The following is a 69,920-nucleotide window of genomic DNA, read 5'->3' as shown; positions in this document are numbered from 1 at the left end:
TAACCAGTTTTGTTAAATCACAGATTGATTCTGCCTTAAATAAACCAGTTGCAGTCCACTACCATCGGCTAGACATCCGAGGCTCAGCCGAAGACCTCTCTTCTGCTGATGCTGAGAGAGCAGCTGTTGGCCTTCAGTTCTCCACCCTTGCTGCAGGCACAGAGCCTTCCTGGTTCTGTAAGCTGTGGAGACGTCAATGATGGGGAGAGTGACCTCCGGCTCCTAATAGTGGCTGAGGGCCATAAGCTGTGGAGTTGCCAATGACAGGAATATTGTAGTGCCACGAGCCAGATGCACACCAACTATTGGTTTCAGGTTGACTCCATTACGGGATTATTGTGGGTCCACTGCCTGGGACCCATCACAACTACAAAAGGCCCGATTACGCCATTGGAGTAAGACATGATGCCACCCGAATGGCCTAAGACAGAGGCCCTGCCCCACTAGGATTTGAAAAGGCCTAGTTACTGTGGTGCTGGACTAGGGTGCAAGCCACAAAGCCTGAAACAGTCTCTCCACCCACCCTCTTTTTATGGCCACACCCCCAACTTTAATAAAGAAAAGAGGGGAAGATGTGGAAGATCACACTGTGGGAAGCCAGACCTTCAACAGCTCCTTCCCTGAGAATAAATTGACCCTTTGTTGGGAGCCGAGCCACCCCCTCCTTCACACAAGGCTGATTGTGAGAACCAACTGATCCTTCTCTTGGCCAGTCACCTGGGGTTGTTTGGGCAGAACCAGCATCCAAAGATAAGCCACAAGATGTTTCAAGCCTGCACTTAGCATCTGCCCCAGATGTCCCTCCCTCTCTCTGTGCTTTGATCATTCCCCCTCAGACACTCCCTATTTCCTCTAACTGTGGGCTGATAATCAGGCTTCCAGCCTCCATTAAAGTAGACCTTGACAACCCTTTGCTTGATCTCGCTCCCTTTTCTCACCCGTTTCTCTTTCAGGCTTGGTCCCTTTTGAGCCCCGAATAACTGGGTCCCGCGGGTCGGGATAATAAATGTCAATTAGCCAACACAAATTTTACAGATGAAATCATGGATATGTACTCGTCCTAGACAAACATAAGGTGTCTGAGCAATTAAAGATAAGTTATTCTTTCTTTTTGTCCTATTTCCACATATATCCCATTCTAACTGCTGGTATTTTCATTTGTAAAAATATTGTACAGTGATATCTTAATTCTCACACATGAAAGTCTAAGTTCATTGTGCCTGAGACAATATTGTTGCAGGCTTAAATATCAATAAAGGTTTGGAACATACAATTCTTAGATTTATAACCTGAATTTTTACTTTTCATCATTGAAAATCAACTAAGTCCCTAGTTTTTTATTATACCTAGAGCAGAAATGAGTTGGAGCTATTTATTTCTTAACGATTGCTGAATCCATATCTTTGCTTGTATGTCCAGGATTACTTAATTACAAATGAAATTCTCTAGATACTTCCAAAGTACATTAGACCTGTGATAAGGATTCATGAGTATATCAGAAAACGAGGCATGATCTAGCTGACAATAAGTGGATATGGGAATAACCCCAGGATTCAGGTGGGAAAGACCAGCTTCAGTTAATAAATTCATCATTTATAAATGTCCTGGGTCCAACATGGGAAAAGTTGTAATGAAGCAACTTCCTGGGAAATTACAGAATCTGAATGACACATTGCCAGTTTTCTGGGAGGATTTGGTGTCAGAATAATTTTGCAAGAGTGAAATAGTAGGGAGGAAAGTACTCTGTAGAAACTCACATAATGAGTCCCTCGTTCTACCCTGGAGCGCCCCAATTCACATCTGACCATGAGATCAATACAGAACTTAGATTCTCCCAAAGGAATCATGAAAACCCTTCCCTAACTTCTGCCCAGGTACTCATTAACATCTAACAAACTCCTAGACATCATCAGTAAGCATCAGAAAGGAATGGAGATTTGCTCTGGGGATAAATGATAAATAATAGACTCTCTGAAGGATGTCATGTCCCGGTGCCCTATTATTTTATGAGACTGGAAACCTGGACTTGTTAGGTTACCTTCACAGCATTACAAGGAGAATAAGAAACCATTCCGAATTTCATTGCATTCTTTCTCAGGCAAAGAGTGACACAGAGAAGTTCCTCAATCAAAGCACTACGAAATATACTTCTACAGGAGCTGTGCTCTGCAGCTGGCCTTCAGATGAGAATCTTCATCCTGACTGAGGCTCAGAAGGTGGGATTCATCTACCATAGACTTCTGCTTAAAATTATTTTCTCTTTTCTTCAGTGAAAATTGTCTTCTGAAGCCAACATGAAACATTATTTCTTTTTGAAGTCTGCAGTTTAATTTATGTAGGTTAATATTCTGCTTTCATCTCAAAGAAATGTCTGTGTCCTAGATTAGTAATTAAGTGTAACATGTATGTGAGATGTTGAATTTTATCTGGTAGATGGAGGCCCTTGTGTTCCTAAAGAAAATATATAAACAAGTAAAATGCAGACTAAACATTAGCTTGCAAAGGGTATAATACAAATTGTGTTAATGATTTTCAAGGGAAGCTGGAGATGACACAGCTAAGACTCTGGCACCTGACATTTTGGAACAAAAATTAAGATCAGAAAAACTATGAATAAATGAAACTTGTTAGCAAGTTGGGGTTTTTTCACATGGAGGACACATATGTAAGCCTATGTTAATCTGTGTGATCAGAAAACAGCTGGCTCTATCAGAAATATATGGTGGCTTTTGTGTGTGTGTGTGTGTGTGTGTGTGTGTCTGTGTGTGTCTGTGTGTCTGTGTTTGTATGGATGAATAGTATAAAATTTTCTTAAATCCAACATCTTAATTTTCTACAGCAGAATTCAGTTACACAACTTTATTATTATGTACAATCTTACATGTTATTCCCATACACACTATTTTTTGAGTGTTGAATCTGAATGTAATGTCTCAAAGCAAGCATTAGACTTATATTACAGAAGAAAACAAGTAAGTCAGGTGACACATCAGCCAAGATACATCGAAGTCATCTGATACATAATGACACAAAACAGAGAAATGTATACATAAAAGCTAGCAAGAACCAGGCAGTGTTTACAGCTGAGATAAAAATCATACCTACCTAAGGTCAACTTATTCTTAGAAGCCAGGGGCAAGGGCTTCATGCCCTAGCTATAGTTCCAATTCTAGTCTATTGTATAATCCACCTTCTCCCTAGGCCACTGTAAATTTCTACCCATACACACTATTTTTAATATGTTACTATAACATGAGGATATTCAATTATTTATTTTTATGTTGCATTTACATATTTTTTTATTTTTTTATTAAGTACATCCCATTTGCAGCTTACCCTCCCTGCTAATTCAATTCTTATAATGGATTCACAAACTCATACTAGACTCTTTACTGTCTGTATTCATATGCAAAGCCCATGGTGTGTTAAAATGTGTGTTATTGTGTTCTTGACCTACTGAACCAATAAAGATGTAGTTGCAATACAAAATGTATCTTGAGTCAGGAGTATTCAATAAGTATAATATTTTACCTTAGTTTTTATACATGCATTGTTTTCCCTGCAATTTACCTGTAATGTGTAACTAGAATACGATCTCACTTATCAAGTAAAGAAATGGTCTCAAATCAATTGGTAAGTGTGGACAATAGAACAGAGGCCCACAGAGAGTAGTGTCCTATCTATTCATCAATGTAGGATTGGGAAAAGCCCTCTCCATGTCTGCTCATGGTAAATCCGTGAAAACCACTGAGGAAGTGGCTCTTCAGCTCCTCTTGCTTTGTCAGTTTGGGGTTGGAACTGTGGCCAAAGTCTTTCTGTTTGTCCGTAATTTCTCTCCAGTCTTGACTGGTTCTAAACAGAGGCCCAGACAGGTGATTTTAAGCCACATGGCTGTGGCCAATGCCTTGACTCTATTCCTCACTATATTTCCAAACAACATGATGGCTTTTGCTCCCAAAACTCCTCCAACTGAACTCAAATGTAAATTAGAATCCTTCAGTCACCTGGTGGCAAGAAGCACAAACTTGTGTTCCACCTGTGTCCTGAGTTTCCATCAGTTTGTCACTCTGGTTCCTCTTAATAGAGGGAAAGGTAAACTTGTACTTAGAGCAAGTGTCACAAACATGGCAAGTTATTCTTCTTACAGTTGTTGGTTTTTCAGTGTGTTAAGTAACATTCACATTCCAATTAAGGTCAGTGGTCCACAGATAAAAGACAATAACACTGACTCAAACAGAAAGTTGTTCTGTTCCACTTCTGGATTCAGTGTAGGCACTGTCCTCTTGCAGTTTGCCTATGATGCCACATTCATGAGCATCATGGTCTGGGCCAGTGTCTCCATGGTACTTCTCCTCCATAGACATCGCCAGCGAATGCAGCACATCCTCACTCCCAATCAGGACGCCAGAGGCCAAGCTGAGTCCAGAGCAACCCGTACTATCCTGATGCTGGTGGTCACATTTGTTAGCTTTTATCTTCTAAATTTTATTTGTATCATGTTACATGCCCTTTTTATGCATTCTCATTTCTTCGTAAGGCTTGTCAGTGAGATTTTAACTGCAGTCTTCCCCAGTATCTCTCCTTTACTGTTGATCTTCAGAGATCCCAAGGATCCTTGTTCTGTGCTCTTCAACTGTTGAAAATCAGAGTCGCTAAAAAATGCTAAATGCAAAAGACAGCTTCACTAATACCATTAAGGACTTTATTCCATAAATATGTATTCAACATTTTGTACGAACAAGGTGTGGGCTCACTGCTGTAATTTTAAAAGAATAAGGCTATACACATTTGTTGATGTGAAATGATTTCTGTTTGGAATCTGATTGACATGGTAAGTGAGTTATTCACCATCCTCTGTTCTCCTGTATATAACTGTATTCTGCTGCAGGCTGGACTGAAACTGATGCAACCCATATTCCCTAAACAGTTTAATGTGTTAAATGGTCCTGATCAAACGCATATTCTCGCTCCTTCTTAGTTAATACTTTAAACTTCGGATAAGAACAGAATCCATCTCTATATTTCCGTATTTGAATAAATGAGAGTGCTTTGCTATGATTAAATATTTTCAAGGATGAAATTTATATAAATAGTAAATATATTGCATGTCATTCCATTTTAGTTAGGAGATATATGCTTAGCTACCTTGGGTCCTACTCAAGTGAGAGTCAAGCACTGAAAATTAAAACTTTGTGCTCTCTACAGCAATACAATCTGCTGATCACATCAAGAGTAAATAGGAAAGAGTTAAAAACAGCTCACGCTCTGAAACTTTCAGAAATTTAAAGTCACAGGACCATGGAAGATACCAGATTCCACATTGGAGATCTTCTCCTGAAAGACCTTGGTAAAGACTTCATTCTGGGCCATGGTGAAATTGTTTTCCAATCATCACAAACATCTACCAATCAGACAGGAGACAAGACATATAAGAACAATGGGGAGGTAAAGTTGTCACTCCATCTGTCAGTGGCTTTCTCAGTCACAAAATTATTTTCTCAGAAGATTAAAATCAAGCATCTAATATTTTCAGCAACCTGAGAATGACCAAGGCAAGAAATACCACAAGATAAATATCTGGAGTGGTTATAGCTGTCAGTGTGATGAAACTTATAATCTGACTTGTGGTACTTAGTCCTATGAACAAAGAATATTTTAGCATTCATTTTTTTGGTTCATGTGTATTGGGTATGTATGTATTTGTGGGGATTCCCTCCTCTTAAGGAGAACAGGTGTCATACCCCTAGAGCTGGAGTTACAAACTGATGTAAGTCTACAAATATAATTTCTCAGAATCGAGCTCTGATCCATTGTAAATGTGGCCAGGGTGCTAAGCCATCCCTCGAGGCCCACAATGAGAAATTTATCCAATACACTTAACTCTTCACTTCCAATCTGGGGGAGTAGGAAATCGTAATATCAGCTATGTTGAAAGAGCTTGAAATCATAGAATAGGAACCAACAGTTTGTATGTTCTATATTGAGGATAGATTCGCACTGAGTTATGAAATTAATACTGAGACTCTTCATGTACATTTTCACAGACCTCTACCAACAATAAAACTGACAATCCCACAGCACCAAGTCTTGATCATAACACTGGCCATAATAAGAATCAGCAAGACAGCTCAGCAGCTAAAGCACTCACAACTTAGAAATGATTATCCCAGGTCCTACATAGTGGAGAGAACAAAATCCTACAATTGTACTCTCCCTTCCTCAAATCTGCGCTTGAACATGCCCACACACCGAAAAGAAAAAAAGTGTACTTTATAAGTTCAGTTTAATCAGTTCAGTGAATCCTATAACACTGATCTCTGCCTGTTTATCTGTGTATCCTCTTACTTCTAAGCATTTTTGGGATACTTTGTTGGGTTTTATTATCTACCACCTGTCCAACACTTTTTTCAATTCAATAGCTTCCAACAAACTAACACCCAGTAGTAAAGGAAAAGGTTAGAGAGGAAAATGAGTCTAGACCTCTTAATGCTACATCCTTCTTAGATTAAGTGGGATGTGAGGGCTGCAAGCAGAGCAGAACTCCATAAGAGCATGAAGTTCTTGGGGCCATGCCACACCAACACTCGCCCACGTGGCTGTGTTAAGCAGTGGGGTGACCACATTCCCTGAGTTCTAAAGCCATTGGTCATTCCTACTGCATGACCCTTGGCAATATTTGAACATCAGGAAAAAGGAAATGAAAACTACATTGGGATTATAACACCTATTAGAATGGCCAAGATCAATAACACAGGTGACTGCTCATGCTGGCAAGGATGTGCAATAAGGGAAAGGCTCACCCATTGCTGGTGAAAGTAAGAACTTGTACAGTCACTATGGGAATAAGAATAGAGATTCCACAGAAAGTAGGCAATAGATCTATCTCACCACTCTTGGATATATACCTGAAGGGCACTTCATCCTACTACAAGGACATGTGATCAACCATGATTTTTGCTGCTCTATTCATTCACAATATGAATGAATCTGTAATCAACCAAGAAGTGTCAACAAAAGAAAGGATAAAAATTATGGCACATTAGCACAATGGAGCAACACTCAGCTGTTTAAGAACAGGCATCATGATGTTTGTAGGAGAATTGCAGTATGTATTCACTTATACAAACATTCCTCTTACCTGGATTTGCTTGATCAACTGATGGAGCTCTGTGAGAAGCTCTGCAATTCGATAATCAGCAGACACAAGGGCCATGGGATGGGCCTGTGAAGGGCATCTGGTCAGAGAGGGGGAATGAAGGGAAAGCTATCATTGCCTGCTATGGGTTGGACGGTATTTCTGCTATGTAAAGTCCTGGTCCATGAATGACCTATTTGGAAATAAAAGATGAAAGCCACAAGTAGAATAAAACCTTTAGGAGTGACTGTGTCCTTATAAGAAGCAGCAAGCACATACAGAGGGAAGACAGCCATATAACCACAGAGGCAGAGATTGGAATGATGTGGCTTTGAACTTGAGAGTTTTTACTTGGCTTTCAGAGTAGCCAGTATGATAGCCAAGGACCACCACACTCTACTTTAAATAAGACTTTATGAGAAGATGGTTTCCAAATCAAAGGAACATTATTTTCTTACTAGAGTGGAAAGATAAATTACACACACACACAAACTTGCTCATAACAAATTAAATGTATTATAGTGGTATTGTGATGAAAATAAAATGTTTTTATTTAACAAAAAGTAATCCGGGCAGTTGTGGTGCATGCCTTTAATCCCAGCACTTGGGAGGCAGGGGCAGGCAGATTTCTGAGCTTGAGGCCAGCCTGGTCTACAGAGTGAGTTCCAGGACAGTCGAGGCTATACAGAGAAACAGAGTTTATCACTATCATCACAACCACCAGCATCAATATCATGATCACCACCAGCAGCAGCAGCTCACCATTCGCATTTTACCATCCTGATCACCATTACCATAACCACCATTACCATCACCACCATTATCACATTTTCCATCATCATCACCATCACAGGCATCACTATTATCAATCACCATCACTTATACATAGTTATTAGCCATTAAATAAATAATAATCAACCTACAAAGGAGATTGATACATAAAAATGTTCTAGTGAGGGACACGAGGATTTCATGAAAGGGGGGAAGAGATTGGCTCTTCTGAGTGGACTAGGGGGATGAGTTGGAAAAGAGCCAGCAGTGCAAGGAGACATAGGGTTGAGAGATGGAATTAAGAGAAAGAGCTGGAATTGGGGAGCATATGAGAGATGTTATGAAAACCTATGGCAGTGGAAATTTCTAACATATATGAAAGTGATCCTACTGAAATTTTCTAATAAATGAGGGTACAGAGTCCCAGCTGACCACCTCTTTTCAACTAAGGGGTCTTCAAGTACAGAGACTGCAGTCCATTCAGCTGAGTTGTTGGCCAAAGATATCCCATAGAAACGCCAACCAACCCCAGGCTGGGGCTGGAGAGATGGCTCAATGGTTAAGAGCACTGGCTTCTTGCTCTTCCAGAGGACATAAGTTCTATTCCCAGCAACCATATGGTGGCTCACAACCATCTGTAATGGGATCTGATGCTCTCTTCTGGTGTGTCTGAAGACAGCTACAGTGTACACATATAAATTAAATTAATAAATCTTTATTTAAAAAACACCCAGGCTAACATTAATTGTTTGCTCTCCAGAAACTGAAAGTGGGATAATCTTACCTAGGACAACACCCATAAACCCCCTCAATATGGAGAAGTTGAGCTAATACCTACATGGAGCCTTCACTCCTAGAGTCTTTGGTATGGAAAAGTACTCTACAGGCTACCAAAAGAGAGACATAAACAAAAACTCAACCACAAAATTTTTGGCATAAATTCCTCCCTGCACACAAGATATGTTAATGCAATGCTGGCATGGAACTTGTGGGAGAAGCCAACCAATCTCTGATTTGTTATAGACAGAGCCCATACACAGCACTGTCAGGAGACCAAGTACCAGGAATTAGATAGTCAACATACCCATGGTAAGAATACTACCTGTCTAAGAAATACAATAAAATCATTGATAGAATGAATTTTAATGGTATTTTGCTATATTCATAGATCAGTGTCCTATTCACTTATCATCAGATATTCCTCCTAGGACAGACAGAAACAGATTCAGAGACTGACAGCCTGGCATCATGTGGAAAGAACACACAGCTCTAAATGGAATGTCTTTATCAAATCTCACTTCTCAGAGCTCAGGGAACTCTGAATAAGAGGAGTCCAAAAAGAGTGTAAGAGCCATGGGAATGAAGGACACCAGGAGAACTAGACTCACTAAATCAACTGAGCAAAGTGAATATGAATACACAGAGACTGAAACATCAAGCATGGGCATACAAGGGTTTGCATCAGATTACCAGCATATATATTAAAGCTTTCAGCTTAGTATTTTTATCGAACACCTGAGTGTGAGAATGAATGGCTCACTGATTACTATGCCTTCTCTCAGGGTTCATTTTTTTAAACAATTTTTTATTAGATTTTTTTATTTACAATTCAAATGCCATCTTGAAAGTCCCTTATACCCTCCCTCTGCCCTGCTCTCCAACCCATCCACTCCTGCATCCTGACCCTGGAATTCCCTTGTATTGGGGCATATAATCTTTGGAGCATATGTACTTTGCTCTGTTGATTTAGTGAGTCCAGTTTTCCTGGTGTTCGTCATCCCCATGGCTTTTACACTCTTTCTTGACTCCTCTTCTTAAGAGTTCCCTGAGCTATGAGAGGCGAGATTTGATGGAGACATCCCATTTAGAGCTGTGTGTTCTGAGGACTCTCTTTCCACATGATGCCAGGCTGTGAGTCTCTGAATCTGTTTTTGTCTGCCTAAGGAGGAATCTTCTCTGATGATTAACACAACAGCGAATAACACACTGAACTTTGAATAGGGCAAAATACCATTGGAAGTCATTTTATCGATGTTTTTATTTTTTTATTTTTTTAGAGAGGTAGTATTTGGTCTAACCGTGGGTATGTTGACTATCTAATTTCTGGTTCTTGGTCACCTGACAGTGCTGTGTATGTGTTCTGTCTATGACAAATTAGACATTCATTGTATACTCCCACAAGTTCCATACCACCTTTACATTAACATATCTTATGTGCAGGACAGATTGTAGGCCAAAAGTTTTGTTGCTGGGTTGGTGTTTATGTGTCACTTTTGGTAACCTGCAGAGTACGTTTCCATACCAAAGACACTAGATATAGGAGTAAAGGCTCCATGTAGGTATTAGCTCAACTTCTCCATGTTGAAGGAGTGTATGGGTGTTGTCCTAGGTAAGGGTATCCCACTGTCAGTTTGTGGAGAGCAAACCATTGTCTTAACATCAGCCTAGTTTTTTTTTTTAAAGATTTATTAATTTAATTTATATGTGTACACTGTAGCTATCTTCAAGACACACCAGAAGAGAGCATCAGATCCCATTACAGATGGTTGTGAGCCACCATGTGGTTGCTGGGAATTGAACTCAGGACCTCTAGAAGAGCAAGCAGCCACTGTTCTTAACCATTGAGCAATCTCTCCAGCCCCAGCCTGGGTTTGGTAGGCATTTCCATGGGACGTCTTTGGCCAACAACTCAGTTGAATGCACTACAGTCTCTGTACTTGAAGACCCCTTAGTTGAAAAGAGGTGGTCAGTTGGGACTCTGTACCCTCATTTATTAGAAAATTTCAGTAGGATCACTTTCATATGTGTTAAAAAATTTCCCCTGTCATAGGTTTTTGTAACATCTCTCATATGCTCCCCATTTACAGCTCTATCTCCCTACATCCCCTCTCTCAACCCTATGTCCTGTTCCAACTCATCCCCTAATCCATTCAGCATAGCTAATCACTTTTCCCCATCTATGAAATCCATGTGTCACTCACTAAAACATCTCTATGTATATCAATCTCCTTTGTACCTTCATTATCATTTATTTAATAGCTATGTATGTATGTATGTATGTATGTATGTATGTATAAGTGTCCACAGTCCTTTCTTCCCACAGAGACAAGAACGACACAGACACCAAGTTGGGTTCATGCAATAGCTTCTTCTTTTACTCCTTCTTGCAGCTTTTCTTACAACCTCTCTCCACTTAGGCAAGGGCAACAACAACAAACCTCCTGTACTCACGAAGACTGACCTCATCTAGCTCCACCCCACCTCATCCAATCAGAATTCACACATGCTCCAGGCACGACCTCAGGTTGGCCACCAATAGGCTGACAGGTCTGGATCATGAGGAACAGCCCAGCCTGGCAGGCAGCCCACACATGCAGCCTCACTGCGCATGCTCGGGCAAGGCAGTAAACATGTGGGATTCACGGAGCCTGACAATGGTCCAGGGCGCCATCTAGGTCCATGTGACCACACCTGCTTCCCACATATAAGTGAATACATACCATATTTATATTTCTGGGTGTGGGGTACCTCACTCAGGATGATTTTTTTTTCTAGCTTCAGTCATTTTCCTATAAACATCATGATGCCTGTCCTTAAACAGCCGAGTACTGCTCCATTGAGCTAATGTGCCATAATTTTTATCCTTTCTTTTATCGTGACTTCTTGGTTGTTTCCAGGTTCTGGCTATTATGAATGAATAGAGCAGTAACAATCATGGTTGAGCACATGTCCTTGTAGTAGTATGAAGTGCCTTTCAGGTATATATCCAAGAGTGGTGAGATAGATCTATTGCCTACTTTCTGTGGAGCCTCTATTCTTATCCCCATAGTGACTCTACACATTCTTACTTTCACCAGCAATGGATGAGAAATTCCCTTACTGCACATCCTTGCCAGCATGAGCAGTTGAAAGACCCCAAGAGGAGCCCCTCGCTCAGGCCTCAGGACAATAGCGGACACTCAAGAAAACAGGATAGACCAACCTTGATGTAAACCACATGCGGCTTTATTCGGGGAAAGCCAAAGCTCTGGGGATGACTCATATCCCACACAGGGGTAAAGGAGTCGACCTCGAGGGGAAAGAGGTCCCAGTTTTATAGGCCCTCAGGGGAGAAAGGAGAAGAGGGGAGTAGGGGATTTCCAGATCTAAACAATGTCTATTCTCAAGAAATGGGTATGGGAGGGGTACAAGGAAAGAGTCTGGTACAGGTGTAGCAACTCAGGATTGGCCGGGCTGTGGTTGCTGGGGAGATTTTTTGACTCTTTTTCAGCAACCAATATCACAAACACCTGGCAATGGGCTTCATCAGTGGGCACACACATGGGTTCAAGGAATGGTCAAAACATTGGCAGACACACAGGTTCAAGGAGTGGCCAGGGCATTGTGCACCTCTATTTTTTTAAATCAGTGAAGCTAGTTTTGCTAACAGTGACATCTATCTTGACAATTTCAGGGCTTCTGTGACCTTTTACATTCTGTCAGGATCTTTCACAGTCACCTGTGTTATTGATCTTGGCCATTCTAATAGGTTTTAGATAGAATCTGAAGGTAGTTTTCATTTCCTCTTTTCTGATGTCCAAATATTGCCAAGGAATGACCAATGGCTTTACAACTCAGGGAATGTGGCCATCCCACTGATTATCACAGCCACATGGGTGAGTCTTGGTGTGGCACACCACCAAGGACCATATGTCATGAGGACTTCATGCTATTATGGACTTCTGCTCTGCTTGCTGCCCTCATATCCCTCAATCTAAGAATTCTATGAAATCTCTTAGGGGGATTTCAGAATATCAATAATCATATTTCTGGCACTCACAATAATAATGCTTGACCTATTACAGGCATTGCTGCTGGAGCTGATCAATGAATGATTCGATCACTACACTAGAGTATAACTTACAGATGTAGATTGTGAGCCATGACCACCACTCCTAGTAATCACTTGCAAAAATAAAATTGTTAGTGAAACTATGTTGAGATGTTTCCACTACTGGCTCTGATGTCAAAAATCTTAGGGAACAATTAGAAGTTCAGAAAGGCACACTCCTACTTGCTAAGCTAGAAACTTTTATGGTCAGGGAACAAGAACAATGGCAGCACTGGCTGATGTGACTCTCACTGAGGCTGCACAGGTGGTGATAGATTTCTTATACCCATTTTTGTCCTCGGCCTTCTGATATGCCTCATTAAGAATTGCTGATGAGTAGATATGCATCATGAGGATTCAAAATCAACATGATTGATTTTTATATAAAAGTTTGGATTTGTGATTCCTTTAAGCTTTTTCCAGATTATTTTAAAGATAAATAATAAAATACTTGTTCCTTTCTTTGTAATTTCTGCCTGCCAGGAAGAGAAACTTGATGAGAAAACTACCTTGTTTGTGTACACTTTGTGAATTTATAATAAGTTGCTTACTTATAAATGTACCTAGGTTTTATGCCAGCAAGATTTTGATGAAGGGACCCTGGTATATCTGTCTCGTATGAGGCTATGCCAGTGCCTGGCAAATGCAGATGTGGATGCTCACAGTCATCTGTAAGATGAAACACAGGGCCCCCAATGGAGAAGCTAGAGAAAGCACCCAAGGAGCTGAAGGGGTCTGCAACCCTATTGGTGGAACAACAATATGAACTAACCAGTACTCCCAGAGCTCGTATCTCTAGCTGCATATGTAGCAGAAGATGGCATAGTCAGCCATCACTGGGAAGGGAGGCCCATTGGTATTGCAAACTTTATATGTCCCAGTACAGGGGAATGCCAGGGCCAAGAAGTGGGAGAGGGTGGGTAGGGGAGAAGGGCAGGGGGGGAGGGTATAGGGAACTTTCGGTATAGCATTTGAAATTTGAAATGTATATAAAGAAAATATCTAATAAAAAATAAATAAAATAAATAAAAAACCAAATGTGCCTAGGTGTTTGGGGATAATTTGTTTTCTTTGCCTTTACTATATAATGTTATTTTTTGTAATGGTATTGGGGAACACACTGTTTTTCATAATCATTTACTAGAAGAAATCTAAAACATACTCACATTGTAGTTTTATACTGCTTGAAAATTTTTGCTGGGATATATAAGCTATGGAAGAAGGAATAAAGAGTGGAGAGCTGAAAGCTGTTCCTTTCATACAAGAACTATGTGTATGTGTGTATATGTCTAAAGTTTGTTTGAGTGGAAGTTTGGAACAAAGTTCTTTGAGCAGAAGTATCTTTATGTATGCATATATATAAGGCTTGTCTGAGTGTGTGTTGGAGCTTGCTCCATCCACCAATTGTTTTTATATATGTAAGTGTGTATGAAAGGCTTGGAGCTTTCTCCAACCATTCTATGTATTAATGTGTATGTCTTTCTGAAGGTCTGTATGCGTGTAAGTTTGTATGAATGTATGTATATATGTATGTATGTATGTATGTATGTATGTATGGATGGATGGATGGATGGATGTATTTGTATGAGTTATTGGACTACTTTATTTCAGCCATGCAGTGTGTGTGTTTGTGTGTGTGTGTGTGTGTGTGTGTGTGTGTGTGTGTGTGTGTGTGTACTGAGGCATCATCTTGCTGGATTTTTCCTTTGATGTATATAAGGTGTCCTTCTCCATCTCTTTTCATAACTTCTGGTTGAAAGTCTGTTTTATTAGATATTATAGTGGCTAGGCCAGCTTGTTTCCTGGGTCTGTTTGCTTGGAAAACCTATTTCCAGTCCTTTACTCTGAGGCAGTGTTTATTTTTGTTGCTGAGCTGTATTTCTTGTATATAGTAAAATCATGGATTCTCTTTGCCTATCTACTCTGTTTTTATTGGTGACTTGAGTCCATTGCTGTTAGGAGATACTAATGCCCAATGATTGTTACTCCTTGGTGTTTAGTTGTTGGAGGTGTTATTATGTGTATATGATTCCATTCTTTTGGATTTGCTGTTCAATGATTAACTTCTTATGTTTTCCTGGGTATAGTTAAACTCCTTGAGTTGAAGTTTTCTTTCTTATATCCTTTGAAGGGCTCTATTAGTAAATAGATATTGCTTAAATTTATTTTTGTCATGGATTATGTTTACTTTTCTATCTATGGTGATTGAACATTTTCCTGGGTTGATACTGTGGTCTCTTAAGGTCTGAAAGACTCATGTCCATGCCCTTCTGGCTTTTAGAGCCTCACTCCATGGTAGCATTAGCCCTTGCTTGCGTCTGGCAAAAATCTTGCCACAATGCTTTCCATTCAATATACATTCCCATATTTGGAGCCACAGCTTTTATCACCGTTGTCCAGTCCCCAGGAGTCATTGCCAAGGCACAAGCCTTTCAACTTGTGCTACAGTGAAATTAGCACTGACTCCATAGTTACGGACGGACTCGGCAAGCTCTTTAATCTATATATACTCTACCGGAGCGTGAACATGCCCACCCTCGGCTCCTTCAAAGACCGGAAATGCCTGTTGCATCTTCCTTTATTCCTCTCTTGGAATGAACGAGTCTGCACATTGCCTCTCTGCGCAGGGCTGACACACTACACAGGGTGGGGGCTTCGCATAGGGCGGAGGTGCACTATGACCTTGAAGCCGACAGCCCGGAGGCCGAGCAGCAAGCTGGCCTTCACCAGCCGCTTTTGGCTTTTTTCTTGACTGATTAGCTCACATTTTATCTGGCTGGTACTTTTCTCTCTCATAACAAGCTTTTTCCTCCTCTGAGTCTGTTTCCTCAGAGGGGCTAAGTTCTTCATCTGATTCTGAGCTACTAAGAGCTAGCTCCTTAAACTCATCTAGCAACGGATATAGGCTCCCTCCTCTAGGGACCTCCGCTGATTGATTTTTTTCTTTTGTTTTTTCTCCTCCTTTCTTCTTATCTCTCCCTGGGTATCCTTCCCCGACATTATCTTCTCCTCAGGTTCAAGACCTGTGGAGAGGCCTGTATGCTTATTTGGTGCACCATGTTTCCCCTTTGCTCCTACTTTCTCTCCCCGCACTGCCTCTGATAGGCTTTCTTGAATTTCGTCCAGAATTTTCTGCCCTGCCTTAACTACTTGTTGACATTCCTCATCCTTTAAGCATGATCTAATCAGCTTCCACAACGGCATGGTTTCTGCTTTAAGTTTGCCATTCTCCTGCTCCCCAACTAAATCTCCCCCGAGTTTCTCCCAAGAGGGGATAGTTAAGGACCCTGAGCACACAAACCACGGTGCTATGGGATCTATCTCTTTTACAAAGCCTTCTAGTGTCTTGGTGGAGATTTTCAAGCCACACTTCCTCAGGACCGACCGTAAGGTGGTCATCACAGAGTGGAAGGCTCCCACGCTATCTTCTTGCCTTTTTTCTAACCTTGCCTGACCTCGACTGAACACCAGTTAGCAATTCCTCCTGTGGAAACTGTACGCAATCTAAATAAAAGAACGAGCCCTGTGAAAGGGAACAGAAAGGCTTCTGAAAGACCCTCGAGGGAAGACCCTCACTCAGACACTCAAGTCCCGGGACAGCCGCGTACCCAAGAAGACACTGAGACCATACATAAAATGTAGAAGGCAAGATTTAATAAAGCAGCGACATGAAAGCACACAGACTGGGGTCGAAATAAAGCAGCAACATGAAAGCACACAGAGCTCTGGGGTCGAAACTCATACACCTTTGCACAGGGTAGAGGAGTCTCGACGGTCAGCCAAAATTTTTCACAGGCTTATATAGTAAAACTCAAAGGGGGAGAACTGGGCAGGGAAAGTACAAGTTTACATCACTAGGGAGTTCTGCCAAAGGAATCTACGTAACTAAGGAGTCATGTCCTATCAAGGAATCTACGTAACTAAGGAGTCATGTCCTATCATTTGGCAATGTACCCGGTTCATTTTGAGGTTGTTTCAGGAGGCCTTTATCTCAAAAATGTTCTTGGTCGAACTTTAGGGTGAGGAGTTTTGGGGTGAAAAGTTTAGGAGTGTTCCGAGAACAACCTCTAGATGGGAGGGGGTGGGCTCCGAGGTAAAAAGTTCATGTTCTCACAAGAGGCCAGTAATTTTTCATTCTTCATTCCCCACTTCTTCTTGTAAGTAATTCTAATCTTAGAATTTCAGAAGTCTATATCTCTATGTGGAGAATACTGCATTTACTCTATCTTTAACATGGGAACAAAAACAGAATAAGGCAGATTAGTAAACAGAACTAGGCAGGGACCCTTCTAGTGAGGCTTGAGGGTCTCAGCATGACGCAGGTGTACGTAGATCAGATCTCTGGCTGGAACTGGTGAGTTGTCCTTGGGGTACCTGGCTCATTTGCTGTAGCCAGTTGTGACCAGACTTCTTTCTGGACCATCTGCAAGCCTTTTAACTTAACATATAGATCATTATTATAACAACATAGGTTTAAACACATCATTTAAGACAGTGATGGGCATAGGAGCCCCATAAAGGATCTCAAAAAGAGTAAAACCGAATCAAGAGGGAGTATTCTCAGTTCTAAATAGGGCAAGGGGAAGGAGTACCAAGTAAGCCTGTGCCAGTCTCCAGGATTAATTTTGTCAAAGTCTGTTTAGAGTTTTATTTATTATTTCTATCTGTCCTGAGTTCTGAGGTCTGTACACATAATACAATTTTTATTTGACCTCTAAATACTTGGCCACACCCTGACTTACCTGGGCAACAAAGGCAGGACCATTATCTGACACTATTGCTTTTGGCACTCCGAACCTTGGAAAATTTTTAATAATCTTCTTGATGACTATCTGAGCAGTCTCAGTTTTACAAGGAAAAGCTTTTATCCATCTTGAGAACGTTCACAAAAACTAGAAGGTATTCATACACATATTTTTTCCAGTAAAGTCTATTTTTCAGTAGATGTCAGGTCTGTCTTCTCATGAGAGGACTAGTTTTCTTTTTTCAGTTTCTACTATGTTATACAGGGTTTCTTTTACCAGTCTTAATTTGTCTATAACTTGATAGTCTTCAGACTGTCAGGATCATTGCTCTTTAGGATGCCTGGGCGGTTAGATTTGCCATCTGATTTTTTTTTTTAGCCACAGTATCTTAGGTCTTTCTCTGCAGATGTCAACAGTTCTCTTTGTATATTGCTCTGTACAGTGGCAAGAGCATACCTGCTGTCCGTGTAGACTTTTTTTTTTTACCATTTATAGAGCTTGTATTAAAGCCACAAGTTTAGCTTTCTGGGCTGAAGTCCCTTTAGGGAGGCTGCTGGCCTAGATCACTTGCTTTCTGTCCATCACTGCACTGCTGTCCCCGCCTTCCGCTTACCTTTAACCTTCAGGCTACTGCCATCCGTGTACCAGCTCAAACTCTCAGGCCAAGGCTGATCTGATCCTTCAGATCATTTCGAGTATGAGTTTCTTCTGCCAGAATGTCAGCACAATGATGAGTAGGTGAAGTCTCAGGCAGTAGTGAGATCGAGGACAGCAGGGGGAGCGAAGGTCACTCGTTCAGTCAACAAAAAGCTCTGACAATGTGTCCATCGGTCAGGGGAACAGTTGGATAATGCTTTCAAGAGCGTTAGTCAGCCATCGGTCATGGGGGCTGAACCACACTTTCTAGGACATGTGCCAAGTTTTGTCTCAGAGTCAATTTATCTGCGTTCTTGACCAGAAGCCACTATGTGCAGACAAGCAGGCCATCTTACAGCCACCAGGTCTAATTTCTTACAAGTATGCCACAGGTCTTTTTCAGGGTCCCAATCTCTGAGTAAGAACTTCTTTGGCAATACCTTTGTTCTCAGTCACATCTAGGAGTCCCAAAGTTGGGGACAACATTAGGGCAGTCTCAAGAGCATCTAAGGCCGTCTAAGATTGTTCCCTTTTTTTTTTTCTTTATACGAAGGGCTGTTTATCTCTTTAACTCAGCAAAACTGGAATCCACAATCTGCAAAAGCCCGCAGTGCCCAGGAACTTTTTTAGCTTGTTTTGCACTGGTCGGTGGAGGAGTATGAAACACAGTCTCTTTTTTAGCTGCTTCAACAGGTAGGCCACCGGCCTCTTCTAAGGACTCAGCTTCTGTATTAGCACCCCTTTTGTTATCTCTTAAACACATTGATCTTTAGCCAAAAGCTTTCGTTTGTTGCCAGGTACTATCTAAGTTTTTTAATTTTCCTGACTTTTGTGACCAGCATTTTACTTCTCTTATCTTTTTGTCTCACAGCACAGCTCTGATTCTGACTCTGGTCTCTGTCTTTGTCAGCCTCATGTTTCTTTAACTCTTTTTCTTGTCTGACTCTTATTACCTTGGTCAGATTGTTGGGACTTTCTAGTCCCACAGAGACGAGACCCCCATCAGAGCCTGGCAGTTAGACTCACAGGTGCTCCTTACCTTGGACAGAAGCCCCAAGTGGGTGGATGCCTCCCTCACTGGAACTTGGAACAGACTCACTGCCAGCAACTCAGGGTGGTGCCACCCTCTGAGAAGAAGGAACTTTAGAGCAGAGACGGGAGTGCAGCTCTCACAGCTGGCTGCAACCGGCACTTATCTTAAAGTGAAAGCAGTTTTTCTGTTAACAAGAGATGGGATGGGAGGGACAGGGGAATGAGAAGCTGCCTGGGAACCTGCGGCGCTCTTGGCCGGCTACTCGAACAGCCTCCTCTTCTTTTTTTCTTCAGCAGCCACAACATCCAGGGCCACTGACTTCTCAGGGACCACTCCTCATTTGCTCCGGATTTCCGAGCTCATTTTTCCCTAGGCTCCAGGTCCATGGGCGGGACCACTGTGACCCGCTGGCTGCTCTCTGGAGTTGGAGTGGGAGGCAGGGCAGCTGAGGATCTGAAAGGAAGTGGTCAGCATAGGGATCTGACAGGATTCTTAGGCTTATTTCAGAAGGCATAACTTAAAAACAGTCGTCAGTCATCAGTCCAAGTCCGAACACAAAGAGACACAAAAGACACACACAGAAACCGTTTTTCAGGCAACCACTATAGAATCACAGTACCACAGAAATGACAAACACAAGCAAGACCAATACAAGGCAAGTGCGATTTCCAGAGAAGCTTACTGTCACTATGACCAACCCAAATGGACCTGTCTCCATGGGAAGGCCCCAGAACCTGAGACCGGCCTAAAACCAAACCAAGATAATCAGTCAACTCCTTGGGACCAAAACCAGACCTGAAACCAGACAAATCAAAAACAAAATAGAATCAGAAGGTGGTCCAATGGAGGACACACAAGTGAACAAGACACACAGACACACAGACATACAGACAGGGAGGGATCTCACTTTACCTCTGACGTACAGTGTCTGTGTCTCATGACAAAAACCACAAACAAAAACAAGATAGCAACAGAGAAAAAGAAGACACCAGTATCTCTAAGCACACTCGTCCACGCCTGGACTTGTACAACCAGCCAAGCCAAACGCTATTTCCTGACGGGGTCGGATTCCACATCGACTCCCTTCCTCCTGAAAAACAATTTGCCTGACGGCGGCGATTAGTGACAAGTCAAAAGCACCCTTAGGTGGCCAGCCTACTCCAAACGTTGGCCACTCGGAGGCGCAAAAGGTCTGCCACTGACCCTTTCTGACCTCCACCGACTGGTTGTGGGCTCTGACCCGCACCTCCTTCCAATGCTCCAGAGTCAGAGAAAGGGGAGTGGACACAGATTGTCCCATTTCTAGAAAAACAGTAGTCACAACAAGAGCGGACACGAGACTAAGACAAAAAAGAAACCAGAAGAATCAGATGGCCTCTCCAAGGCCGGCCGATTGAGACCCTCTGCACGAGGTGGGACTCGAACCCACGATCCCGTGACCAGACGCGAGGTGGGACTCGAACCCACGGTCTCGCAACAAGGTGCGAGGTGGGACTCAAACCCACGATCTCGCAACAAAACGCGAGGTGGGACTCGAACCCACGATCTCGCAACTGGGCACGAGGTGGGACTCTAACCCACGATCTCGCAACCCCAAATGGTCTCTTGGCCTTCAAAGGGGTCCACCAGGCGTCCCTGATCCTCCCCTGTTCCTCCTGGGACGTCTCCCAGGGTGAACGGACGGTGGACACCTGGACACGTCTATCCTTATCCACCCCGCACTCCCTCTCGGAGCGCGGTCTCACTGAGCGTCCACAAAACTGAAACTGCGATCGCACCAAACTTAGAAACAGAACACAGACATCAGACCAAAACAGAACAAAGAATCTTACCTCTAAGTGGGTCTAGGACCTCTGGGTGGTCGCGCTGTTTCCCGGCCAATGCACCAAATGAAAGACCCTCGAGGGAAGACCCTCACTCAGACACTCAAGTCCCGGGACAGCCGCGTACCCAAGAAGACACTGAGACCATACATAAAATGTAGAAGGCAAGATTTAATAAAGCAGCGACATGAAAGCACACAGACTGGGGTCGAAATAAAGCAGCAACATGAAAGCACACAGAGCTCTGGGGTCGAAACTCATACACCTTTGCACAGGGTAGAGGAGTCTCGACGGTCAGCCAAAATTTTTCACAGGCTTATATAGTAAAACTCAAAGGGGGAGAACTGGGCAGGGAAAGTACAAGTTTACATCACTAGGGAGTTCTGCCAAAGGAATCTACGTAACTAAGGAGTCATGTCCTATCAAGGAATCTACGTAACTAAGGAGTCATGTCCTATCATTTGGCAATGTACCCGGTTCATTTTGAGGTTGTTTCAGGAGGCCTTTATCTCAAAAATGTTCTTGGTCGAACTTTAGGGTGAGGAGTTTTGGGGTGAAAAGTTTAGGAGTGTTCCGAGAACAACCTCTAGATGGGAGGGGGTGGGCTCCGAGGTAAAAAGTTCATGTTCTCACAAGAGGCCAGTAATTTTTCATTCTTCACTTCTAACGCTGGAGAAAGTTCAAGGCCACACGTACCTTGCAGAGCTGTATTGTCCCGTAGTTCTGAATCTGCCCCGTGTGAAACGGGGGTCTCCTTTCAGTGCCTGGTGATGATATAGTTCCCGGGTTATCAGCATCACTTCTTGTCCTTGTAATGTTTCGCCAGCAAAACACACTCGGACAACCAGATCCTTCTATGGCAAAGCTTTATTGCTTACTTCTCAGGAAGACCCGAACCCGGAAAATGGAGCTGCTAAATACCCCTCTGTGTGATGTGTCAGCTCTTGATTAACTGCTCACTATCAGCCCAGATGACGCCACGGGACAGGCAGGGCACAAGGAATGGAAAAATACCCTAGCACATTGCAGAATATATGTTAACCAGTTAGAACACTGGATATCAGCACCATCTTGTAATGGCGATTGCAAGGGCGGCTCCTCACAAGAGCCTCTAATGTGAAGTCATGTATAATTCTAAAAGGTCTACCCTATATGTTACTTGTCCTTTTCTCCCCTTCATCTTTTAAATTTCTTTCTTTGTTATGTACATTTAGTGTTTTATTATATGGTGGCAGGATTTTCTTTCCTATCCAATCTATTTTGGTTCTTGTAGTTTTATAGTCATCTCTTTCTTTAGGTTAGGGGTGTTTTGTTCTATAATTTTGTTGAGTATATTTTCTGTGCCTTTGAGCTGGGGTTCTTCTTCCTTTATTTCTATTATTCTTAGTTTTTGTCTTTTCCTAGTGTCCCAAATTTTCTGAGTGTATTGTATTAGAATCAATTTATTTGACATTTTCTTTGACCGATACAGCAATTTCTTCTGTTGTATCTCTGATGGCTGAGCTTCTCTCTTCTTTCTCTTGTATTCTGTTGATGATGCTTGTGGCTTGTAATTCTATTTTCTAGGTTTTATTTCTCCAGGGTTGGCTCCTTTTTTGTTTTCTTATTACGTTTATTTCCATTTTCAGGTCCTGAACAGTTTTATTCATTTCCTTCACCTGTTTGATTGCATTTTCCTGTATTCTTTCATATTTATTTGTTTCCTTTTTAAAGGCCTGTTTGATCCTGTCTTCCTGTATTTTAAAAAGATATTTACCCCTTACCGGTCAGAGCAGCACCGGGGTAGCTGGGGCGCACAGTCGTCTGACTACCGCCAGCTACCCACAACACCCGCCAAGCGATCTTAAGACTTCTGGTGAGTGGAACACAGCATCTGCTCCAATCCAATAGCGCAGGACCTGAGACTGCATTAGTTAGGAAAGCAGAAAACCCAGTCTGAGTAAGGGCACAAGTCCCTTCTGGTCTGAGCAGCACCGGGGTAGCTAGGGCGCACAGTCGGCTGACTACCGCCAGATACCCACAACACCAGCCACGCAATCTTAAGAATTCTGAGGATTGGGATCTGCCCGGCATTGGAGCGCTTTGCCTGAGCATCGTCAGCAGACATCTTGGTTCCGGGATCCTGCCGAGTGTATCCTGCACAGGCAGGTGACCATTTTCCCGGCCAGAGGATAGAAACCTGCCAGGCGCTGGAGTGCTTTGCCTGAGCACTGGCAGCAGACATCTTAGTGCCGGGACCGTGCTGAGTGTATCCTGCACAGACATCTTGTCTTCAGGACCCCACCGAGTGTATCCTGCACAGCTCCAGAGAATACCAGAGGGCGAAAGGAAAACGTAAGAATACTACTAACAGAAATCAAGACCACTCACCATCATCAGAACGCAGCTCTCCCGCGCCACCTAGTCCTGGGCACCACAACACAACCGAAAAGCTAGACCCAGATTTAAAAGCATATCTCATGTTGATGGTAGAGGACATCAAGAAGGACATTAATAACTCACTTAAATTAATACAGGAGAACACTGCTAAAGATTTACAAGTCCTTAAAGAAAAACAGGAAAACACAACCAAACAGGTAGAAGTCCTTATAGAAAAACAGGAAAACACATCCAAACAGGTGATGGAAATGAACAAGACCATACTAGACCTAAAAAGGGAAGTAGACACAATAAAGAAAACCCAAAGCAAGGCAACGCTGGAGATAGAAAACCGAGGAAAAAAATCTGGAACCATAGACGTGAGCATCAGCAACAGATTACAAGAGATGGAAGAGAGAATCTCAGGTACAGAAGATTAAATAGAGAACATCGGCACAACAATCAAAGACAATACAAAACGCAAAAAGATCCTAACTCAAAACATCCAGGAAATCCAGGACACAATGAGAAGACCAAACCTACGGATAATAGAAGTTGATGAGAATGAAGATTTTCAACTTAAAGGGCCAGCAAATATATTCAACAAAATTATAGAAGAAAACTTCCCAAACCTAAAGAATGACATGCCCATGGACATAAAGAAGCCTACAGAACTCCAAATAGACTGGACCAGAAAAAGAAATTCCTCCCGACACATAATAATCAGAACAACAGATGCACTAAATAAAAATAGAATATTAAAAGCAGTAAGGGAGAAAGGTCAAGTAACATATAAAGGCAGACCTATCAGAATTACACCAGACTTTTCACCAGAGACTATGAAAGCCAGAAGAGCCTAAGAGAACACAAATGCCAGCACAGACTACTATACCCGGCCAAACTCTCAATTACCATAAATGGAGAAACCAAAGTATTCCACGACAAAACCAAATTCACACATTATCTTTCCACGAACCCAGCCATTCAAAGGATAATAAGAGAAAAGAAGCAATACAAAGATGGAAATCACGCCCTAGAACAAGCAAGAAAGTAATCCTTCAACAAACCAAAAAGAAGACAGCCACAAGAACAGAATGCCAACTCTAACAACAAAAATAAAAGGAAGCAACAATTACTTTTCCTTAATATCTCTTAATATCAATGAACTCAATTCGCCAATAAAAAGACATAGACTAACAGACTGGCTACATAAACAGGACCCAACATTCTGCTGCTTACAGGAAACCCATCTCAGGGAAAAAGACAGACACTACCTCAGAGTGAAAGGCTGGAAAACAATTTTCCAAGCAAATGGTCTGAAGAAACAAGCTGGAGTAGCCATTCTAATATCGGATAAAATCGACTTCCAACCCAAAGTTATCAAAAAAGACAAGGAGGGACATTTCATACTCATCAAAGATAAAATCCTCCAAGAGAAACTCTCAATTCTGAATGTCTACGCTCCAAATGCAAGGGCAGCCACATTCATTAAAGACACTTTAGTAAAGCTCAAAACACACATTGCACCTCACACAATAATAGTGGGAGACTTCAACACACCACTTTCATCAATGGACAGATCGTGGAAACAGAAACTAAACAGGAACACAGTGAAACTAACAGAAGTTATGAAACAAATAGATCTGACAGATATCTACAGAACATTTTATCCTAAAACAAAAGGATATACCTTCTTCTCAGCACCTCATGGGACCTTCTCCAAAATTGACCATATAATTGGTCACAAAACAGGCCTCAACAGATACAAAAATATTGAAATTGTCACATGTATACTATCAGACCACCACGGCCTAAGGCTGATCTTCAATAACAACATAAATAATGGAAAGCCAACATTCACGTGGAAACTGAACAACACTCTTCTCAATGATACCTTGGTCAAGGAAGGAATAAAGAAAGAAATTAAAGACTTTTTAGATTTAATGAAAATGAAGCCGCAACATACCCAAACCTATGGGACACAATGAAAGCATTTCTAAGGGGGAAACTCATAGCTCTGAGTGCCTCCAAGAAGAAACGGGAGAGAGCACATACTAGCAGCTTGACAATACATCTAAAAGCTCTAGAAAAAAAGGAAGCAAATTCACCCAAGAGGAGTAGACGGCAGGAAATAATCAAACTCAGGGGTGAAATCAACCAAGTGGAAACAAGAAGAACTATTCAAGGAATAAAGGAAACGAGAAGGTGGTTCTTTGAGAAAATCAACAAGATAGATAAACCCTTAGCTAGAGTCACTAGAGGGCACGGGGACAGCATCCTAATTAACAAAATCAGAAATGAAAAGGGAGACATAACATCATATCCTGAAGAAATCCAAAACACCATCAGATCCTTCTACAAAAGGCTATACTCAACAAAATTGGAAAACCTGGATGAAATGGACAAGTTTCTAGACTGATACCAGGTAGCAAAGTTAAGTCAGGATCAAGTTAACGATCTAAACAGTCCCATATCCCTTAAGGAAATAGAAGCAGTCATTAATAGTCTCCCAGCCAAAAAAAGCCCAGGACCAGATGGGTTTAGTGCAGAGTTCTATCAGACCTTCAAAGAAGATCTAATCCCAGTTCTGCACAAACTATTCCACAAAATAGAAGTAGAGGGAACTCTACCTAACTCATTCTATGAAGCCACAATTACTCTGATACCTAAACCCCAGAAAGATCCAACAAAGATAGAGAACTTCAGACCAATTTCTCTTATGAATATCAATGCAAAAATCCTCAATAAAATTCTTGCTAACCGAATCCAAGAACACATTAAAGCAATCATCCATCCTGACCAAGTAGGTTTTATTCCAGGGATGCAGGGATGGTTTAATATACGAAAATCCATCAATGTAACCCATTATATAAACAAACTCAAAGACAAAAACCACATGATCATCTCGTTAGATGCGGAAAAAGCATTCAACAAGATCCAACACCCATTCATGATAAAAGTCTTGGAAAGATCAGGAATTCAAGGCCCATACCTAAACATGATAAAAGCAATCTACAGCAAACCAGTAGCCAACATCAAAGTAAATAGTGAGAAGCTGGAAGCAATCCCACTAAAATCAGGGACTAGACAAAGCTGCCCACTTTCTCCCTACCTCTTCAACATAGTACTTGAAGTCCTAGACAGAGCAATTCGACAACAAAAGGAGATCAAGGGGATACAAATTGGAAAAGAGGAAGTCAAAATATCACTTTTTGCAGATGATATGATAGTATATATAAGTGACCCTAAAAATTCCACCAGAGAACTACTAAACCTGATAAACAGCTTCGGTGAAGTAGCTGGATATAAAATTAACTCAAACAAGTCAATGGCCTTTCTCTATACAAAGAATAAACAGGCTGAGAAAGAAATTAGGGAAACAACACCCTTCTCAATAGTCACAAATAATATAAAATATCTTGGCATGACTCTAACTAAGGAAGTGAAAGATCTGTATGATAAAAACTTCAAGTCCCTGAAGAAAGAAATTAAAGAAGATCTCAGAAGATGGAAAGATCTCCCATGCTCATGGATTGGCAGGATCAACATTGTAAAAATGGCTATCTTGCCAAAAGCAATCTACAGATTCAATGCAATCCCCATCAAAATTCCAACTCAATTCTTCAACGAATTAGAAAGAGCAATCTGCAAATTCATCTGGAATAACAAAAAACCTAGGATAGCAAAAGCTCTTCTCAAGGATAAAAGTACCTCTGGTGGAATCAGCATGCCTAACCTAAAGCTGTACTACAGAGCAATTGTGATAAAAACTGCATGGTACTGGTATAGTGACATAGAAGTAGACCAATGGAATAGAATTGAAGACCCAGAAATGAACCCACACACCTATGGTCACTTGAACTTCGACAAGGGAGCTAAAACCATCCAGTGGAAAAAAGACAGCATTTTCAACAAATGGTGCTAGCACAACTGGTTGTTATCATGTAGAACAATGCGAATCAACCCATTCCTCTCTAATTGTACTAAGGTCAAATCTAAGTGGATCAAGGAACTTCACGTAAAACCAGAAACACTGAAATGTATAGAGGAGAAAGTGGGGCAAAGCCTTGAAAATATGGGCACAGGGAAAAAATTCCTGAATAGAACAGCAATGGCTTGTGCTTTAAGATCAAGGATTGACAAATAGGACCTCATGAAACTGCAAAGCTTCTGCAAAGGCAAAAGACACCGTCAATAAGACTAAAAGACCACCAACAGATTGGTAAAGGATCTTTACCTATCTTAAATCAGATAGGGGACTAATGTCCAATATATATAAAGAACTCAAGAGGGTGGACTCCAGAAAATCAAATAGCCCCCTTAAAAGATGGGGCTCAGAGCTAAACAAAGAATTCTCACCCGAGTAATACCGAAAGGCTGAGAAATACCTGAAAAAATGTTCAACATCCTTAATCATCAGAGAAATGCAAATCAAAACAACCCTGAGATTCCATCTCACACCAGTCAGAATGGCTAAGATCAAAAATTCAGGTGACAGCAGATGCTGGCGTGGATGTGGAGAAAGAGGAACACTCCTCCATTGTTGGTGGGATTGCAAGCTTGTACAACCACTCTGGAAATCAGTCTGGTTGTTCCTCTGAAAATTGGACATAGTACTACTGGAGGATCCCCCAATACCTCTCCTGGGCATATATCCAGAAGATGTCCCAACCGGTAAGAAGGACACATGCTCCACTATGTTCATAGCAGCCTTATTTATAATAGCCAGAAGCTGGAAAGAACCCAGATGTCCCTCAACAGAGAAATGGATACAAATGATGTGGTACATTTACACAATGGAGTACTACTCAGCTATTAAAAAGAATGAATTACGAAATTCCTAGGCAAATGGTTGGACCTGGAGGGCATCATCCTGAGTGAGGTAACCCAATCACAAAAGAACTCAAATGAAATGTACTCACTGATAAGTGGATATTAACCCAGAAACTTAGTATAGTGAGATATAAGGTACAATATGTAAAACATATGAAACTGAAGAAGAATGAAGACCAAAGTATGGACACTTTGCTCATTCTTAGAATTGGAAACAATCACCCATGGAAGGAGTTACAGAGACAAAGTTTGGAGCTGAGACAAAAGGATGGTCCATCTAGAGACTGCCATATCCAGGGATCCATCCCATAATTAGCCTCCAAGCGATGACAACATTGCATACACTAGCAAGCCTTTGTTGCAAGGACGGTGATATAGCTGTCCCTTGTGAGACTAGGCCGGGGCCTAGCAAACACAGAAGTGGATGCTCACAGTCAACTATTGGATGGATCACAGGGCCCCCAATGGAGAAAGTATACAAAGAGCTAAGGAGATCTGCAACCCAATCGGTGGAACAACATTATGAACTAACCAGTACCCCAAAGCTCTTGACTCTAGCTGCATATGTATCAAAAGATGACCTAGTTGGCCATCACTGAAAAGAGAGGCCCATTGGTCAGGCAAACGTTATATGCCCCAGTACAGGGGAACGCCAGGGCCAAAAAATGGGAATGGGTTGGTAGGGTAGTGGGGGGGGGACTTTTGGGATAGCATTGGAAATGTAATTGAAGAAAATACGTAATAAAAAAAAAGAAAAAAGATATTTACTTATTTCCTCATTAAAGGCCTATATCTTCTTCATACAATGAGATGTAAGGCCATTTTCTTGCTCTTCAGGTGTGTCAGGGTACCTAATGCTTGCTAGAGTAAGATAGCTGGTTACCGGTGGTGCCATATTGCACTGGCTTTTCCTTATCATATTTTAGCTCATGTCTTTAGAAATCTTGTTGTCTCTGGTATTAATTGTCCTGGCCATACAAGGTCACAGTAGGCCTCTGGGACTGATTGTACCACTTGGTAACAGGTCTACCAGGAGGCATGCAGAGCTGTGAACTAGGGTGTGGAGTGCAGGTTCTCAATTGTATGTAGAAGTGTGGACAGGAAGATGGGGCATAGAAAGAATGGAGAGAATTGGGCAGACCTCACAGCTTCTGGGAGTACTGGAGTTCAGCAGGCAGGAAATTGGAGAGTGAGTTTTTCTTGGTTGTTCAGGATGTCAGTAGGCCTCCTGGTGCTAAGGACCATCCTTGGCTTAGAGAGGGGTTCTGAGGAAGTAGTGTTTGGGAGCAACAAAAAGAATGGCTTGAAGTCAGTTCTGGAACTTTAGATGGAACATAGAAAGGCCATTTATTTATTTATTTATTTATTTATTTATTTATTTATTTATGTCTTCTTGAAATTTTACCTGCTAACTTCTGCCCTTTCCAAAGTTTTCTCATTATAATTCATGCCTCCTTTGAATATTATTAACATTTCAGTATTTGTGCTTTGACTGATGTGATAATTTTCATTTTTTCAAAAACCCAGTTATGTTACATGAATATGTTTTTGTTTTAATCCCTGATATGGGATATGGTGCTGTTTCCAATTGTCCACAACGAATAATTATGAGTCTCATGCTATAGGAGGGGTATGATTTTTTTCCAGCTGCAGACAGTTTTTGTTTGGAATTCTTGAGAATCTTGAGAAGGTATTTGTGTGAGATCCCCAAGATGGCCTGTGGTGGCTCCTGCTTTGCCTGCTGCTGTCAGTTCCCTTTGCGGCTGTACCTGCTCCTGATTTTGCTATTGATGAATTGTTGTTTGGCTGTCTTGTTTGACTTCTGGTTAGAGATATCATGATGATAGATTTTGGACTTACCAAAACCAACATCAGATGTCTACACACCTTTTCCTCTCTAACTTTTCTTTACTACTGAGTGTTGGTTGGAAATATTGTGGTGAAAAATGTGATGGATGGGTAGTAGATAGTACAATCCAATGAAGTACAACAAACTAATGCTTAGATATAAGGGTATACAGAGTTTAACAGGCAGAGATCAGTGTTATAGGATACATTGAACTGATTAAACTGAACTTAGAAAATACACTTTTTCTTTTCGGTGTGTGGACATGTTCAAGCACAGATTTGAGGAAGGCAGAGTACAATTGTAGGATTTTGTTCTCTCCACTAGGTAGGACCTGGGATAATCATTTCTAAGTTGTGAGTGCTTTAGCTGCTGAGCTGTATTGCTGATTCTTATTATGGCCAGTGTTATGATCAAGACTTGGTGCTGTGGGATTGTCAGTTTTATTGTTGGTAGAGGTCTGTGAAAATGTACATGAAGAGTCTCAGTATTAATTTCATAACTCAGTGCGAATCTATCCTTAATATCGAACATACAAACTGTTGGTTCCTATTCTATTATTTCAAGCTCTTTCAATATAGCTGATATTGAAGATTTCCGACATCCCAAATTGGAAGTGAAGAGTTAAGTGTGTTGGATAAATTTTTCAGTGTGGGCCTCGAGAGATGGCTCAGCAGGTTGGAAGCCTGGCCATATTTACATTGGATCAGAGCTCGATTCTGAGAACCTATCTTTGTAGGCTTACATCAGTTTGTAACTCCAGCTCTAGGGGTATGACACCTATTCTCCTTAAGAGGAGGGAATCCCCACAAATACATACATAACCAATACGCATGAACAAAAAAATGAATGCTAAAATATTCTTTGTTCACAGAAGTAAGTACCACAAGTCAGATTATAAGTTTCATCACACTGACAGCTATAACCACCCCTGGTATTTATCTTGTGGTCTTTCTAGCCTTGGTCATTCTCAGATAGCTGAAAATATTAGATGCTTGATTTTAATCTTCTGAGAAAATAATTTTTGTGATTGAGAAAGCCACTGACAGATGGAGTGACAACTTTGCCTCCTCGTTGTTCAGATATATATTGTCTCCTGTCTGATTGGTAGGTGTTTGTGATGACTGGAAAACAATTTCACCATGGCCCAGAGTGAAGTCTTTCAGAAGATCTCCAGTGTGGATCCTGGGTTCCTCCCTGGTCCTGAAACTTTAAATCGCTTAAGGATTCTGAGTGTGACCTGTTTCTGCCTCTTTTCCTATTTATTCTCGATATGCTCAGCAGATTGTACTGCTCTAGAAAGCACAAAGTTATGTTGTTCAGTGCTTGACTCTCACCTCAGTAGGGCCCAAGGTAGCTAAGCATATATCTCCTAACTAAAGTGGAATGACATGCAATATATTTACCGTATATAAAATGTTCATCCTTGAAAACATTTAATTAGAGCAATGCATCCTCATTTGTTCAGATAGAGAAATATAGAGAGGGATTCTGTTCTTATCCAAAGTTTGAAGTATTAACTAAGAAAGAGCAAGAGTATCAGGTTGATCAGTACCATTTAACACATTAAACTGTTTAGTGAAAATTGGTTGCATCAGTTTCAGTCCAGCCTGCAGCACAATGCAGTTATATACAGGAGAACAGAGGATGGTGAATAACTCACTTACCATGTCAGTCAGATTCCAACCAGAAATCATTTCACATCAACAAATGAGTATAGCTTTTTCTTTTAAAATTACAGCAGTGAGCACCACACCTTATTCATACAAAATGTTGAAAACATATATATGGAATAAAGTATTTAATGGTATTAGTGAAGATGTCTTCAGTATTTGGCAGTATTTAGGGGCTCTTGTTTTCAACATTTGAAGAGCACAGAACAAGGATCATTAGGATCTCTGAAGATCAACAGTAAGGGGCAGATACTGGGGAAGACTGCAGCCAGAACCTCACTGACAAGTCTTATGAAGAGACGAGAATGTATAGAAAAGGCATGAAAGATGATACAAATACAATTTAGAAGATAAAAGCTAACAAATGTGACCACCAGCATCAGGATAGTATGGGTTGCTCTGGTCTCAGCTTGGCCTCTGGCATCCTGATTGGGAGTGAGGAGGAGAAGTACCATGGAGACACTGGTCCAGACCATGATGCTCATGAATGTGGCATCATGGGAAATCTGCAAGAAGACAATGCCTACAATGAATCCAGAAGTGGAACAGAACAAGTTGCTTTTATCGTAAGTGTTATTGTCTATTATCTGTGGACCAGTGACCTTAATTGGAATGTGGATGTTACTTAAGACACTGAAAAACCAACAACTGTAGCAAGAATAATTCGCAAAATTTGGGACACTTGCTCTGAGTATAAGTTTACCTTTACCTCTATTAACAGGAACAAGAGTGACAAACTGATGGACACTCAGGACACAGGTGGAACACAAATTTGTGCTTCTTGCCACCATGTGACTGAAGAATTCTAATTTACATTTGAGTTCAGTTGGAGGAGTTTTGGGAGCAAAAGCCATCATGTTGTTTGGAAATATAGTGAGGAATAGAGTCAAGGCATTGGCCACAGCCATGTGGCTTAAAATCACCTGTCTGGGCCTCTGTTTATAACCAGTCAAGACTGGAGAGAAATTATGGACAAATAGAAAGACATTGGCCACGGTCCCAACCTCAAAATGGCAAAGCAAGAGGATCTGAAGAGCCACTTCCTCAGTGGTTTTCACGGATTTACCATGAGCAGACATGGAGAGGCCTTTATTCAACCCTGGAGTAATGATTAGGTAGGACACTACTCTCCTCGGGTCTCTGTTTTATTGTCCACACTTACCAATTGATTTGAGACAATTTCTTCACTTGATAAGTGAGACACTATTCTATCACATTACAGGCAAATTGCCTGAAAAACAATGAATGTATAAAAACTCAAATAAAATTTTATACTGATTTTATTACTCCTGCCTCAATGTAAATTTTGTATTGCAACTACATCTTTATTGGTCCAGTAGGTCAAGAGCACAATAACACACATTTTAACACACCAAGGTCTTTGCATATGAATACAGACAGTAAAGAGTCTACTATGAGTCTGTGATTCCATCATCAGAATTCAATACAATTAGGAGGGAGGAGAGGCTTCAATTGGGATGTAACTAAATCAATAAAAAATAAAAGAATATATAAATGCAACATAAAAATAATTAACTGAATTTCATTATGTTATAGTAACATATTAAAAATAGTATGTATGGGAACAATATAATATTGCACACAATAATGAAGTTGTGTAACCGAATTCAGTGGTACGAAATTGAGTTGTTGGCTTTTGAGAAAATTTTATACTACTCATCCTAAAAAATTTTTAAAAACACCAAATATTTCTGATAAAGCCACCTGTGTTGTAATCACACAGATGAACATAGGCTTACATGTGTGTCCTCCATACGAAAAAAAAAAAAAAAACACTTGCTAACAAGTTTCATTTATTAATAATTTTACTGATCATAATTTTTGTTCTAAAATGTGAGGTGCCAGAGTCTTACCTGCATCATCTGCTGATTCCCTCCAAAATTATTAACACAATCCCTTTGCAGTAATATAATATAATATAATATAATATAATATAATATAGTATAATATAATCCCAATACCCTTTGCAAGCTGATGCTTAGTCTGCACTTTACTTGTTTATATGTTTTCTATAGGAACACAAGGGCCTCCATCCACCAGGTATAATTCATTATCTCACATACATGTTACACTGAATGCTGTTTTCTCTTGAGTACTAATCTAGGACACAGACATTTCTTTGACATGAAAGCAAAATATTAACCTATTTAAGTTAACCTGCAGACTTCAGAAAGAAATAATGTTTCATGTTGGCTTCAGAAGACAATTTTCACTGAAGAGAAAAGAATTTTAAGCAGAAGTCTATGGTAGATGAATCCCACCTTCTGAGCCTCAGTCAGGATGAAGATGCTCATCTGAAAACCAGCTGCAGAGCACAGCTTCTATGGAAGCATATTTCCTAGTGCCTGGATTGAGGAACGTCTCTGTGTCACTCTTTGCCTGAAAAAGAATGCAATGAAATTCAGAATGGTTTCTTATTCTCCACGCAATGCTGTAAAGGTAACCCAACAAAGTCCTAGTTTCCAGTCTCATAAAATAATAGGGCACCGGGGCATGACATCCTTCAGAGAGTTTATTATTGTGTCATCTGTGGCGTCCGCACATTTGTCTTCATGGTGCCTTTGGGATACCTCCAATGAAGGAAAAATCATTTATCCCCAGAGCAAATCTCCATTCCTTTCTGATGCTTACTGATGATGTCTAGGAGTTTGTTAGATGTTAATGAGTACCTGGGCAGAAGTTAGGGAAGGGTTTTCATGTTTCCTTTGGGAGAATCTAAGTTCTGAATTTATCTCGTGGTCAGATGTGAATTGGGGCACTCCAGGGTAGAACAAGGGACTCATTATGTGAGTTTCTACAGAGTACTTTCCTCCCTACTATTTCACTCTTGCAAAATTATTCTGACACCAAGTCCTCCAAGAAAACTAGCAATGTGTCAGTCAGATTCTGTAATTTCCCAGGAAGTTGCTTCATTCCAACTTTTCCCATGTTTGACCCAGGACATTTATAAATGACGAATTTATTAACTGAAGCTGGTTTTTCCCACCTGAATCCTGGGTTTATTCCCATATCCACTTGTTTTCAGGAAGATCATGACTTGTTTTCTGATATACTCATGAATCCTTATCACAGGTCTAATATACGTTGATAGTTTAGAGAATCTCATTTGTAATTAAGTAATCCTAGATATACAAGCAAAGATAAGGATTGAGCAATCATTAAGAAATAGATAGCTCCAACTCATGTCTGCTCTAGGTATAATAAAAAAAACTAGGGATTTAGTTTTGATTTTCAATGATGAAAAGTAAAAATTCTGATTATAAATCTAAGAATTGTATGTTCTAAACATTTATTGATATTCAAGCCTGCAACAATATTGTCTCAGGCACAAAGGACATATACTTAAATGTGTGAGAAATATCATTGCACAATATTTTTACAAATGAAATTACCAGTACGCAAAAGGGATATATGTGGAAATAGGACAAAAAGAAAGAATAACTGGTCATTAATTGCTTAGATACCTTAGGGTTGTCTAGGACAAGCACATATCCATAATTTCTACTGTGAAATTTATATTGGCTAATTGACAATTACATATCATTTATTAGCCTAATAAATAATTATATTGAAATAACCTTCAAATTCAGGAATTTGTAAGAGTCACGGCATGATGAAAAATGAGGAGGTAGAATACAGTCTTATAAAGGATGAAAGGCTATAATGGAACATGAAGAGTCAGATTTGGGTGTGTGTAAGAGAGAAAGTAGACCAAGATATATGGAGAAGAATAACTCCGACTAAGTGTCTTTTGAAAAACTATACAGACACTTGCTGCTATTGGGGCTTCCTGTAATACATTCACTTGCATATTTCAAAGGAGTTTTAATAAATCAGCACTATACTAGTTGGACAGTCCCCCACGTAGACATCTCATGATAACTAATGTAAGCTTCTTTGATTTTTATTTTTTGTAATTTTTTTATGTGGGTATGAGTAATTATTTTGGATATTTTCTTTATCTATATTGTACATTTTATACCCTTTCATGGTTCCCCCCCCTCCCGGAAACCCTCTATCCCATCCTCCCTCCCCCTGCTTTTCTGAGGATGTTCCTCCACCTACCCACCCACTCCAACCCCTCAGACCTCAGTTTCCCTACACTGGAGCATCTATCGAGCTTTCATAGGACTGAGAACTACTCCTCTCACTGATGCATGACAAGGACATCCTCTGCAACTTATGTACCTGGAGCTTTGTGTACTCCTTTGTTGATGGGTTAGTCCCTGGGAGCCCTTGGGAGACCAGTTGGTTGATGTTATTCTCACTGTGGGGTTGCAATCCCCTTCAACTCCTTTGGTCCTTTCTCTAACTTCCCTATTGAGGACCCTGTGTTTAGTCCAGTGGATGGTTGTAAGCATCCATCTCTGTATTTGTAAGGCTCTGGCAGGGTCTCTCAGGAGACAGCCATATCAGGCTCCTTTCAGCATGCACTTCTTGGCATCCACAATAGGGTCTGGGTTTGGTAACTAACTGTATATGGGATGAATCCTCATATGGGTCAGACTCTGGATGGCCTTTCCTTCAGCCTCTGCTCTACTCTATCTTCATATTTACTCCTGTGAGTATTTTATTCTCCTTCTAAGAAAGACTGAAGCACCCACACTTTGGTCTTCCTTCTTCTTGAGATTCCTGTGGTATGTGAATTGTATCTTGGTTATTTGGAGCATTTAGGCTAGTATCCACTTATCAGTGAGTACATAACACTTGTGTTCTTTTGAAATGGAGTAATCTCACTGAGGATATTTTCTAGTTCTATCCATTTGCCTAAGAATTTCATTAATTCATCCTTTTTAACTACCTGAGTAGTACTCCATTGTGTAAATGTACCACATTTACTGTATCCATATCTCTGTTGAGGGACATCTGGGTTCTTTCCAGCTCCAGGCTTTTATAAAAGGCTGCTATAAACACAGAAGTTGATGATCACAGTCAGCTATTGGATGGGTCACACGGCCCCCAATGGAGGAGCTAGAGAAATTACCCAAGGAGCTAAAGGGAACTGCAACCCTATAGGTGGAACAACAATATGAACTAACCAGTACCCGGGAGCTCTTGTCTTTAGCTGCATATGTATCAAAAGATGGCCTAGTCGGCCATCACTGCAAAGAGAGGCCCATTGGACTTGCAAACTTTATATGCCCCAGTACAGGGGAACGCCAGGGCCAAAAAGGGGGAGTGTGTAGGTAGGGGATTGGGGGGTGGGGTGGGTATGGGGGACCTTTGGGATAGCATTGAAAATGTAAACGAGGAAAATACCTAATTAAAAAAAAGAAAAGGAAAAAAAAGGCTGCTATAAAAATAGTGGTGAATGTGTCCTTATTACAAGTTTGAGCATCCTCTGGGTATATGCCCAGGAGTGGTATTGCTGGGTCCTCAGGTAGTACTATGTGCAATTTTCTGAGGAACTGCCAAACTGATTTCCAGAGTGGTCGTATCAGCTTGCAATCCCACCAGCAATGAGGGAGTGTTCCCCTTTCTCAGCATCCTCGCCAGCATCTGCTATCACCTGAGTTTTTTATTTTAGACTTTCTGAATGGTGTGAAGTGGAATCTCAGGGCTGTTTTGATTTGCATTTCCCTGATGACTAAGGATGTTGAACATTTCTTTAGGTGCTTCTCATCCATTTGATATTCCTCAGTTGAAAATTCTTTGTTTAACCTTGTATCCAATTTTTAATAGGGTTATTTGATTTTCTGTAGTCTAACTTCTTCAGTTCTTTGTATATATTGGATATTAGCCCTCTATTAGATGTAGGATTGTTAAAGATCTTTTCCCATTCTGTTGGTGGCCTTTTTGTCCTACTGACAGTGTCCTTTGCCTTACAGAAGTGTGTAAACTTCTCTTTCAGGTTTAGGTGATTTCTTTTTCTAGTTGCTTGCCAATTAACTCCCAAAGCACTATCTAAGCCACAACCAAAACTCACAGGCTATTAACCCTGGTGCTGGTAATTCTCCAAAACTTGGTGGCTGAAGACAGCACATACTAAACACACAGAACATGAGGAAATCAAACTGGCACTTACTTTGAAGATTTGTATGCCGCCCATCTGTCCATAGGTGGTATAGAAACAGGTTGAAAAGTCAAGTGGAAATCATTCTTAAAAGGTGCCACATACAGTACTGCAGGAGAAAAGGACTCAGCAATACCATCCTTCTGTGAACCCTGACATGTTCAGCAATTATGGGCTTGATGAGATCTATCCATTGATTAAAGCTGGAAGAAGCTGAGGAGGAGGGCAACCCTATAGGAAGACCAGCAGTCTCAACTAACCTGGACCACAGAGATGACTCAGACACTGAGCCACCAACCCGGCAGTATATACCAGCTTATGTGAGGCACCCAACATGTATATACAGCAGAGTACTGTGTAATCTGGACTAAGTGAAAGAAGATGCCCCTAACCCTGGAGAGACTTGAGGCCCCAGAGAGTGGGGAGGGTAGAGGTGGAGACATCCTTTTAGAGAAGGGGGGCAAGGCATGAGATGAAGAATAGTCAGAGGGCAGACCAGGAGGGAGATAAAGACAGAATTATTTTAAAAGATTGAAGAAGAAAAACATAGAAAAAATGTTTTTGGAGAGACCAACTACTTTCTTATTAGGCCACAGACCCTGTCCACAAGCTAAAACTCATAAATGTCACTGTTTATATTTTCTGTGGGCAGATGGGTACTAGGAGCGAACCCAGTACTAATGTTTCCCTTAATGGACCGAGAATTGAAACATTTCTTGACGAGTAATTTCTACACCTGCAGATCAGTGCATCTCTCAGCCCTCATCAGAGAAGCTTCGATGTTCATTAACACAGGAACGCTCAGCTGGTCACTCTGCATGAAATGAGTTTGGTATGCTCACTCAGTACTACAATGTGGATAGCATACCTCTCCCACCACAGCTTAATTCTTCATAGAATTTGTGGTGAGCAGAATTTTATGAAACAATGTTTCCTGGACACAACAGGGCAGGGAACATAGATATGAACCCACAGGGATTGCAGCCGAATTCACATAACCTTTGCAAGATTAAGCCCAACCATTTTTGCTAGTTCTGTGTCAAAAGAATAGAAGATACACTTTTCTGGAAGACTAACCTCAATTGGGAAAATGTTTTCATCAAAGTACCTGTAGTCAAGTCTGTAGAGCATTTTCTTGATAATAGTCGATATGGTAGTTCCTTGTCAATGGGGAAGTGCTCACCCGGGAATGTGGTCTGGATAGTATAAGAAATATGCTGAGCAAGTCGTGGGGAACAAGCCAGTAAGTCAAGCTTCTCATCCTTCTTCAGTGGCTGAGTTCACATTCCTGTTCTGGCTTCATCCCTTGGTGACCCCTGGTGATTGATATAACCTGCAAACCAAGTGAACTCTTTTTCCTTGGTCAGTTTATTCATGGTGCTTTTGAAGCAAGTGAAATGAACTAAGATACTAAAAATGTCCCAGCATAGTAGGATGAAGGCGGGAACAAATTCCACTGTTTTTTTTTTTGGGGGGGGGTGGCCTATTATAAGTGATATTTAATAGTAAATATATTCAGTTTTTAAATGATTTGGTACCTCGTAAGTTAGTCACATTGTGGGGAAGGCCATACTCTGAAGAGGGATGCATTTTATGGAAACAGAAGATAATCTATAGTTGGGTGTGTAAGGCTGAGACAGTCGATGTGCAAGGAGTTTGATGAGTGAGCTGAGTATGACCCAAAAATTGAAAGAAATTTACCACGTTAACAATATCAAGAAATATAGAAAATGGAGCAACACCACATGCCTGTGATCCTACCATGTGAAAGGTATGGTGAAAGGCTTTCTCATGTTTGAAGCCTACCCCTTCTTAGTAAGTGTTATGATTCCAGGCACTGCTGCAAAGCAAGGTTTTACATCATAAAGTTGAGAAGTAATATACAAGTTTTGTTTTCTATTCATAGAAAAGCTTACATAAAAAATGAATCTAAACTATACATACACCACTAATTTTCTGTCATTTCTCTTCTCTCTCCAATATATCTCAAGTCATGCTTCATGTTCAGTCTCTATTTTATTTTTATTAAAAATAGCATTTTTCTAACACAGTAGATCTTGATAACAGTTTCTTCTCTCTCTTTTCCTCTAAGTTTCTAAACATTTTCCCTCTGATCCAGATCATTATGAAACTAACAGGCTTCGATGGGAAAATAATGAAATGATGAATGTTCATAAAAAAATCAATAAAAATTTAAAACTATTTCTAAAAAGATAAAACAAAAACTAACACATCAAAGGTGGACAGGACCCTTACAGTTTCTATCTACAACCTGTAACTAACCCTGTGTCACAGCTCTCCATACCCAAATCCTGCCAGGAGAGAACTGTTCTCCCAGGAGTGATGAGATACACCTAAGATCACAGACTCACAGTGTAGAAGAAGGACAAGCTCCAGTCAGAGACAGCAAGACCAGCTAACACCACAGATAACCAAATAGTGAGAGAAAAGCAAAAGAACCTAAGCAAGAGAATCCAAGGCTATTTGGCATCATCAGAACCCAGTTCTCCAACAGAGCAAGCCCTGGATACCCTAACCTAAACAAAGAGAAGCCCAAAAACATAAAAGAAGTCTACAGAACCCCAAATAGATTGGACCAGAAAAGAAATTGTTCCCATCACATAATAATCAAAACATCAAATACACACACACACAAAAAGAAAGCATATTAAAATCAGTAAGGGGAAAAGGTCAGGTAACATATAAAGGCAGACCTATCAGAATTACACCAGACTTTTCACCAGAGACTATAAAAGCCAGAAGATCCTGGACAGATGTCATACAGACCCTAAGAGAACAAAAAGGCCAGCCGAGGCTACTATACCCAGCAAAACTCTCAATTTCCATAGATGGAGAAACCAAGATGATCCATGACAAAACCAAATTTACACAATATCATTCCACAAATCCAGCCCTACGAAGGATAATATATGAAAAACACCAACACAAGGAGGGAAACTAGCCCCTAGGAAAAAAAACAAGAAAGTAATATTTCAACAAACCCAAAAGAAGATAGTTATACAAACATAATCCCACCTCTAACAACAAAAATAACAAGAAGAAATAATCAATGGTCCTTAATACCAATGGACTCAATTCTGCAACAAAAAGACATAGACTAACAGGCTGGATAAGTAAACAGGACCCAGCATTTTGCTGCATAAAGAAAATGTACCTCAGTGAAAAAGACAGACACCACCTCAGAATAAAAGACTGGAAAAAACTTCAAAGCAAAAGATTCTGAGAAACAGGCTGGAGTAGCTATTCTTTTTTTTTTTTTTTTTCACGTAAAACTATTTATTGACAACTGTTCACCATTATTTATAATAAAGTTAATATACAGTTGAATGACATTCTGATACTAGAAAGTTAATTTTCTGGCTCATTGAGCCAGAACCCAAATACTGAAAAGATCGCTCCTACCAGTAAGGAATGAGTCAAGGTAAAGAAAATGCATGCAGGACATTAATTGACATTAGCAAATTTTGTTCACTCACTTAGTCAGCAGATGTTAATTGCTAATGTCAGCTCCAACCATGAATCTATTTCCACATCAAAATGATTCCACAAACGTTTTAGTACAGATTTTAACTCTCTACAATGGAATTGTTCACCAGAGGAACCTTTTCACAGACTGGCTGACCTGGACCTGTCTCTGTAGACCAACTGGACTCTTAAATCAGAGCTCCATCTGCCTCTGGAGCACTGGGATCAAAGGCATGTACCACCACACTTAGCCCACGTCTTGTTATTAAATCACACTACTACTTTGTTTAATTCCATTTCCTGAAGGGGAAGTGGATAACATTCTGTAAATAAAGCACTGTATTTACATGATAATACAACAATTCTTATGTGATTTCTTTTAAGCTATCCAATAAATTGTAGAATCTGCTTAATCTGAAAGGTTATGGTTTCAGGGGAATGTTCACAATGATGGAATCTCATCAACTTGTGTTTTCATCTTCAGTTCTTTTGAGTATTAAAAACAATACAAAACAAACAAGTTATGTAAGTGTTTTATGCATATACCACATACAAACAAACAAAGAAAAATGAGAATGGTCTTCTGTGTCCCAGTTAAAAATAAGTTCTGAATTGAGTAATGACTGTAAAATCTCCCCAGTGTATAAGAAAAGCTGATCTTCAAAACCTAGGAAATACAACATGATATAAAATGTTCTATTGATAAAGGAGCAACTACAGAAAGCTCTTACTTGCTCAAAGGAATCAGAGCCTTTTGATGCAGAACAAAAACCAAAGGCTGCTATGAACATAGTGGAGCATGTGTTCTTATTAACAGTTGGAACATCTTCTGGATATATGCCCAGTGTGGAGAGCCGTGCTGTGAGCAATCGCCATTATAAGATGGTGCTGGCTTCCACTGCGCCTAGCTAGTAAACAAGCCTTATGTGCAAGTGCAAGAGTAAATTCACGCCCAGTCACTGCCCATCTCGGGGCGTAGTAATGGGGTGATGGGCGAGCAACTAATCAGGTGCTGTCACGCCACATCAGGTGCTGAAACGTCACGCTGCGGGCTATATAAGCAGCACCATTTTCCAGTTCGGGGTCTTCCTTATGTTGAAGCAAGAAAAGCTTTGCCGTAGAAGGATCCGGTTGTCCAAGTGAATTCTTGCCGGCGAGATACTAACTCGGGCAAGAAGTGGTGCCGAGAAACCCGGGAATTTATCATCACCAGGCCCTGATAGGAGGACCCCCCCCCCCGTTTCACGGGGCGGGTTCAGAACTACGGGACACTTTACAGCTCTACAAGGTACGTTCTGTCTTGAACTTTCTCTAGCATTAGAAGCCTTTCTGTTCCTTTTCACAGGGCTCGTTCTTTTTCTTTTGACTACATACTATTTCCACCGGTGGTATTGCTGACTGGTTCTCAGTCGCGGTCAGGCCTGGACAGCGACCAGTATGGGGGCCTCCCACTCTGTGGTGACCACCTTACGGTCGGTCCTGAAGCAGTGTGGCTTGAAAGTCGCCACCAAGACACTAGAAGGCTTTGTAAAAGAGGTAGATCGCATAGCACCGTGGTTTGCGTGCTCAGGGACCTTAACTATCCCCTCTTGGGAGAAACTCAAGGGAGATTTAGTTAGGGAACTGGAGAATGGCAAACTTAAAGCAGGAAACATGCCGTTGTGGAAGCTGTTAAGATCGTGCTTAAAGGACGAGGAATGTCAACAAGTGGTTAAGGCAGGGCAGAGAATTCTGGACAAAATTCAAGACAGTCTATCAGAGGTAGAGCGGGGAGAGAGATTAGGAGCAAAACGGACACATGATGCACCAATTAAGCATACAGGCCTTTCCACGGACCTTGAGCCCAAGGAAAAGATAATGTCGGGAAAGAATACCCGGGGTGAGTTTGGAAGGAAGGAGAAGGAAAAAGAGAAGAAGAAAGATCAATCAGCGGAGGTCCCTAGGAGAAGGAACCTATACCCACCACTATATGAGTTTAAGGAGCTAGCTCTTAGTAGCTCAGAATCAGATGAGGGACTTAGCCCCTCTGAGGAAACGGACTTGGAGGAGGAAGCAGCTCTTTATGAGGGAGAAAGGTACCAGCAAGATAAAATGCAAGCTAATCAGTCCAGAAAAAGGCCAAAAGTGGCTGGCAAAAGCCAGCTTGCTGCTTGGCCTCTGGACTGTCGGCTTCAGGGTCCTAGTGCACCTCCGCCTTATGTGCAGAGGTATCATTCAGACTCATTCATTCCAAAAGAGGAACAGAGGAAAATGCAACAGGCATTTCCAGTTTTTGAAGGAGCCAGGAGAGGGCGAGTTCACACTCCGGTGGAGTATATACAGATTAAGGAGCTTGCCAAGTCTGTCCGTAACTATGGAGTCAGCGCCAATTTCACTATAGCACAAGTCGAAAGGCTTGCGGCTTCGGCAATGACTCCTGGAGATTGGACAACGGTGGTGAAAGCTGTGGTTCAAAATATGGGGATGTATCTTGAGTGGAAAGCATTATGGCAGGATTTCTGCCAGACACAGGCAAGGGCTAATGCCACCATGGAAGGGGACCAAAGAACGTGGACTTTTGAATTACTTACAGGTCAGGGACAGCATGCTGCTAACCAGACAAATTATCATTGGGGAGCATACGCTCAGATCTCAGCTGCCACTGTTAAGGCGTGGAAAGCACTCTCTAGGAAGGGGGAGGCGAGTGGACATTTGACAAGAATTACCCAGGGCGCACAGGAGTCATTCTCAGATTTTGTGGCCAGAGTGACAGAGGCAGCAGGGAGGATATTTGGAGACCCAGAGGCAGCTATGCCTTTAATTGAACAGCTTGTTTATGAACAAGCTACACAGGAATGCAGATCAGCAATCACACCTAGAAAGAGTAAGGGCTTACAGGACTGGTTAAAGTTTGCCGTGAGCTTGGAGAGCCGCTTACTAATGTTGGATTGGCAGCCAATATTCTGCAGGGGTGGAGGCGCTCAGACTCAGTGGAGCTCAAACTTTGCTTTAATTGTGGCAAACCAGGGCATTTAAAAAAGGACTGCAGAGCCCCCATAAAAAGGACAGTGCCAGGGTTGTGTACTAAGTGTGGAAAAGGATACCATTGGGCCAAAGATTGTCACTCAATTAGAGATATATGAGGCAGGCTCTTGCAGCCAGGGCCCCCTCAAGTGGTAGAAAATGAGAATGAAGGCATTTCAAAAAACGAGTTTGGGCCCCCAAGTCCCAGGGCCCCAAAATATATGGGACTCCGATGGGCAACAAGTGGACACCACGGTCTGCAGGGCAACAGAAGGCTCGGCTGGATTGGACCTCTGTGCCTCCACCTGATTCATGCTGATGCCTCAGCTGGGATTGCAGCCAATTCCTACTGATTATAAGGGGCCTCTGCCATCTGAAAGTGTCGGCCTAATTTTGGGCCGGGCTTCCCTCACCTTACAAGGCATTATTGTCCACCCTGGAGTTGTAGATCAGGATTATAAAGGGGAACTTCAGGTTCTCTGTTCCTGCCCTCAAGGTGTCTTTTCTATATCACAAGGGGATAGAATAGCTCAACTAATAATTTTGCCAAGCCTACATGGCTGTTTTCCCTCCTCTGGTATTCCTCGAGCTCCCAGAGGGATTGGTTCTACTGGAAATGATTCTGCTTACTTAATAATGTCTTTAGATTCCAGGCCATCCTTGGAGTTAGTTATAGAAGGGAAACAATTTAAGGGAATTTTAGATACAGGAACAGACAAAAGTATTGTTTCTTCCCACTGGTTGCCAAAAACCTGGCCCGTCACTCAGTCATCACACTCTTTACAAGGGTTAGGCTACCAGTCCTGCCCCACTATTAGCTCCCATTCTTTGAGATGGCAAGCGCCTGAAGGTCAAATGGGACAATTCACTCCTTATTTCTTACCACTCCCAGTTAATCTCTGGGGGAGAGATATTTTACAGGCAATGGGAATGACCTTGACTAATGAATACTCACCACAAGCTGTTCAAATGATGAGAAAAATGGGCTATACAGAAGGAAAAGGATTAGGGAAAGGAGAGCAGGGTAGGCTTGAACCTATCCCTCAAGAAGGTAATACTGGGAGACAAGGTTTGGGTTTTTTCTAGAAGCGGCTGTTGAGTGTTCCATGCCCATACCATGGCTTACAGAGGAAGCTGTATGGGTTCCTCAATGGCCTCTTTCCTCCTAAAAATTAGAAGCAGCCACAAATTTGATTTCTGAACAGTTACGCTTAGGTCATTTAGAGCCCTCTACCTCACCCTGGAATACACATATTTTCGTAATTAAGAAAAAATCAGGCAGATGGCGCTTATTACATGACTTCAGAGCAATTAATGCACAAATGCGCCTGTTTGGGCCAGTTTAGTGAGAGCTACCATTGCTTTCTGCCTTACCAAAAAATTGGGAGATTATAATCATTGATATTAAAGACTGTTTTTTTTCTCTATACCTCTGTGCCCTCAAGATAGGCAAAGATTCGCATTTATCATCCCAGCCATTAACCATTTGGAACCTGATCAGTGGTACCAATGGAAGGTTGTACCTCAGGGGATGGCAAATAGTCCTACCATGTGCCAATTGTACATGCAATTGGCACTTAAATCAGTTAGAAATTATTTTCCATCCTTGCTTCTAGCTCTTTATATGGATGACATTCTCATTTGCCATAAAAATCCACAATTATTGCAAGATGCATACCCTATATTAATACAGACATTAGGGCAATGGGGATTGCAGGTAGCCACCGAGAAGGTGCAAGTTGCTCAAATGGGAACCTTCCTTGGGTCACACATTTATCCTGACAAAATTGTTCCTCAAAAATTAGAAATCCACAAAGATCAATTACATACCTTAAATGATTTTCAAAAATTGCTGGGAGATATTAATTGGCTGAGACCATTTTTGAAAATTCCATCAGCAAAGTTAAAGCCTTTATTTGATATCTTAGAAGGAGATACTCACATCTCCTCCCATAGAGCACTTACCCCAGCTGCCTGTCAAGCTTTACAAACTATAGAAAAGGCCTTACGAGATGCCCAATTATTACACATTGATAAGTTGAAGTCATTTGAATTGTGTGTATTAAAAACCACACAGTTGCCAACAGCAGTCTTGTGGCAAAATGGACCCTTATTGTGGGTCCACCCTAATGCTTCCCCTGCAAAAATCATTGAATGGTACCCTAATGCAGTCGCTCAACTTGCACTTAGGGGATTAAAAGCTGCTTTGGAGAAGAACCTCATATACTAATTGTGCCTTATACCTCTGCTCAAGTTAGAACCCTGGCAGCAACGACTGATGATTGGGCAGTCTTAGTTACCTCCTATTCAGGAAAAATTGATAATCATTTTCCTAAACATCTAATTTTGCAGTTTACCTTAACTCAAGCCATAGTGTTTCCAGTAATTACAGCCAAACACCCACTTGCAGACGGGGTGGTAGTATATACAGACGGATCCAAATCTGGCATAGGTGCATATGTAATAAATGACCAAGTAACATCCAAACAATATAATGAGACATCACCCCAGGTTATAGAGTGTTTAGTGGTACTAGAGGTCCTTAACACTTTCCCAGGACCACTTAATATTATATCTGATTCCTTATATGTAGTCAATGCAGTGAATACACTTGAAGCTGCTGGCTTAATTAAATTATCTAGTAAGCTTGCTCACATTTTTCAACAAATTCAGTCAGCCTTGATACACAGAAGACATCGTGTCTATATTACTCATGTCAGAGCTCATTCTGGCCTTCCTGGCCCTATGTCTCATGGAAATGACTTAGCAGATAAAGCCACTAGAATCGTGGCTGCTGCTCTGTCCTCACAGACAGAAGCTGCAAGGGAATTTCATAAACGCTTTCACGTGATGGCTGAAACTTTACACCGCTGTTTTACTTTAACCAGAAAAGAAGCTTGTGATATTGTCACCCAGTGTCAAAACTGTTGTCAATTTTTACCTACTCCTCATGTAGGGGTAAACCCCCGAGGTGTCAGGCTATTACAAGTCTGGCAAATGGATGTCACACATATTTCCTCTTTTGGGAGAAATCAGTATTTACATGTTTCTATTGACACCTGCTCTGGTGTAATGTTTGCCACACCTTTAACAGGTGAAAAGGCCTCTCATGTTATACAGCACTGCCTAGAAGCCTGGAGTGCTTGGGGCAAGCCCACAATCCTAAAAACAGACAATGGACCAGCGTATACTTAAGCTAAATTTCAACAATTTTGTCATCAAATGGATGTCACTCACCTGACTGGCCTTCCTTATCATCCTCAAGGACAAGGCATTGTGGAACGTGCCCACCGCACACTCAAGTCTTATTTTATAAAACAAAAAGGGGGAGTTGATGAGACTCTGCCCTCAGTGCCAAGAGTAGTTGTCTCCATGGCACTCTTCACACTTAATTTTTTGAATCTCGACGAGCAAGAACGTTCTGCAGCTGAACAACATAGCACAGACCCTGATAGACCAAAAGAAATGGTCAAATGGAAGGATGTTTTAACTGGTTTGTGGAAAGGCCCAGATCCTATATTAATAAGATCCAGGGGAGCTGTCTGTGTTTTTCCACAGAGTGAAGACAACCCATTTTGGCTGCCAGAACGACTCACCCACAAGATATTCATCAAGGATGGTGTGGAAGATGCTGACCTCCCGAGGACTGTTCCTGATCCTGACAATGCTGAACTTGTCTCAGGTTCCTAGTATAATGGGCAAAAAGAGATGGGCCATTCTTTCGACTTTCCCTAAACCAATACCAATTCGCCATGATGCTATAGTTTTTCCAAAATTCTTTACTACTAATAAAACAGTGGATTTGCCATATCTACTCTATGATCCCACCCGAGCACCATTAGGATAAAATCGCTCTTTACTAGAACAGGGTTCTTTATGTTTTCAAATTAATGGACCAGGAAAATGTATCAACCTCACAGCCTGAGCCTTGGGAATGTTTAATAAGCACCGAGGAGGCTTGGGGAGCACAACCCAAGATACTTCCAACGCAGATATAAACATTACAAATCGGACCTTCTGGCAGGATGCAATTTGGGCTAATGGTACATTTCTACCACCTAACTTTTCAAACAAAGAATGTCCCCACCAACCAAGAATAGCCCCCCCATTGTAGTTTGGAAGATGAAGGGCTGATCCTGCCCTGGTCTGATTGTCAATCCTCCATCACTCGTTGGGCAGATTAGAGTAAAACCTTTTCCTTTTCTCCCAACATGATGGTTGACCTAGAGAAGGAATTTGCTATGAAAAAGGGACTTTTCATACAGGACATTAGAATGCATCCCTTTCACAAGTGGATGCTTTGTGAAGTCAATGGCAGTTGTACAGAACTCAATCCTTTGATCTTTATCCAGGGAGAAGCAGTTGGAAAGGCTTCTTTTACTGGCATCTCAAGAACTGCTCAGTATTGGGGAATACATGCTGCCTCCCTGGACTCTTATGGATATACTAATACCAGTATAGAGATCACTGGGTTCAATAAAACTTTGGTAAACCAGATTAATTATCTACCTACCCCAGTCTGTGTTTACCCCCCTTTCTTGTTTATCCTTTCAAATGATTCATTTGAAGGCTGTTCTAATGATTCTTGTTGGATTTCTCAATGTTGGGATGTAACAAAGGACACCCGCGCCATGGTGGTCCAGATCCCACATTGGATCCCTGTTTCGGTGGAAACACCCTCCACCTTATCCCTGTTTAGACAAAAAAGAGATTTTGGCATTACTGCCACCATGATCATAGCTATTTCAGCCAGTGCTGCTGCTGCTACAGCTTCAGGGTACACTATGGCTAATACAGTTCAAGCAGGCACAAAATTAAATCAGCTTTCAGTCGATCTGGCTGATGCCATCAATGTTCAAACTTCTGCTAGTGCTCAGTTGAAGGGAGGGCTGATGATTTTGAATCAGTGCCTCGATCTGGTTGAGGAACAAATAAGTGTTCTATACCAGTTGGCCCAGTTGGGCTGTGAAAGAAAATTGGGTGCTCTGTGCATTACCAGTGTCCAATATGAAAATTTTACTCGTGCAGCTAATCTGTCTAGACAGCTCTCCTTGTATCTTGCAGGAAATTGGTCCGAGGGGTTCAATGAGACTCTTGAGGCCCTGAGGGAGGCAGTTTTAAGGATCAAATCGACAGGAGTGGACCTGTCATTGACAGAGGGCCTCTCCTCCTGAATTTCATCTGCATTTTCTTATTTTAAGGAATGGGTGGGGGTAGTTTTATTTGCTGCTGCCATCTGCTGTGGACTTGTGTTCATGCTCTGGTTGGTTTGTAAGCTCAGAACCCAACAAAACCTTGACAAGGTCGTTATTACTCAGGCACTTGCAGCCATTGAACAAGGGGCCTTCCCTGAAATTTGGCTATCCATGCTTAAGACTTAAATGGCATCTGAGTTCTCTGCTATTGCGTCCCACGGATTTGTGGATCCATTGCACTGGGATGGAGAGACTCAATGCTCATTGATCAGCACTTGCACTTCGCTGAGTTTTACTAATTCGTTTTTTAGCTGGCCTCTTTTATAGAGTTCACCCTAGGCCATTTGGCAGTTACTGTCACACAGTACTGCAGTATCCAGAGACGGGCAACTTTCCTCATATACAGACCAACCTAAGACACAGGACCCGGTGGCGATAGGGTTACCCTATGACAGGAAAGGCTGTGACATTGGAGGAATGACCTAAGACAGGAGCCACAGCAGATGGACATGACTGCAGAGGCCTAGACCAGCCTCAATTTTTAATAAAATAAAAAGGGGGAGATGTGGAGAGCCAAGCCATGAGCAATCGCCATTATAAGATGGTGCTGGCTTCCACTGCGCCTAACTAGTAAACAAGCCTTATGCGCAAGTGCAAGAGTAAATTCATGCCCAGTCACTGCCCATCTCAGGGTGTAGTAATGGGGTGATGGGCAAGCAACTAATCAGGTGCTGTCACGCCACATCAGGTACTGAAACTGATTCATTTGAAGGCTGTTCTAATGATTCTTGTTGGATTTCTCAATGTTGGGATGTAACAAAGGACACCCGCGCCATGGTGGTCCAGATCCCACATTGGATCCCTGTTTCGGTGGAAACACCCTCCACCTTATCCCTGTTTAGACAAAAAAGAGATTTTGGCATTACTGCCACCATGATCATAGCTATTTCAGCCAGTGCTGCTGCTGCTACAGCTTCAGGGTACACTATGGCTAATACAGTTCAAGCAGGCACAAAATTAAATCAGCTTTCAGTCGATCTGGCTGATGCCATCAATGTTCAAACTTCTGCTAGTGCTCAGTTGAAGGGAGGGCTGATGATTTTGAATCAGTGCCTCGATCTGGTTGAGGAACAAATAAGTGTTCTATACCAGTTGGCCCAGTTGGGCTGTGAAAGAAAATTGGGTGCTCTGTGCATTACCAGTGTCCAATATGAAAATTTTACTCGTGCAGCTAATCTGTCTAGACAGCTCTCCTTGTATCTTGCAGGAAATTGGTCCGAGGGGTTCAATGAGACTCTTGAGGCCCTGAGGGAGGCAGTTTTAAGGATCAAATCGACAGGAGTGGACCTGTCATTGACAGAGGGCCTCTCCTCCTGAATTTCATCTGCATTTTCTTATTTTAAGGAATGGGTGGGGGTAGTTTTATTTGCTGCTGCCATCTGCTGTGGACTTGTGTTCATGCTCTGGTTGGTTTGTAAGCTCAGAACCCAACAAAACCTTGACAAGGTCGTTATTACTCAGGCACTTGCAGCCATTGAACAAGGGGCCTTCCCTGAAATTTGGCTATCCATGCTTAAGACTTAAATGGCATCTGAGTTCTCTGCTATTGCGTCCCACGGATTTGTGGATCCATTGCACTGGGATGGAGAGACTCAATGCTCATTGATCAGCACTTGCACTTCGCTGAGTTTTACTAATTCGTTTTTTAGCTGGCCTCTTTTATAGAGTTCACCCTAGGCCATTTGGCAGTTACTGTCACACAGTACTGCAGTATCCAGAGACGGGCAACTTTCCTCATATACAGACCAACCTAAGACACAGGACCCGGTGGCGATAGGGTTACCCTATGACAGGAAAGGCTGTGACATTGGAGGAATGACCTAAGACAGGAGCCACAGCAGATGGACATGACTGCAGAGGCCTAGACCAGCCTCAATTTTTAATAAAATAAAAAGGGGGAGATGTGGAGAGCCAAGCCATGAGCAATCGCCATTATAAGATGGTGCTGGCTTCCACTGCGCCTAACTAGTAAACAAGCCTTATGCGCAAGTGCAAGAGTAAATTCATGCCCAGTCACTGCCCATCTCAGGGTGTAGTAATGGGGTGATGGGCAAGCAACTAATCAGGTGCTGTCACGCCACATCAGGTACTGAAACGTCACGCTGCGGGCTATATAAGCAGCACCATTTTCCGGGTTCGGGGTCTTCCTTATGTTGAAGCAATAAAAGCTTTGCCGTAGAAGGATCCGGTTGTCCAAGTGAATTCTTGCCGGCAAGATACTAGCTCGGGCAAGAGCCCAGGAGAGGTATTGCTGAATCCTCTAGTAGTACTATGTCCAATTTTCTGAGGAACTGCCAGACTGATTTCCAGAGTGGTTGTACAAGCTTGCAATCCCACCAACAGTGGAGGAGTATTCCTCTTTCTCCAGCATCCTCACCAGCATCTGCTGTCCCCTAAGCTAGAAAGGAACCAGATGTCCCTCAGCAGAGGATACAGAAAATGTGGTAAATTTACACAATGGAGTACTACTCAGCTATTAAAGACAATGAATTTATGAAATTCCTAGGCAAATGGATGGATCTGGAGGGTATCATCCTGAGTGAGGTAACCCAATCACAAAAGAACGCACATTGATATGCACTCACTGATAAGTGGATTATTAGCCCAGAAACTTAGAATACCCAAGATACAATTTGCAAAACACATGAAACTCAAGAAGGAAGACCAAAGTATGGATACTTCACCCCTTCTTAGAATGGGGAACAAAATACCCATGGGAGGAGTTACAAAGACAAAGTTTGGAGCTGAGACAAAAGAATGGACCATCCAGAGACTGCCTCACCAGGGGATCCATCCCATAATCAGTCACCAAACACAGACACTATTGCATATGCCAGCAAGATTTTGCTGAAAGGACCATGATATGCAGCCATGATAAGCATGGCATGCAGCTTTCCCTGAGTGGTGGTGGTGAGGGAGGCCACCAGAAAGTGGGCACCTTTGTAGTGAACTCAGGGGAGGGCCGCACTTGCCATTGCCCCCATGAGCATCCGCCTTTCCCCGCAGGGGGTAGCCGTATTTCCACCCCCGCCCCTTAAGACTTGGGATGCTCTGCTGCCCTGGCTTAGGTTTTCTGGCCTACAACAGATTGAGCCGCTTCAGCCTCTTCCGCCTGAGAGGAAGGCCAGAGGCAGGATAGCTTTAATAGAAGAGGAGGTGCCTAGTCTTACTGCAACTTGATGTCATGGCTATTACATATTACATGGCTACTACATGTAATAAAATATTACATATATTACACACAAATAGAAAAGTTGGACACCAAAGGAAACAATGAGTGCAATGTGGAAGAGCAGAAAATATAACATGACTTCTAATATGAAATCTAGATTTAGCTGTGTATGCTACACATGGGGATGAAGTGGACTGTGCAGGTGAAAGGGAAGACTAGTAGGAAGGAGCAAGAAAGACAGCAAAGGATGATGGTTGATCAGGTGAACATGAACCCAGGACAAAGACACTCATGGATAAAAGTGACATAACATCATCCTATATTTTGTACACTTAAAATTAAAATTCATCTATTTGTTAAAAAGGAAAATTCAGAGTCATGAAGTTGGCTTAGCAGTTCATAGCACTTGCTACTTTTGCAGAGATCTGAGTTTGGTACCCAATACCCATGTCAGTTATCTAATTGCCTGTACCAATAGTTGCAAGGGAATCTCATAGCCTCTTCTGTTCTCCAGGGACACCTAAGTACACACGAACACCACATATATACAAACACAGCACACATATCACACACATAAAGTCACCAAACACATACATGCACATTAAAACATACATATACAACACACACACATACCACAAACACAAGCCCACCTACCACACAACACCTCACACCCAACCACCAGACACATCTACATGCACACATACATAGATACCATACACAAACCATACATACCACATACACACACCACATACACCCACATACCTCATATACTCCACATACACATTCACCACACACAATACACATACACACTCACATATACATTCACCATGCACACACACTACACAAATAGACACAAACATACCTACAACACACCTTTTAAAAGAGAGTTGGCTATTGGTATGTAGACTTTACAAAGGAATGGGGTTTTTCTTTTCCTCGACCCATTGATCCCTTTATAAAGTAACACAGAGTCTGAAACTTGGTTACCGTGGTGCTGGAGTAATGGATCAGTGGTTGAAATTTAAAAGGACATGGGTTCAATTCTCAGCACCCACATGGTATCTCCAAGCCAACTCTAACACAAATGAAGAGATCCATTGCCCTTTTTAGGCCTCAGTGAGCATTGCATGAACATGATGCGTATACACATATACACACAGACACACATAAACACTTGTAATGTATATGTACACATGAATGTATATATACATATGGAGACACATATGTATACATATATATGCACATGCTGCATATATAAGCATTTATATATATGTAACAAAATGATGTAAACAAATATTAGGTCACACACTAAGGGAGTATTCAGCTCAGTCAGAATTCAATCACCTGTGACTTGCCAATGCTTGTATCAATTCTCTGCTGATAACTTCTTTTCCAACCACCCAAGACCTCAGAGGCAGCATGCAAAAGGTGTGTCGATTTCTTCACAAGCATTCGAGTCCAGAACAACTTGATTGTGCTTTCCAAAACTGTTCCTTTCCAGTCCTGAAAGAGAATAGAATGTCCAACAGTATAACAATGAGAAGTCCAGGAGATAACTCCGTCTCCAATATACCATTGCTGAGAAAAGGTGAAAGGAGATACAGTGTCAAATTTGTACTGTAGAAATGGGAAGTTTTTCAATATTTGCATAAAGCATGAGACATGGAAACCAATGTGCTTGGAAGTTAGCATCACACTCCAACAAATACTTTCAGGAAGAGTCATAGCAGATAAATTCATTACTGAGATGCCTTATAGAACCATGGTTAAGCTGAGAAGGAATGAGAGATACCTGTGCCCTGCTGGCTCTGCTTGTACAATGGATAAGTCCTGATTATATACTTAGATGATTCAGGTCTCAGTGACATTATCTAAGTCTGTAAGAAACTAGAGACATGGTCACCATAACAAAACTTTCCAGTTCAGAGGGGTTTTGTGGGATTACAATAGCAATTGACAGATACAAGAGTGATAGAACCTATTTACACATGCTGCAACTGGGATGGATTCCAGTGGCTTTATGCCGAGTGATGAAAGTTAAAACCACAGATATGTACACATTGTACTTACATAACCTTAAGAAAACATAAAATACCTGTAAAATGGAAGAGCATGCTGCTGATGTGGAGAGAGAAGGGTGCTGAGCATTGGTAGTTCACATATGACCCAAAATGTAGAATTGGAAGGTGTTTGGTGGTGGACTATATATATTTCAGCAGAAATGGATTACAAAACCCCACATGGAGGAAAGTGATACAGAATACATCTGTTTTCCTTATGTGTCAGGAGCCATAATGGGACAAGCTAATAACTGGCAGATAATTATATAATAGCATGTTATATAGTTATTAGCAAGCTAATAACTAGATCTTCCTGAGATGGCCTCCTGCTTCAGATTATTATATAATCTGTGACAGGTTCACCCTTATTAAGCAAGGCTGTAAGGGATTCATTTTAACAAAGATTCTTGCTATTAATATGCTTTTCCTATTATTATTAAACATATATAACAATCACTAAGTAATAGCACACCCCTTCAAAGCAGATCTCTGCAGATCCATGAAGATGCACTGTCTAGTAGTGATGCTATATAGACAAATAGATGATTTCTTAATGATGACCCTATAAGAATTCCTAAAATTATATCAGTGATCATTAAGCTCTTTTACAGTGGGACTGCCATTAGGTCTTTTTCTTGAACTTGAACAGTAGTAAAATTACAGCTATTAAGTAGCAACGAAAAAAAATCTTATGGTTGGTGGTTACCACAACATGAGGAACTCTATTAAATGGACAAGGCATTAGGAAGGTAGGAAACACTGGACTAGAATAACACATGACCTTGATTCTCTAACTCACTTTTTTCCTGTCTTAGACAATACCCCTCATAAAGGCACCTTAAACTTTGTGTGTTGAGAAAAAACCTTTACATATTTTTTTTTTAAAAAAAGGGGACACACGGTATTTACTGATGGGTAACAGTTGAAGGTATTAAAATACTCTAATCTTCAGAAGTAAGGAGCCACAGGCACAAAGGCTCAAATCAGGGCATCTCTTCTTTCTTTATCGCTCTTTCCTCCTCCCTCATCTTCCCCCCATCCAGGTCCCTGGAAGGATGCCTGGACCTGCTCCTCTTTGCCCCGAGCCTAAAGTCAGCCAGCCTTGCAGGTGGAGCGAAATCTTCACTCAATTATCCAAGAGCTAATTTGATTTCAACTAAACAGAGGTGGTAATTATGTTTTTCTCCAAAACAGGGACATAAGACCTAAAAATCAACAGCAGCAGCAACAGTCCAATCGACCTTGTGGAACCTTAGGATGCAAACTCAACACGGTGGCTTCAGCAGGATGATGCTAAACAAGCACGCTGCCCAATAGTCCCAAGGTGTGCACAGCCAAGTAGTGCGCAGTGATGGCAAAGGCCAGGGCAAAGGAAGATGCATGTTGGAGACCCGCAGACCACTGGGGAAGGAGCTGGGAAAGGCCTTGGAGACACTGGCTCAGAGCAGGGACTGCAGCTCTGCAGCATACCAGCAGAGGACACCAGCTCCATGGCACTGCCTGGTCCTTCTCCACTGTGCACCCTGGAAACAGGGACCAAGCAAGTGGTGCGGAAAAGAAAAGCCATAGGTGACAGAAGCCCAAGGCTACAGTATGCTTGGTCCACTTCAGCTCTGCAGTCCATCTGCAGTGCTCGCCCAAGCCTCAACGCCTTTAATTTTTAACATTACAAAATAACATTCTTTTAAAAGTATTTTGAAATCCCCCGTGTGTGTGTGTGTGTGTGTGTGTGTGTGTGTGTGTGTGTGTGTGTGTGTGTGATGTGCACAGAGGCCAGAAGATGATTATCAGTAGACTGAAACTGGAGTTTACAAGCAGCGGAGAGTAACTCATGTCAGAACCAATCCTGGGTCCTCTAGAAGAGCAGCAAACATTTTTAATCACTGAGCTGTCTCTCCAGCACCACAAATTACACCACGAAGTGTGTGTAAGTGTGTGTGTGTGTGTGTGTGTGTGTGTGTGTGTGTGTGATATTCCTTAGCAACCTTAGAAGTGTAACTTGAGAGCCATTAAGATCCTATGTCTATGCCCCTCAACAGAGGAATGGATACAGAAAATGTGGTACATTTACACAATGGAATACTACTCAGCTATTTAAAAAAATGAATTTATGAAATTCCTAGGCAAATGGATGGACCTGGAGGGTATCATCCTGAGTGAGGTAACACATTCACAAAGGAACTCACACAATATGTACTCACTGATAAGTGGATATTAGCCCAGAAACTTAGGATACCCAAGATATAAGATACAACTTGCCAAACGCATAAAATTCAAGAAGAACGAAGACCAAAGTGTGGACACTTTACCCTTTCTTAGAAATGGGAACAAAACACCCATAGAAGGAGTTACAGAGACAAAATTTGGAGCTGTGACGAAAGGATGGACCATCAAGTGACTGCCATATGTAGGGATCCATCCCATAATCAGCTTCCAAATGCTGACACCATTGCATACACTAGCAAGATTTCGCTGAAAGGACCCAGTTATAGCTCTCTCTTGTGAGACTATGCCGGGGCCTAGCAAACACAGAAGTGGATGATCACAGTCAGCTATTGGATGGGTCACACGGCCCCTAATGGAGGAGCTAGAGAAATTACCCAAGGAGCTATAGGGAACTGCAACCCTACAGGTGGAACAACAATATGAGCTAACCAGTACCCGGGAGCTCTTGACTCTAGCTGCATATGTATCAAAAGATGGCCTAGTCGGCCATCACTGCAAAGAGAGGCCCATTGGACTTGCAAACTTTATATGCCTCAGTACAGGGGAACGCCAGGGCCAAAAAGGGGGAGTGGGTTGGTAGGGGATTGGGGGGGGGGTGGGTATGGGGGACCTTTGGGATAGCATTGAAAATGTAAATGAGGAAAATACCTAATTAAAAAAAGCAAAAAAACAAAACTTTGAACTCTAAATGGTTAACGATTTGGTGTTGTCTGATGATTTTACAACTGTTCATTCTATAAATTTATGTCGTTTGTCCCTACACTTCTTGAAGATTCCCGCCAAGAAATTTCTCATCTCTGTGCCTTGGTTTGACCAATTCTCATTTTACAACCTTGTTGTGTAGTAAAAAATCAATTGCCAAAAAAAAAAAAAGAAAAAAAAAAGATCCTATGTCTATCTACTGCCAAGAAACTGTGTCTCCCTTGAAAAGCCCATTTACTATTTTCATTCTCTCTCTCTCATTCTCTTTCTCTCTCTCTCTCTCTCTCTCTCTCTCTCTCTCTCTCTCTCTCTCTCTCTCTCTCTCTCTCTCTTTCCTGAAGTTCTTTTCTTTTTTTTTTCTTTTCTCTTTCTTTTTTACTTTCTTTAAAGAATTCAACTTGCCCTCACATCTGGCTTGCTCTGAAATCAATTTCTTTGTTGAATCCAGAAACCCTGGTTTTGTCTGAGTGTGTGTGTGTGGGCAGGGGGGTCTGAAAATAATTCCCCAGGCAGCTGCCACTGTGGTGTGGGTCTGTTTTCCCATCATTAGTGACAACCCAACTAGATCAGACACTGCAGGAAGAGGAAACGTAGAAGAACCCAGACCAGACTTCTGCTCTGGCCAACATACCTGCAGCAGCCCCTCATCTATCATAGTCACTGTAAGAAATAAACTGTTGTGGTCCATTTTCAGTGTGCTCTGAACTCAGAGATCAAAGAAGCACATATTGAAACCAGGAGGCCAAACCCCCACCCCAATCTCCTCTAATTGGTGGCCAGCAATTTGCAGAACTGCAAAGTTACAGGCAGTCTTCCTTGTGTCTGAAGCTGCAAACAGAAAAGGGGTCTGCCTCAACCATGAATATTCCTTAGATGAGGCGTTGCTTCCTAAAATAATCTGATGGGGGAATTTAGGAAAGCATTTAAATGCCAGACTACAGGAAGAAGAACTGTGAGGCATGATACAGTTGTTGCATACACAGACTCACCGTGGCTGGGGTTGCCTGAGCAAGACCAAGCCAGTCAACATTCTTGCATGGATGGAAGAGGGGGTGTAAGGTCCCACTCCTATCTGAGGAGCTAATGGTATTTGACAGCTACTGAGAAGGAGAACCAGTCTTCCATGAGGAGGACACACCCCTGGTAGTTGCCAGTGTTCATGTGAGTGATCCCATATTTGTGCATGTATGGGGAGCACTAATGGGACTATATTTAGCTTGAAATTTCATGAGCAAATCATGTACTTTACATGAGAAACAACAAAGACATCAACCCAAATCAGAAGGAAATAGTAATCAATGAGAGAGAGAGAGAGAGAGAGAGAGAGAGAGAGAGAGAGAGAGAGAGAGAGAGAGAGAGACACTGACTCAAAGTCAGTTCAGTAGATTCTTTGAGAACCCCTAACAGGTTTAATTAAAAAATAAGCCAGGTGATGGTGACACACACCATTGATCCCAGCACTCAGGAGGCAGAGACAAGGGAATCTCTGAGTTCAAGGCCAGCCTATTCTACAGAGCTTACTCTTACTTACAGAACAGCCAGAGCTACAGGGAGAATCCCAGTCTTGAAAAACAATAACAAAAAAGTCACCAGGTGGTGCAGGCCTTTAATACTAGCACCCAGGTGGCAGAGGGAGGTGTAGCTCTGTGAATTTGAAGCAGGACAAGGCTACAAAGTGAGACCTTGTCTCAAAACAAAAACAAACCAAACCAAAAAAAAAAAAAAAAAAAAAAACAACGACAAAAGAAAAACAATCAAACAAACAAACAAACAAAGGATGGAAAAAAAAACAACAAATGAATAAGAAGCATTAGTTAGCATCCAGAAACCTCACCACATACCCTGCAGGCACCAAAAGCAGGGACAGTCAGGACTCTCAACCCAGTCAAACTGATGGTTTAGTTCACATATACTGGTTCTTTAAAATGACATCCCTCTCTTTCTGCTTATTGAAGGGCTTTTGGTTCCAGCTTTGACAGGTTAGGCAAGCGTGCTTACCACCAACCTTACCTTCAGCCCTAAAGAGAAGGCTGAAGACTAACTTTACGGGTGAAACAAATTCCTCCCTAAGACTTTAGATTCCAACATCTTCACCAGTAACTTGGGTCAAAAGATTGTTGCTCCAGAAATTATTTACACACTTACACACACACACACACACACACACACACACACACACACACCTCACAGGGGTCGGAGGTTGGGAGGATGAGCAAGCACACAAACTTGTCCCAGAACCCCAGTTGTTTGAGGCACAGGCTGCATGCTGGAAGTGTTAACAAATGTTCACACCCAACCACTTAAAAAACAATACACTAGAAACATTAAGTAGTTTTTGTTGTTGTTACTGCTGCTGCTGCTGTTTTTGGTTTATGAGACAGGGTTTCTCTGTGTAACCCTGATGTTCTGTAACTCACTCTATGGAGCAGGCTGGCCTGGAACTCAGAGATCCCACTGTCTTTTCCTCCTGAGTACTGGGGTTAAAAGCATGTCCCACCACTCCCAGGCTTCTTTAGCTTTTTGATTGTTTGTTTTGTTTTGAGACAGGGTTTCCTCTGTGTAGCCCTGGCTGTCCTAGAACTTGCTATGTTGACCAGGCTGTCCTTGAACTGATAGAGCCTGCCTCTGCCTCCTGAATTCTGAAATGGTATTCATCCTGTGATACCATGACTACCTTCTTATTTATTTGTTTGTTTATATATATTATTTATATATATTTTTAAAATTAGACCTTTTGGGACCTCTCAAAACAATCTACTGACTTTGACTCTCTTTTTATCATTCATTATTATTTTACCTGGTTTTGGTGCTGGGATCAAGGGCATGTGACATCACACCAGGGTAAATATTAAAGTTTTTATGTTGGCCAACAGTATCCTGCTACTGCTAATTTCCTGGCTTTGATATACTGTGGTTCTGAAAAACATTTATATTTCCAGAACATAAACCCTGAGTTATTTTTGGTAAAATATTACAGGTAAATTTTCAGGGGTCTCTGATACAAAATGACATAAACTAAGTGGTTTAAAACTACAGAACTTCTATTAGGGATGTGGGTTGACTGGCAGCATGCCAGCTTAGCATGTACAGAACCCTGGCTTCCATCCTAGCAACACAGAAAATCAGATGTGGTGGTGCACACCTGTAATACCAGAACCTGGGAAGTGAAAGCAAGAGGATTAGAAGTTCAAGGTCACCCTTGGCTACACAGTGATTTTTCAGCTAGCTTACAGTCCTTGAGACACTGTGAAAAATCCAACCAACTCCAAAAACACCAAAACCTCTAGCAATTGAATTGCCTCACACTTTCTGAGGTAGGGGATCAGTGGCTTCACACTCTCCATCAGGGAACCCCTGACCTGCCCCTTCGAAGCCCTAGATTTTTTGAAAATCTTGTCTTTTTCTTGTAGCTATTTAACTCCTTTTTCATGTAGCTATTTAACTCCTTGATTATCATATAATTCTTCCCTTGTTTTCGTCTCCACAGTGTTACCCTTAGAATGACTAAATTAAATCTACATCAATCTCTTCTTGCCACCTTTTGAGGTATTAGAGGTCAGGACTTTCATATATTTGTTTAACCCCAGGCAACACAACTCCACACTCCAGCCAACAGTAAAGACCCCTTTTATTGATATGCAAGGGCAGTCTTTGCCCATGCATTTACCTAACAGCCAATAAAAAGAAAAAAGAAAAAAGGCGAGTCTTCAATGGATTATACCCTAGAAATGGAATATCAAGATCTTTCTGGCCTCAGTGGTGAACTCACACGAAAGACTTGGGCTTGGACACAAATACCCAGTGTGTTCACATCTGCCTGCTTCTCTGTGGGTTCTCCTGATTCTCGGCCTCACAAACATGAATATAAATACATAAATATATCTCTACCCTCTACATTCCCAGGTATCCAACCCTCACGATGCCTACACGTTATTTATTTTCTCTTTGTATCTGCGAGGCCTCACGAGCACCCGCTCCTCCGAGGTCTCCAGCTAACAACCTCTTGTGGTCCCTCTACTTAATTCGAAGTAGGAAGAAGACAGATAAAGTCAGCAGGATTGTCTGTGGATCCAGCCAGAGCAAGCGTTAGAGGATTCAGTCTAGTAGTAATTTTTGTTTTCCTTTAAAAAAAAAAAAGTTAAATGTTAAATAGTTAAATATAAGTACCGCAAAGTGTCTAGGCTACCCTGCTAAAACGAAAGTCATCCAAATAGCCATAACACAGGATGCAAACTAGTTCTGGTGTGTCAAGGCATGAGGAAGGAAAAAGGGAAGCAAAATGAAGTGCACATACAACCTCCTCAAATAATAAAGAAAATAAATGCATACAAGAGGGAAAAAGCCGAAGATTTGCTGACTCACCACCCAGGGGCTTCCAATTAGTCCTTAATACATGGCAGCTGGAACTGGGCAGAAAGGTCTATGGTGCCATGTGATTGACCAATGCGTCACTTCCTTTCATTGGTCTGGGGGGCGGGGGAGGGAGGGTTGGCTAGAAGAAGAAGGATGTGATTGATGTCGGAGGATGGGTGTGGCTTTGAGCCCTCGATTCCTGGTATTCTACAGATAGTGGATATTGCAGTGAATCTTGGTGTAGGATTCACAATGCACTCCGGATAGGGGACTCCGAGGTTTCTGACTGTAGGAATCCCTCCCCCATCTTCCTGAAGAGACGGATGGGAAGCTCAGATCCCTTCATCCTCTTTAATGTTATTTTATTTTTTCCATCTCTATCTAGCATTTAAGAGGAGCATATAAATGAGGGTAGGCAATTTCTTTATCTCTGCTTCTTCCCACTATAAAGTTCAGGCTGGCCTTTAACTCGGGCTCTTCCTGCCTCAGCCTTCTGAGTGTTAGGACTACAGGTGTGTTCACTTGTGGCAAAATTTCAAGCTCTAACTATGATTACCAAGGCTTTCTTTTTCCTGGCTTAGGCTGCCCACTGTCAAAATTTGAAAATATTAAGTGGGGGAGGGGCCATCAGTGAGAAGGCTCAGCTGGTTGTACTTGACATCAAGCCTTGAAGACCCGAGTTCAATCCCTAAGATCCACATGGTGGAAGGAGAACACTTACTCCTGCAAGTTGTCTGCTCACACACAATTTATAGATGAATAAATAAATGTAATAAAATTTAAAAACTAGTGGTAAATCCCAGAAATAAAGAACCCAATAGTGGGGCTGGCGAGATGGCTCAGTGGGTAAGAGCACTGACTGCTCTTCCAAAGATCCTGAGTTCAAATCCCAGCAACCACATGGTGGCTCACAACCATCCAAAGTGAAAACTGACGCCCTCTTCTGGCGTGTCTGAAAACAGCTACAGTGTGCCTGAGCGAGCAGAGTTGACCAGAGCAAGTTGGGATGATTGGAGTAGGCAGAGGTCTTAAAAATTCAATTCCTAACAACCACATGAAGGCTCACAACCATCTGTACAGCTACAGTGCACCCATATATAATAAATAAATAAATAAATAAATAAATAAATAAATAAATAAATCTTTAAAAAAAGAACTCAATAGTATTAATTGACCTTTACTTGTGTAGTTAATGTTGCTCTAATTTATTATAAGTTATTATTATTAATAATCTGTTATACCTAATGTACAGATTAAACTACTGTAGATATATGGGAAAACTATACAGGGTTCCATCTTATCTGAGTCTTACCCATCCATTGGGCAGCTTCAAAATGTTCATGGAAGATCAATGTAAATATAGATATTTAATATTTATACATATTATGGGAAGATGGTCAAGTTTTTATATCAACTTTATAATTTTTTTAAAAGCATGGCCAGCTCGGTGTGGAACACTACTAGCATGGTCCTTGAGCATCTCACCCAACTGCTCCATCATGAAGCTAGAACTCCACCCTGTGCCCTGTCCAGTCTGGTCCAGTGTTGTCATTGTTGTCCCCCAAAGAAAACATTGCTGTAAAGCCTGAGAGCCTGAGTCTGACTCTGGGGACTCACTGATTCTCCTAAGCTGTCCTCTGACTGCCACACCTAGACATGGGGATGCACGCATTCACATGCATGCATGCACACGAGTACACAAAACAGAAAATGTATCATTTTAAATGATCTCTTCTTCAGCATGAGGTTTTTGGTGCTTTGCTTTTGGACCTCTTTTTATTGAGTCATTTTCTAGTTTACAAAGACTTAGGAGTACAAAAACCTGGGAGTACAGAGAGATGTTACATCTTTTCTGTTTTTCTCCTTTGAGTCTACTGAGCAGACCATCATTTTTCCTGTGTGGTGCATGATGAGAGGAGTCGCAGTCACCAAGGGTATTCCAAACCCTTGGCTGATGTCAGCGGACAGCTGCAGGTGGGAACGGGTCCTCAGTGATGCTTACAGATGCCAGGTGATTCTAGAACGCTGAATCCTGGGTTAAGGATCAGATCAATGTTCTCAACCTTAGTGATGCTGCTGTCTTCTCATGGTGACCCCCAACCATAACAAGATTTTCATTCCTACTTCATAGCTGCAACTTTACTACTGTTATTCATGATCATGTAAGTATCTGGTGGGCTGGATATTTGATATCTGACCCCTGTGGATAGGTCATTCAATCTCCCCAAGGGGTCAAGACCCACAAGTTAACACAGGTCTAGGAAGTATGACTACACCTTCTCCGCTGCTCTGATTTCACGCATTCCACAAATATTTATTTACTTTAAGGAAACTTTTATTTCTCTATTCAGTGTGTAAGAGATAGTAATTTCCAGGAGTCAGTGCTCTCCTTCCGTGTGTTGGTCTCAGGAATTGAATTCAGGTCATCAGGCTTGATGGCCAGCACCTTTACCAAAGGAGGGAGCCATCTTGGTGGCCCTCCACAAGGATTTGTGACATCTCAGATTTACATAGAACCTCATCGGTTGATGACATAGCTTATTCACTAATGTAGTTTATGGCATCTCTAGCTATGTGAAATTGAGATTGGTTGTGGACGTTCCTGTGCCCTTCAGATCACTTGCTGCGAGGTTCTTGCCTGATGCTCCAGGAGTTCTGATATTACAGCCGGTGTAAACCATTTTTCAATCAGGAGATGTTGTGAAAACCTACAATGAGAAAGACTTCTGAGGTGCCCAATCTAGTTCAGAAAGGCACAGGTGTGACAGTGTTCTTTTTTATTCTGTTCTCTGTAAGGAGTAACTGTGGCCATGGAGGCGTGTCTAGCCTGTGGCCTAAAGACCGCTTGCATTTAGGGATAGCTGTGAATGTGACCCATTACAAAATTGTGAACTTAGCACACTACACACACACACAAATACATGCACAAACACAAAATTAAAATTAAAAAATGAATGCAGAGGAAAATAGAAAAATTAAATAAAGCAATACAGTCTGGACACTTTCTGATACTATGAGAATTTCATTCAAATGATTATCAAACTAGGAACCCTGAGTAGAAAAAAAAATGAAGATAGTACCTTCATATACAGGCTAATAGAGTCCAAAGGGAAAGGGAAAAATCTAGAATATCAGCTTGTAAACATAATGTTTACAAAAGACCAGAATACTTTTCCTAAAATGTATTCACTTACATCCCGATATCAGCCCCCCTCCTCCCAGCCCCCCGCACACAGATTCTTTCCCCATTTTCCCCTCTCCTTCTCATCTGAGAAGTAGGAGCCCCTCTCTGAACCCCGGAATCAGAATTCTTAAAATCAAATGACACTGGCTAAAGGGATCATGGCTGTAGAAGGATGACCCTGGGTCTTCAATAGAAACTTAACTCCACTCTTTAACTCTCTAATTCTTTGATGTTTAAAGATGATTTCTTGGTTTTATTTTACATGCATTGGTATTTTGCTTATATGTATGTCTGTGAGAGGGCATCCGGTTACCCAGAACTGGAGTTCCAGACAGGTGTGAGCTGCCCTGGGGGTGCTGGGAATTGAACCCAGGTTTTCTGGAAGAGTATCAGTGCTCTTCACTCCTAACCCATTTCTCCTAATTTTTTGATGTATATACAATTTCTAGCAATGCTCCTTTACTAATGCCCCAGAGTCCATGTCATCTCTGTCTTCCTTTCTTTACTTTCCATATTTCCATTTCCATATTTTCCCTTCATTTCAGTTTAGCTAGATGTATTATGTTGATCTTTTAAAATATTATGGGTTTATGTTTGTTCACTTCCAATTTTATTTACTTAAAAATTGATCCAAGAAAGTCTCTCATGTGGCTCAGGTTGGTCTTGATGTTTCTGAAGAGCTGAAGATGACTTTGAACTCCTGATTCCCCTTCCTCTCATTAAGGGCTGGGCTCGCAGTTGTACAGCACCATCCCTGGGATTGCAGAGGACGTACACCACTGTTCTTGGTTTATGCAACACTTGGAACTTGAACTCAGGACCTCTTGCATACTGAGCAAGCACTCTACCAAGTTGCACTCCAACTCCTCCGTTTTTATTTTACTTACTCACTATTAATATTTCTTTCTCTTTGTTTTTTTACTCGCTGTCTTAGACTTCTGTCTTAGTTAGGGTTTTACTGCTGTGAACAGACACCATGACCAAGGCAAGTCTTATAAAAAACAACATTTAATTGTGGCTGGCTTACAGGTTCAGAGGATCAGTCCATTATCATCGAGGTGGGAGCATGGCAGTATCCAGGCAGGCATGGCACAGGAGGAGCTGAGAGTTCTATGTCTTCATCCAAAGGCTGCTAATGGAAGACTGACTTCCAGGCAACTAGGGTGAGGATCTTATACCCACACCCACAGTGACACACCCATTCCAACCAGGTCACACCTATTCCAACAAGGCCACAACTTCAGATGATGCAAGGATATACAAACCATCACATCCCACTCCCTGGTCCCCATAGTCTTGTTCAAAAACATGAGTCTATGGGGGCCATACTTAAACATAGCATAATGCAAAATGCATTTAGTCCAACTTTCAAAGTCCTCATAGTCTATAGCAGTTGCAACACTGTTAAAAGTCCAAAATTCAAGGTCTCTTCTGAGATTCATTCAACTTAATTAACTGTAATCCCCAAAGCAAGGAAGGAAACCAGCTGAGCAAATTCCAAACTCTCCATCTCCATGGCTGATGTCAAAGCGGTCTTCAGATCTCCACTCCTTTGTCATCTTTGTTGACTGCAACAAACTGCTTTCTCCTGGGCTGGTTCCACTCCCTGTTAGCTGCTTTCCTCAGCATGTATCCCATGGCTCTGGCATCTTTAACATCTTTGAGTCTCCAAGGCAATTTCAATGTTACAGCTTCTTATTTCAGTGCCTGGGATTCCACTTGATCTTTTGGAATCCTCCTAAGGGCTTGCATCACTTTTCCAGCTCTGCCCTCGGTAGCACTCTAAGCTCAGGTTGATCCACTCTACTAAGGCTGCTGTTCTTGGTGATCATCCCATGGTACTGACATCTCCAATACACTGGGGTGTTCCACTCCAACTAGGCTTCACCAATAGCCTCTCATAGGCTCTCTTCAGGGTGTCAAGCCTCAAATCCTTTGCATGACCCCTTCAGTCTTGGGCCATCAACTACAGCTGAGGCTTCACATTCTCCAATGGCCTTCCCTGGCCTCTCACAGTGCTAAGCCTCAGCTTCTCTCCATGAACCCTTCATTCCTGCACAAGCAGTACCACCTGAGTGACTCTTACACATTACCAAGTCCAGCCACAGAATGAGGTACAACCTTGGGTATCTCTGGAACACAGCTTCTTTGTGCTACCAGAAAACAATTTCCTGAAGATTTCACCTCAACAATGCTGGTCTCTTCTTAATCACCGTGAATTCTTTAGCTCCAGCTAACCAGCATCAATTTTCCCAGTAGTTCCTTCCATTCTTTACTCTAGAGTCAGAGCCACATGGCTGAAGCTGCCGAGTTCTGCTGCTTACAGGAACTAGAACATGATCCCCTTGTACTATTACATTATCACTAGCTTTATGTTTTCTAAATCCTTCAATGCCTAAGCTTGGCTATCCTGGTTCTTGCTCTGTAGATTGACCTTGAATGCAGAGATCAGCATGCTTGTCTCATGGGATTAAATGTGTGTACCACCATACCTGGATCTAATTAAGCTGGGTAGAATCTTGCCCCAAGGTCCCACTCCCTTAATCTTTTATCTCCTAAAACACAAGATTTTGCATCATTTCACTTCCTGGTACCCCTTTAATACTCAAACCATATATTTTATATTTTTCCTTTCTAAGCTTGCTATGCTTGTTCAAACTTCTCTTCATAAGACTTAAACAGAGAACAAAGTCTCTGCTGGGCTTTTTTGAAACTTCTTTTGTCAATGCAATTAATACTAAGTCTCTTCACCTTAGCCTCAGGCAAACTTTTCAGACAAGGGCAAAAAGTAGCCACATTCTTCACCAAAATACCACAAAACCAGTCTTTATGCCACATTCTGAAATTCTTCTCCTTTGAAATCTCTTGGGTCAGGTCAACACAGTTCAAATCACTCCCAGCAACAAAGTCTTCCATATTCCTACTAGGATGACCCATTAAGCCCCATTTAAAGCATTCCACTGCTTTCCAAATCCAAAATCCCAAAATCCACATTCTTTCAAATAAAAGCATGGTCAGGCCTATCACAGCAATACCCCACTCCCAGTACCAACTTCTGTCTTAGTTAGGGTTTTACTGCTGTGAACAGACACCATGACCAAGGCAAGTCTTATAAAAAACAACATTTAATTGTGGCTGGTTTACAGGTTCAGAGGTTCAGTCCATTATCATCAAGGTGGGAGCATGGCAGTATCCAGGGAGGCATGGCATAGGAGGAGCTGAAAGTTCTATGTCTTCATCCAAAGGCTGCCAGTGGAGGACTGATTTCCAGGCAACTAGGGTGAGGATCTTATACCCACACCCACAGTGACACACCCATTCCAACCATGTCACACCTATTCCAACAAGGCCACAACTTAAGATGGTGCCACTCCCTGATCCAAGGATATACAAACCATCACACTGACTTATATTTTTTATTATTAAAATAATTCTCATTGTGTACATCCATTGTACATGGCTGTGTTACTAAGGGACATTTGTATGTGTAAAGGCTATTCCTGGTTGTCAAGTTGACTATATCTGGAATGAACCAAAATCCAGAATTGGAGGGCTCACCTGTGATCCAGATCTTGAGGCTAGAAGACACAAGTTTCTGACCTAAGTCTTGGCATGGAGATCTTGAGGCAAAATGACTATGAAAAGATTAGGCCAAGGCAAGATAGTACACACCTTTAATCCCAGGAGACTAAAGCCAGGAGATCTCTGAGTTCAAGGTCAGCCTGGTTCAAGTCCCAAATCCAGACATGGTAGTACACACCTTTAATCTGGGCCACACCTCCTGAGGGAGACCTATATAAGTTCATTGGAAGAAGGGAGATTCACTCTTTGTTACCACTTGCATTTACTAGCCAACACATCTGTTGGAATCTACTTCTACTGAAAACAAGCTAAAACAACTAGCCTCGTGGGACTGAGCAACTACTAGATTCTTGGACTTCCAATTAACAGCTGACCATCATTGGGAAATTGGACTACAGATTGTAAGTCATTACAATAAATTCCCTCAATATAGAGAAACATTCCTTACATTCTGTGACTCTAGATAACCCTGACTAGTACAGTATGCAAGTATAGACTACATTAAACATATTTTCTCCCATACTGCCTTACCTTCCCTTCATTGCTTCTCTCCTGATTTTTTTTTTAGTGTCTCTTAAAGATTTTTCAGTTTTTAAAATTTTATGTGAGTGGATTTTTTGCCTGCCTATATGCCTATGTACTACATGAATTCAGAGTCTGCAGAGATCAGTAAAGAGTGGTTGATCCCCTCAGATTAGGGATACATATAGTTGTGAGCTGCCATATGAGTGCTAGGAATCGAATCTTGTTTCTCTCCTAGAACAGCAAGCGCTCTTAACTATGGAGACATGTCTCCTGGATTTTTAATTTTGTCTATTTATTTACTTATTTATTCACTTTATATCCCAATTGATGCCCCCTCCAACTGCCCCCCTCTCCTTCCAGTCCCCTATACTCCTCTCTTTCACCTCTGAAAAAATGGAAGCCCCTCCTGGGTACCAACCCACCCAGGCACCTTAAGTTACTGTGGCACTAGGCACATCCTCTCCCACTGAGGCCAGACAAAGCAGACCAGTTAGAGTAACAGGATTCACAGGCAGGCAGCAGAGTCAGACTAAGCCCCCACAAGACAAAGCTGCACATCTGCTACATATGTGTAGGGGTCTAGGTCCAGCCCTTGTATGCTCTTTGGTTGATGGC

The 69,920-nt window shown here is 41.7% G+C and overlaps 2 protein-coding genes across 2 annotated transcripts; one reads left to right on the top strand and one right to left on the bottom strand.

Annotated features, from left to right (window-relative positions):
- Window positions 1–3,716: 3,716 nt before the first annotated feature.
- Window positions 3,717–4,640, top strand: Vmn1r158 (vomeronasal 1 receptor 158). Its single transcript, NM_001166841.1, has one exon. The coding sequence runs from the start codon at window positions 3,717–3,719 to the stop codon at window positions 4,638–4,640; it is 924 nt and encodes a 307-aa protein (NP_001160313.1).
- Window positions 4,641–31,908: 27,268 nt separating this feature from the next.
- On the bottom strand, window positions 31,909–32,802 carry Vmn1r157 (vomeronasal 1 receptor 157). The gene has a single exon (NM_001166754.1). It carries the CDS (start codon window positions 32,800–32,802, stop codon window positions 31,909–31,911), a length of 894 nt encoding a protein of 297 aa, NP_001160226.1.
- Between the last annotated feature and the right edge of the window lie 37,118 nt (window positions 32,803–69,920).

Source organism: Mus musculus, chromosome 7 (assembly GCF_000001635.26).
Source record: "Mus musculus strain C57BL/6J chromosome 7, GRCm38.p6 C57BL/6J".
Classification (NCBI taxonomy): Eukaryota; Metazoa; Chordata; class Mammalia; order Rodentia; family Muridae; genus Mus; species Mus musculus.
The sequence above is the reverse complement of the archived record's forward strand: the minus strand, read 5'-3'. Positions and strand labels throughout refer to the sequence as shown.

Coding starts and splice junctions, on each gene's coding strand:
- Vmn1r158 (NM_001166841.1), top strand. CDS start 3,717: ATGTCTGCTCATGGTAAATCCGTGAAAACCACTGAGGAAGTGGCTCTT.
- Vmn1r157 (NM_001166754.1), bottom strand. CDS start 32,802: ATGTCTGCTCATGGTAAATCCGTGAAAACCACTGAGGAAGTGGCTCTT.